The sequence below is a fragment of the Schistocerca nitens genome, chromosome 1 (genome assembly GCF_023898315.1).
Source record: "Schistocerca nitens isolate TAMUIC-IGC-003100 chromosome 1, iqSchNite1.1, whole genome shotgun sequence".
Taxonomy (NCBI): domain Eukaryota; kingdom Metazoa; phylum Arthropoda; class Insecta; order Orthoptera; family Acrididae; genus Schistocerca; species Schistocerca nitens.
Window position 1 is genome coordinate 226,147,899 of NC_064614.1, and position 72,089 is coordinate 226,219,987.

The window sequence follows — 72,089 nt, forward strand, 5'->3', positions numbered from 1 at the left end:
CGGAATCCTAGGTCGTAATTAAATAAACGACAATACAGTCAAATGGCGGTGTGCTCATAACAAAAGACGTTGTTTGTAGATGAACGGCGATGTGCGGTTTGTGTAGTAAGATGTGTGAGACAGCAGAGCTGTTTAGGTACGTATGAGCGCAAGAGCGCAATTAGCTGAGAGAAATGAGCAGTTGCAGCCGTGCAACGGAAGCTAAAGTACCGTAGTGAAACATATAACAGGCGCTTGCTACACTCAGCACAATGATTCATCAAGCAAGGTCATCTTAGACAACAAAATAAGCTGAAAGGAGGTTATGAGTGGCAAGCGCGTAGTAAATGTAAAGGCAAAGTCCAGTGCCGGTACAGTGAAGAATGTAATACTTACGCACTTGTAAAACACAGTGGTCATTAAGCGTGTAAGGCCGTCTTAGTCACACTATGTGGAACAAGCTGTTTCCACAGAGCGATGCGGACGATTGATATTAAATACACACCGTAGCAGGCATGAAAAGAAGACAAGACGAAGACCACACCGCCAACCGTTACAATACGCAAACAGTATAAACCCACACCATTGTTTCGAAACGGATTAATCTGTAAAGTCATCTGTACGAAACAAATTAAAAAAGTAATGACATTACAGATACCAGCGGGTGAAAAGTGAAATTCAGCCTCGAAAGAAGACGTGGCATGGTGTAAACAATTGTAAACCCAGGATGCAGCCAGAGTCTCACGAGAATAGGTGTAAACTGTCCGCACATACATTTGTATTAGTGGCTTTGCGCAATGCACATACTCGTATTTATTCGATTCAGTAAATTAATCACGTTTGCAAGAGTGTTTGTTCGAAACAGAGCCAAAAATTCCTGGACAAGAATGTTACAGAGGTTGAAAACTAATGGTTGAATTAACAAGATGAAATGAAAATGGGCCAAATTCGAAAAACCTTGGAGACCCACCCACGCGCACACACACACACACACACACACACACACACACACACACACACACACTGCGTAACGGAGCGCTAACGACCGAAGAAGATGGTTGTTGGCCATCAGTTGTCAGAGTCATCAAACGGAATGCAGTTTGCAGACTACGGCAGCTTGCAGATCGACAGCTTGCAGATCGACAGCTTTTTTCACTCTCCTTATTTTATTAAAATTCATTCCGAACATCGCATACTCTGCATAGTCACGGACGTGTTGTACACTTGAAAAGTGTACAATTACCGAAGTTGTGCTAAAGTGCTGAATTTTTAGCCCCAAGTTGGATATTACTTAGTTATTTTTTCTGAAATAGCAGTTTTGTAGCTACACTGTATTGTTTTTATTTCATTTATTTGTATTTCAAGGCCGGCCGCTGTGGCCGAGCGGTTCCAGGCGCTTCAGTCTGAAACCGCGCTGCTGCTACGGTCGCAGGTTCGAATCCTGCCTCGGGCATGGATGTGTGTGATGTCCTTAGGTTAGTTAGGTTTATGTAGTTCTAAGTCTAGGGGACTGATGACCTCAGATGTTAAGTCTTATAGTGCTTAGAGCTATTTCAGCCATCTGAACTACCTGTTACAGATAACTGCAACTCTAATCATTTACATACCCATCGATGGTCTGTGGACGTACGAAGTTTAATTGACGGCTGTCCATATCTTCGGGTGCTTCACTTTTTTCCTCAGGCAGTGCGTAAATAAACTGCAAAAATAAAGTGTATTAGTGGACTGTCTGTTTAGAGAGAGTTTGTCAGCTACGGACCTACAAATAAAATTCTCCTTGCAAGATGAGGGCAAAATATTATTACTCACTGAAAAAAGGTCGTTTTCATGTGTAGCTTTTTTTTCAGTAACAGTTGAATAGAATTGGAAGGAAAATCAGCATTGGCCGTATTTTGTTGTTTTATTGTCAGCAAAATCGATTTTCGGTCACTTAGTGACCATCCTCAGTGCTATAATATACAATTAAAACTGGTAGGCATTGGTATCAAGCTATAACCACAGGCTTAGAGCGATCACATCCTCAGTGCTGTAATATACAATTAAAATTGGTAGGCACTGGTATCAAGCTATAACCACAGGCTTTGAGTGATCACATTTATGTGATCGCTCTAAGCCTGTGGTTATAGCTTGATACCAGTACCTACCAATTTTAATTGTATATTACAGCACTGAGGATGGTCACTAAGTGACCTAAAATCGATTTTGCTGACAATAAAACAACAAAATACGGCCAATGCTGATTTTCCTTCCAGTTCTATCCACTATTTGGTCGTGCTGCACACAACACGCCATGGAGTCGCCAATCAACAGTTGAATAGTTATTGATGATCTAATTTCGCCCCTTCGAGCGTTATTAAGGTATCAGTTGGTAATGACAGTCACAAAAGATGTGGGCAGCTTCGAGTAAAACAAAATAATTTCTCAGTTGAAGTTGTTCCCCAAAAATTCGAGATCTGCTCCCTTTCGTTACAACCAAGAAAAGGTAAATAAATGTACTATCGGCGGTGCGTGAAGTACGAAGCGTATAATAAATATCAAGTGAAGCGTAGCCATGAGAGTATCGCGAACGAATCTTCCCGCGACACCGACTTGAGATGCAAGCAGTTTGTACCACAATGCCTTTGGCCTGGAGATATCCTTTACTCTAGACGGAGGTGGCAAAAACAGCCATTGTTGTCTTAAATGGAACAGATCCATCTCGCCGTCTGGCCTTTACAGGAGTAGCGGCTACCGTTGCACCTTCTGCAGGAGGCAACGGCACCCTTGTACTGAACGATACGCGAATTCCGCCGGGGGCGAACTGACGAGGACAGTGTCTACGGAACAGATACGTCGGAAAATCAACCGGTCACAGGTAATTGCCAAAAAAATGGCGGTTCGTCCTAGACACTGTTTCCTGCCGGCTGTCGGTGTCCCCTGAGGACGGCGCCCGGCGTCTGTCGCGGGCAAGGACGCTCCCTCCCCCCCTCTCCGCTACTTGCTACACGGCGACCACTAGCGGCTATAAAGGAAGGCCGGCGGCCGTTCGCCAGCACATTCTCAGTCCTGCCCGTTGCAGCTGATCCGACGCAGTCCTCAACATGCTCAAGCTGGTGAGTCTCCTCTCATTCTCAGTTATTTGTTTAATCGTTCAATTCAGAGGTTCGCGACATAAACAAAGCACTGAAGCACTCTGCAAACGCCTGTGTCCGAACTTCGCTAGACAGCATCAGTCATACATCTGGTTCCTCCATCAGGCTCAAGTTTAACCGCAGCACCCTCGACGACCACAGGTCATATATTTTCACTTTCAGCCATCGTTCTTGCAACATTACAAATATTTATGGTAATTTAAAAATTTTAACAAGAGCTATGGGTCAGTGGATTTTGATTAACAAGTGCCTTCTGATTCGCAAGCTAGTAGATTCCCTCTTCGTTTTATTTATTTATTTTTTGATATCTTAAAAATGCAATTAGTGAATCCTGCAGTGCCCACACACATTATCATTTTCCTTTTTTCTTTTGTCTACTTGTTGGCTACATTAGCCCATTTCAAAAAGTATTTCTTGTGCTCTGGTTGTTAAGTGACCAGTGAATAAGTGCTGAATAGTCCCATTATACTTGAGACTAAACTACGCTGTGAATGAAACAAAAAATTCGAAAGCAAATTTTCAATATTTCATTGTGCCAAACTGAAGAAAACCAGTGTAGTCTCATTATGATAATCAAAGCACAATAATTGTTTACTGCTTTTGGAGGCCACTAATGGTGGTGGTTGAGGGAGGTAGGGGGCAAGGGATTCAAGAGAGTAACAAGTAATATAAGTCGTCATAATGGTAACTGATTCGAATTTTGATGTTGTGAGCACTTTCTCATTATACCTCTGCTTTTCCATGACTTCTTAGTTTTCCCTGTCATCAAAAACAGTTTAAATCAATAGGAAATTTTAACTGGGTTAAATCAGTTTCACGGTGCAATAATCTGTAATGTATTTCATAAACTCAAGAAAATTTTTACACTACCATACGAGAATGATGGAGCAGATTCTTTATATGTTTTAATGAACAGACCATTTCATTATACGTACTTCGAATACATTTTTGATGTTACCAGTGCTCACTAAGTAGCCTTTTTTCATTTAGTAACGTTTCCTTTACCTTAGTTCTCAAACTAACTGAAGTCTACATTGAAAAATAAGATTATCCCTTGTTTAGTGAGTCAAACTAGGTATCGGTACTAGCCGAGCGGTCTAAGGCGCTGCAGTCATGGACTGTGCGGCTGGTCCCGGCGGAGGTTCGAGTCCTCCCTCGGGCATAGGTTAAGTAGTGTGTAAGCTTAGGGACTGACGACCTTAGCAGTTAAGTCCCATAAGATTTCCCACACATTTGAACATTTTTTTTGTCGTGAGCGATCGACGAAACTCATGTAGCAGAACACGTTACAAACAGAAGACTTCAGTAAGAAGACAGCAGAAAACATCTTTGCCAGAAGTCTGCTTCGAAAGTATAGGTGGTGCTGAATGACACTCGCGTATAAGCGTACAGGCAACGGCTGACGCCACTTCAGCACGTTGTCTTTCAGGCGTCCTACATCTTACAGTGAAGTTCATTATGTGCGTATAGTGGTGGTATTGACATTGGGGCAGAAGGGGAAACGTATTGCGAATAAATGAAGCTGTTTCACATTAATGAAACGCGGATAAGTTTGTTGGCTTAACGTTGTGGTAGTTAGAGTCGCAAGAAAGAAAAGTATTTTTGTTACAAGAGTTAGATGATTTCCCGATGCTGACTCTTCAGGTATAGTCTCGAATCAGGTTCAGAAAGATTTTTACGTTAATCTGGTCAAAGGTATTATCGAAGCGAGGGAACAGTCCTCGTAGGAGTTCTCACACTAGTGGCACAAATGCTGAATCATTCCTATAACACCACACCAACATGGGGTAAATTACAGTGAGCGTTAATGTCATGACAAGAATATATTTTCGGTTCATTATGGAATTTTTAGCTCTCTGCTTGCTTTGCTTGCTCAGCTTTGTGGTGCTACGCAGGAAATTCGGTCTTTACGGTTTCTTAACTCACTGTCAGCCGACTCGTTGATTTCCTTTTGCGAAGACATTCTGTGCTTGTAAACTGTGTGTAATATCGACTATAGAGCTTACCCTGAGTTGAATATTTCTGAAAAACGTCTGTACTGTTGTAGCGAGCCCATACGAATGACATTTGAGCACAATGTAAGATTTCATAGTGATGGGAAGTGTAAACTTGTTTAAAATAAAAATCGGTGTGACTACAAAGTTTCCCATTATTGTTTCATTCAGTGGTAAACCACTTCTTTTATTTGCAAAAAAAAAATGGTTCAAATGGCTCTGAGCACTATGGGACTCAACATCTTAGGTCATAAGTCCCCTAGAACTTAGAACTACTTAAACCTAACTAACCTAAGGACATCACACACACCCATGCCCGAGGCAGGATTCGAACCTGCGACCGTAGCAGTCCCGCGGTTCCGGACTGCAGCGCCAGAACCGCTAGACCACCGCGGCCGGCTTTTATTTGCAATGACAGTTTATTCCTACAGCATCAACAGAGCCGTCGGGCTGACGGATGGACTAACACAAACAGTGTCGGCTGTTCTCACATCTCGAGAAACAGCGGGAACGTTCAGCGCTGTGAGTGGAAGAAAGACGTATAGAAATGTGTTCATAAGTAATGAGTCAGGAACGGGACGCGGGCAGAAAAGGTGAAATAAGGGAGAAAGATATAACTTTGACTTTCTTATTAATAGCCGATTGCACAGTTTCTTCAATATGAGCATTAGGGACGCCCACAAAATGCTGTACAGCGCCAGATTTGCATTTGGTAGCCAAAACTGGCACCTTTTTTCAGAGTAAATCCTTTCTGCGTTAAGGTATTAGCGTATCTACCCAGTTTCGCAACCATACCTCAATTACAGACGACAGTGGACCTCCGAGAGCAGCTGGAGATTAATTGTAACCACCCGCTATATCTTCACCTTCTCGATCGAATAACAGTGAACATTTCAACCACCACCAAGATTCGACCGTCTACAGTGATGTCAAGCGTCACCACATGAGTACGCTTTGAAGACAGGAGACGCTTTTCTATATCTGTCGCTTTTGCAAAGACAGACGACAATCAACGTGCACATTCAGTGAGCAATAAACGGAATCAAAGACAAATTTATAAGGGGAGTAAAAGTTACGAGGAAGAAATAAAATCTTCGTATTTCTGACAGAGGTGGAAAGAACTTGGAAAAGACATGGAACGGAATGGATAGTGTCTCGAAAAGATATTGTGTGTTTTCAAAGTAAAAGATGGGTCATGGAATGCAGTTAAGTCAGTCGAATAGGAAAGGAGATACTAGAAGTAGTGTATGAGTTTCGCTATTTGGGCTCCAAAATAGCTGACGATGGCCGACGTAGAGAGGAAGTAAAATGTAACCTGGCAGTAGCAAGCCTAAAAAGTAGAAATTTGTTAACATCGAATAACGTATAAATTTAAATTTTAGGGAGTATTTTTCTGAGAATGTTGGTATGGATTGTAGCCTTGGTTGGATATCTAATAAAATCAGATTGGGGAAAAAGAAGTGTACAATAGGTGGTGGTAAGTTCCTATGGGACCAAACTGGTGAGGTCATCGGTCCCTAGGCTTACACACTACTTAAGCTAACTTGAACTAACTTACGCTAAGGACAACACACACACCCTGCCCGAGGGAGGACTCGAACCTCCGATGGGAGCAGCCGCGCGAACTGTGGCAAGGCGCCTGAGACCGCGCGGCTATCCCGCGAGGTGGTGTATGATACAACTTCGCTGAAAGAAGGGATCATTTGATAGAATACATCCTGGGGCATAAGGCGGCAACAAACGAGTTGAAACAGATGTAGGCTGCAGTAGAGATGAAGAGGCAGATTAGCGTGGAGAAATGCGTGAAACCACTATTCGGACTGAAGACCAGACAGGAATACCTCACTAGCGCGTAGTTTGTAACTAGACTCTTTACATTTTCTCTCTCAAAGACCAGCGGTGTGGATTTTTCGCTGGGAAAATCGTACCTCTTGTGATGATTTGAGACTGGCAGGAGAGTGGAAGATGAACAGAAGGGCAAATAATGCCATGAATAAAGAGTGCAGGGAAGGGACTAACAGATATGTGGAGAACTCAGATTAACGTCTGTGGTAATCGACAGACGGATTTATCCTAGGACACAAATGTTCCTTACGACGCTGAATGCATTTGTGACGTCGGGACCCCTAGCTGCAAGGCCGTAAGTGTGAATAATCGCGAGCTGCCGCCCAGACGGGCGTGGGAAAGTGCACGTGCAGTGACTGGGGAGACCGCCGATTCTAGCGGCGATACGGGAGGGCAAGGTCGCTCGCTGGCTAGCAGCAGCAGCAGCAGCAGCAGCAGCTGCTGCCGGCGTGTCCTTCACACCGCCGCGACCGCCCGAGACCGCGTGCGGACCGCCACGTGCCGCGCAGCCTGCGGCTAGCACTTCCTGAGAGGTCAGGGCGTCAACCCGCGGCGCGTATGTAGGGCTGGCCCAGAAATTCTGCCGGCTGTTTTTTAAAATTCTGGATTACACAAAAATAAACAAGAAATGATTTGCTTCAAATGGCTCTAAGCACTATGGGGCTTAACATCTGAAGTCATCAGTCCCCTAGACTTAGAACTACTTAAACCTAACTAACCTAAGGACATCACACACATCCATGCCCGAGGCAGGATTCGAACCTGAGATCGTAGCAGCAGCGCGGTTCCGGACTGAAGCGCCTAGAACCGCTCGGCCACAGCCAAGAAATGAACATCAAATGAATCAATAATGTGTTCTTAGTTGTTGTTTACAAATTTTTTCCAACATTCATCAAGGTGTTCAATGTCTCCACGGTAAAAGTCATCTGTATTCCACTCGAAGACACCGTTCAGTCAGACCCTCAATTCCACGCCATTATTGAGCGAAACGCCACGCATTCGAGAGGGTTCGCAACAGAGGGAAACCCGAAAGCGCCAAGTCGGGGGAATGCGGAGGACGTGGCAGCACTTCTCATACAAGCTTTCGGGTGGCTTTCTTGGCGATGTGAGGGTGTTGTCGTGTTGCAGACGAACGCCGTGTTGCTAATCACGTCTTTTTTGCTAGCTAGCACTTCCATGTTACTATAAGGAGCTGTAGAGGGCAAAAACTGTAGAGGAAGGCATATTGGAATACATCCAGCAACGAATTGAGGACGTAGGTTACAAGTGGTACTCTGAGATGAAGAGGTTGGCGCAGGAGAGAAATTCGTTGCGGGCAGTATGAAACCAATCAAAAGACTGCATTTGTTGGACGTTAAGTTCTGCATTCATTGTTTCGTTGAGATCAAGAAATTCGTGACGGATCATACAAGCGTTTCACGTCTAAATTGCTGTCTCTGAATCGCTTAAGCCAATTCTGAGTCGTGCTACGAGGCATCGTTCATTCGCCACATACTCCCCAAATCACTCGAGGAGCTTCTGCGGCTTTGGTACCTAGACTGAACACGAAATGCTCTTTTATGTCGATTTAACACACCGCTTTAATGACTCGAAAAAAAAAAACAGTAAGCACCCGTATATCCGGATCAGAAATTTAACACACTACTTTCTAGAACATGTAATTCTCTAACGAATAACATAAAACGCACCGCCAAAACGTTTTATTTTTTCCCGCAAAATGTTCACTAAGGAAAGAAGTACGCCAATACTTAACGCGCCAACCCATTATATTGTTTGTAGAAGGGGCCATTATTGTCTTCAAACAGGACAGAAAACCGACACAGGAGATTGCCATGATTTCCAACGCGAAGACAAACGGCAACGTCAACGTTGCAAATATCTTACATCTTCTCCGCCAAAGAAAGCCAAAGTTGTTCACACAAGTTCCGTTGACGTCATGATGATCTTCTTCTTCGACTGCAGGAGCCTCGCCTCTGTTAATCGAGTTGCTCGAGCGCGGAACCACAATCAGTGCTCAGCACTATGAAGACACTTAGCTGAAACTGCACCATAAAGTCGAAACCCGCCAGGAATGTTGTCCGACGGAATCATCCTGTTGCACGATAACGCCTGCCGCCATACTGCCAATCGGACGAAAGCTAAACTGCGCTTCAGCTCTTCGTTTGGGACACTGCAACATCCTGTGTACAGACAGATCTTTCACCGTGTGATTTTCACATCTTTGGCGGCCTGAAGAAAGACGCGCTTGGACGCCAGTTTCAATTGGACGAGGAAGTGCAATAGTGGGTGCGTCTGTGGATCCGTCACGGTTGAACGCGTTCTACGAAACAGCAATTTATCGTCTCGTCTCCCAGTGCGGAAATGTCTTAACGCGCTTGGCGATTACTTTTGTATGGAACCGTTCGGTGCTCCCCTTGTGGCGGATGTTCGGTTTCCAGTTAACTGCCCATTTATATGCAAGTGGACATGAAACAGTGGGTAGCTGAACTGATAAACTTCACCGTTTTGTTTAGTAACGTCAACAATAGACAATTTAGCGCTTCCTGACGTGTGACAATACGTACTGAAGCCAAGGGAGAGCATATCGTCACTGTCCGATTAGAGTCTTACATTTTTTCTTGCACTGATAGGCTTAAACTTTTTAATCGTTTTATTTCTGGTTTGCACGACTTCGACTTCGAAATGTTCTCTAAGGCACACTCAAATGAAAACGAAACGTTTGGATAATAATTAAGTAAATGGTTTATTACTTCAAAGGTAATCGCCACAACTGTTAATACATTTATGTCACTGTCAGACAGCACGGTCAAAGCCTTCACAGAAAAAATGATAATTAGTTGAAACCCTCAGCTGCCGACAGGTGTTGTTGATATACCTCGATGGGGACAGTTGAAAATGTGTGCCCCGATCGGGACTCGAACCCGGGATCTCCTGCTTACATGGCAGACGCTCTATCCCTCTTTATTTTTCAACTAATTATCATTTATTCTAGAGAAGCTGCACGATCATCAGTGGTATCTGTTCTTTCGAGAACAGTTACTCCAAAATTATAGAAATCGCGAGGAGAGGCATCGGGACTGTATGGAGGATGTGTGAGGGCTTCCCGCAGAATTTCTGCAGAGTAGTCGATAAAACCTTGGCGACATGTGGGTCTTCCATACGGTTCCGAATTCTCCCTGTGTGATTTCCATATTTTTAGAGCCCTGAAGAAAGACATTCATGACCGTCGATTTGCTTCGGATAAAGAAGTGCACACCTGCGTACGAGCCGGCCGCGGTGGTCTAGCGGTTCTAGGCGCTCTGTCCGGAACCGTGCGACTGCTACGGTCGCAGGTTAGAATCCTGCCTCGGGCATGGATGTGTGTGATGTCCTTAGGTTAGTTATGTTTAAGTAGTTCTAAGTTCTAGGGGACTGATGACCACAGATGTTAAGTCCCATAGTGCTCAGAACAATTTTTTTTGAACCTGCGTACGAAAGTCCCGTAGACAACTGCAAAAATTTTTCCATAAAATCACTGAGCTTGTCGCAGAGTAGGATAAATGTATTGACAATTATTGTGATACTTTTGAAAAAATAAACAGTTTACTTACTTATTTTCCGTCTGCTTCGTTTTCATTTGACTGGCTTTTATAATTAGTCAAAGAACGGGAAAATCTTCACCCCATATCAAATTACAGACAGTTTTTTAGGGACTACTATTCAACAAGTATTTGTTGATTCACTGAATTTGTGTTATTTGGTAACAGTGCTTAATTTCTAAAATTTTAGGTGCCAGAACTCACCTGTTCAACTATACAAACCCTCCCCACCACCACTGCTAACCCCCAAGACCAGACATAAAAATCAGAAGTTTCGATTTTTGAAATCTTGTGATTACAAACAGAAATAAAGGTTTTTAAAACTCAGTGTAGTGTAGTTAAAGAATTTATATGTTATTCTCGGGAAAATTAGCTTCCTTTTTCGATAGTATTTTAATTATTTGTTGATACATTGCATGTGGGAAACGATCATTTATTTTCAATACGAACGTGTTCTTCATACGTTTTTCGTCGCTGTATATGAATACGACCCGTTTACTTGTTTTGCACTACAGGGTCTAGAACTACAGTACTTCGGTCCTCGTGTACGTAGATACTCGTATGCGCACGATTGATCTTCTGCTCAGTGGTTACCGCGGAGATCAGTGGGTGACCCCAGGGCACGGTGTTCCGTAAGCCAACGACGCAGGGGGTGGGCGGGGGAGCTAAACACACGCGCACACACGCACGCACGCACTCGGCCGCAAGCCCCGAAACAGTGGCGCGTGCTGCGGGCGGACACGCTGCCACCGCATCCCATCGATTAGGGCTTAATTAATCGCCGGTTAACATTTAAACGGTAATGGCGCGCCGCCTCCGGGGCGTCTCACGGCCCGCTGCCATTAAGAGGCTAACGAGGAATTAATTCCGCCGCGCCGGCAGACAAGGCCCGCGGCCGGCGTGTAGCCGCCTAAGCCCCCAATCGGTTGCCCTGCGAGCGCGGGGATTCGAACCGGGGACGGCGACAGCGAGGGCCGTCGCTCGCGGCGCCGGGAGGGCCGGCGTGTTCTGCGGAAGCCCGGCCCGACCGAGACCGCCGCACGTGGCACAGCGGACGCCAGCCAGCGCTTCCAGCGGCTCCAGGGCCAAGGTCGCGCTGCCTCCTGCATTCCGCACGCGCCCCGAACATCAGTTTGTGCAGTAAAAACGTCAAGAGGAACGCGTCGTAATTTCACGTTTCAGATGAGACCAGGATTGCTTAACTACAGGGATTCTCTCCCTCGTAACGTCGAGAGGCAAACATATATTCTACACCTACATCTACATGCATACTCCACAAGCCACCTAACGGTGTGTGGCGGAGGGTACCTTGAGTATCTCTATCGGTTCTCCCTTCTATTCCAGTCTCGTACTGTTCGTGGAAAGAAGGATTGTCGGTATGCTTCTGTGTGGGCTCCAATCTCTCTGATTTTATCCTTGTGGTCTCTTCACGAGATATACGTAGGAGGGAGCAATATACTGCTTGACTCTTCGGTGAAGGTATGTTCTCGAAACTTCAACAAAAGCCCGTACCGAGCTACTGAGCGTCTCTCCTGCAGGGTCTTCCACTGGAGTTTATCTATCATCTCCGTAACGCTTTCGCGATTACTAAATGATCCTGTAACGAAGCGCGCTGCTCTCCGTTGGATCTTCTCTATCTCTTCTATCAACCCTATCTGGTACGGATCCCACACTGCTGAGCAGTATTCAAGCACTGGGTGAACAAGCGTACTGTAACCTACTTCCTTTGTTTTCGGATTGCATTTCCTTAGGATTCTTCCAATGAATCTCAGTCTGGCATCTGATTTACCAACGATCAACTTTATATGATCATTCCATTTTAAATCACTCCTTATGTGTACTCCCAGATAATTTATGGAATTAACGGCTTCCAGTTGCTGACCTGCTATATTGTAGCTAAGTGATAAAGGATCTTTCTTTCTATGTATTCGCAGCACATTACACTTGTCTACATTGAGATTCAATTGCCGTTCCCTGGACCATGCGTCAATTCGTTACAGATCCTCCTGCATTTACGTACAATTTTCCAATGTTACAACCTCTCGATATACCACAGCATCATCCGCAAAAGCCTCAGTGAACTTCCGATGTCGTCCACAAGGTCATTTATGTATATTGTGAATAGCAACGGTCCTACGACACTCCCCCGCGGCACATGTGAAATCACTCTTACTTCGGAAGACTTCTCTCCATTGAGAATGACATGCTGCGTTCTGTTATCTAGGAACTCTTCAATCCAATCACACAAATGGTCTGATAGTCCATATGCTCTTACTTTGTTCATTAAACGACTGTGGGGAACTGTATCGAACGCCTTGCGGAAGTCAAGAAACACGGCATCTACCTGTGAACCCGTGTCTATGGCCCTCTGAGTCTCGTGGACGAATAGCGCGAGCTGGGTTTCACACGACCGTCTTTTTCGAAACCCATGCTGATTACTACAGAGTAGATTTCTAGTCTCCAGAAAAGTCATTATATTCGAACATAATACGTGTTCCAAAATTCTACAACTGATCGACGTTAGAGATGTAGGTCTATAGTTCTGCACATCTGTTCGACGTCCCTTCTTGAAAACGGTGATGACCTGTGCCCTTTTCCAATCCTTTGGAACGCTACGCTCTTCTGGAGACCTACGGTACACCGCTGCAAGAAGGGGGGCAAGTTCCTTCGCGTACTCTGTGTAAAATCGAACTGGTATCCCATCAGTTCCAGCGGCCTTTCCTCTTTGAGCGATTTTAATTGTTTCTCTATACCTCTGTCGTCTATTTCGATATCTACCATTTTGTCATCTGTGCGACAATCTAGAGAAGGAACTCAAGTGCAGTCTTCTTCTGTGAAACAGCTTTGGAAAAAGACATTTAGTATTTCGGCCTTTAGTCTGATACCCTCTGTTTCAGTACCATTTTGGTTACAGAACGTCTAAAAAGTATTCGTCTGCAGTTCACAGAGCGACACGTGCCGCAGAAATGTTCTCCTCACTGACATAAGACACACATCCGAATGAGATAACACCAGAGTAAAAGTGCGAATTGTTAAGTGCTTATATCTTGGAGCTAAATGCCGAAATAGAATAGTAAGAAATGTACCTTACTGCTCTCCAGTTTCGTTGTGATGGAGAAATACTGCCCATTGGTACATTTTCTGCGTAGAAAAGCCGTCGCTGATTCTATAGCTCTTTGCCATCAACTTCTTGGATAACCGCTTCTCGGCTAAGACACACGTAGCACTTGGGATTAAGATCCAGATGTCAGTAACATATTAGAGAAGATAAATTTCTTTGCCAAAATTGCTAATAACAACCTTTATTCTCGATACCCAATTTCGGTAATGAATGTTACCATCTTCAGATGTTGACGGACGGATTACTACATATTTCTTAAAATACCAGTGAAAGTATAACGCATTTTTGTCATATGATGACATGGTTGGAAACCGTGGCTATTGTTTGAAGACAAATGTTGATGGTGATGGGAGAGCAACCAGCCACAAATTTACTTTCAGTTCCTTTATTCAAATTGTACCGTTACCGGTTTCGAATCGTTATGATTCACCTTCAGACGGTTTACATGTTTTCCTTACACCATGTGGTGCGTTTTTTACAGATTAATTGTCCTAAAATATTAATAATACATAATTATAAGCACGCCACACAGATGGTTGCGTTACAGATTTTTCATTGGATGTGACTTACGTGAAATGTCGATTTGGAGTGTTTGTTTTCATAACATTCGTCCAACAGACGTGAATACATGTCCCAACACCATCAACATTACCAGTAAAAGTGATCTTCCTCATGAACTGGTAGGTACGTAACAGACTAGAAGACTGTTGCTTTTTTTAGCAGTATACAATAACCATCCCTTGAGATCTGAAGATGGTAACATTGATTACCGAAACCGGTTATCGGGAATAAAAGTTATTATTAGCGATCTTGGCAAAGAAATTTATCTTCTCTAATGCATTATCGCAGATCGCCCTTGTGGCTTAAAATCAACAAACTAAAAGATGTTAATAACTTTCACGGTTTTGACTGAATGACTAAAAGACAGGAAGTATTTAAGTGTTGACATAAGTGTTGACAACGTCAAAGTTGCTGTAGGCAAAGTACCACGACAATGAGTGGGTACGAATTCATAGACAAACTATTTGACAAACCTTTCTCATACTCAGCTGGCTGATTATTGAGACCACAGGTAGCTTGCGGGATGATAGGAAGATTTTTGTGAGTTATTTGACTGACATAATCTGAACAAGCAATCTGGAAGCAAGGAAACATTTCCGCTCGCGAAATCGTCAACATTTAGTACGTGTCATTTATTGAAGCTAAGTAATTCAGTACTTCTATTGCCATTTCTGACAGGCGTTTTGAACTCTCGTGTAAACGGTGAAAATAATCATAGCCCCTGTAAGACTAGCATCTTGCCTTGAAATGAAATATGAATGGTTAAACTAACTACAGCTTCCTTAGCTGGTTGGGTGTCGGCCTCATTTGTTAGCAGAACTGCCTAGCTTCCTGCTGGTTACTTAAACCTCTGAGTCCAAAAAACATGAAAAATACATATAATTTAAAACTGTTTCACAAACTTAACGTTTATTGTCATCATAATCAACGAATACAACAAGAAATTGTCAAAAAGTAAACAGCCGAGTATTTTATGGAGGTGGTTTCACTTTGGATTGCCGGCAATGGAGGATGAAGCATTGACAATGCCAGCCACTCGTGCTGGCGAAACGTCAGTAAAAGCATCAAATGAACGTCAGCCGAAGAACCCGGGACAGAAGCCAATAGGCTGTTTGTCAAGCTCAAAAACACTTACAGTGCAGATTCACAACTTACATCAATATTTGGTCGGACCTTTTCAGAGAAGTCAGGCACAGTTGTTAATTTGTACGATATAATCCATCTTATTTGTGACTTTACCACGGTACGCTCATCTTCCTTGTCGTTGTCAACATCGTCATGAACTATATTTTCAATGAGTAGTTCATGACCTGGCAAAAGAATCCAATTCCCCGATGTAGTCACCTGATGGAGAACATTCACAGATTCATTCTCAGGGTCACTTTTGCTTCAGATATCCAAATCACACGGAATTCCTTCTTCTAAAAAACGGACATTTAGGTCGTGAGTGACGTCTCGAAACTTTCATGAGCACATAATGCCTAAAACAAATTGTAGTCCCAAATAAAAAACGAAAAACGGGCCTAAAATTTAATAAATTTACATACAGTTACAAAATTAATTATAAAAGTAAAAACGACCCCATTGCTTTTCTCTGGGAAACAGTCTCAAAAGCCGTAGTACAAACTGAAGTTTACGTTGGAGCAACTTTAGATAAACGTACTTTCACTGTCAATGATCTCAATATGATGACTATGGAAATTATGTAACAAAAATGAGCAGACACATATCTCATAGAACCACATAGTAAACACTTCGCAACGGTTGTTGCTTTGAACACTTAAGCACCTCTTGCGTTGTACACAACATACGTAGAAGTACCTCAGTGTACCGCTGTCTTGCAAGAGCATCGGTAGTTTCACGGGAAAAGCACCGGTACTTAAAAAAATTGTGGTTTGGGGCAGAAACCATAGGAGCTCAAAGGGAAAAGAGGTGATGTTATCTTCCGCTGACTGTCGCACACCATTTTTGCTCATGAACTTTCAAGTGCGGTAAGTGTCAGAGCAATTTGATAGCCTTATGTCACTTCTTTTATTCCGTCTCCATCAACGTGATATCTATATTACCGGTTTCGGTATAGCCATCACATATGAAAGTTCATAAACCGTTTACGTTTTATGGCATTGTCGTATGTCATTGCCATATTGATACATGAACTGGAACGTAAATAATAATATGTGAAGTTTCGTATCATGTTGACGGTCATTCAACGGTATCGGTAGTGATAATGAAAGACATGCAGCCAGGTGCGTGTCAAGCTTTACGTACTATTGTATTTAGACAAAGAGAGTATGAAAGTCAACCCAAGTGCTCTGAAGCGAGTTTTCTTGCCCTTGAGTGGAGTGATTGAGTCTGTGCGGCGTACGGGCGTGAATGTGAGTGCTCGGGTGATAAGAAATACACTACTGGCCATTAAAATTGCTACATCAAGAAGAAATGCAGATGATAAACGGGTATTCATTCAACAAGTATATTACACTAGAACTGACATGTGATTACATTTTCACGCAATTTGGGTGCATAGATCCTGAGAAATCAGTACCCATAACAACCACCTCTGGCCGTAATAACGGCCTTGATACGCCTGGGCATTGTGTCAAACAGAGCTTGGATGGCGTGTACAGGTACAGCTGCCCATGCAGCTTCAACCCGATACCACAGTTCATCAAGAGCAGTGACTGGCGTTTTGTGACGAGCCAGTTGCTCGGCCACCATTGACCACACGTTTTCAGTTGATGAGAGATCTAGAGATTGTGCTGGCCAGGGCAGCAGTCGAACATTTTCGGTATCCAGAAAGTCCCGTACAGTACCTGCAACATGCGGTCGTGCATTATCCTGCTGAAATGTAGCGTTTCGCAGGGATCGAATGAAGGCTAGAGCCACGGGTCGTAACACATCTGAAATGTAACGTCCAGTGTTCAAAGTGCCGTCAATGCGAACAAGAGGTGACTGAGGGGTGTAACCAATGGTACCCCATACCATCACGCCGGGTGATACGTCAGTATGGCGGTGACGAATACAGGCTTCCAATGTGCGTTCACCGCGATGTCGCCAAATACGGATGAGACCATCATGATGCTGTAAACAGAAAGACGTTTTGCCATTCGTGCACCCAGGTTCGTCGTTGGGTACACCATCGCAGGCGCTCCTGTCTGTGATGCAGCGTCATGGGTAACCGCAGCCATGGTCTCCGAGCTGATAGTCCATGCTGGTGCAAACGTCGTCGAACTGTTGGTGCAGATGGTTGTTGTCTTGCAAACGTCCCCATCTGTTGACTCCGGGATGGAGACGTGGCTGCACGATCCGTTACAACCACGCGGATAAGATGCGAGTCATCTCGACGAGACCGTTGGGATCCAGCACGGCGTTCCGTATTACCCTCCTGAACCCACCGATTCCATATTCTGCTAACAGTCATTGGATCTCGACCAACGCGAGCAGTAATGTCGCGATACGATAAACCGCAATCACTATAGGCTACAATCCGACCTTTATCAAAGTCGGAAACGTGATGGTACGCACTTCTCCTCCTTACACGAGGCATCACACCAACGTTTCACCAGGCAACGCCGGTCAACTGCTGTTTGTGTATGAGAAATCGGTTGGAAACTCTCCTCGTGTCAGCACGTTGTAGGTGTCTCCACCGGCGCCACCCTTGTGTGAATGCTCTGAAAATATAATCATTTGCATATCATAGCATCTTCTTCCTGTCTGTTAAATTTCGCGTCTGTAGCACGTCATCTTCGTGGTGTAGCAATTTTAATGGACAGTAGTGTATGTTCCTACCCTTGACCACCGCGTTACCTCCCTCGGTCTGGGTAAATGACTCCCCGCGTCATAAAGCAACAATTAAAAGCGAAACGTGCAGCAGCGTTTTACTGCAGTCTATTCCGGTTAGCGAACGACCTCTCAGCGGGAATACGAACAATGCGCTGCGATTCGAATGCTAAGGAACGCGTCCAAGGCTGCCGCTGCTCGCTTTTAATGCCCAAGCTGCCAGCCGCTGCTGTCCACTCGGCTTTGGCGAGCGCGACACGGGTTTCCCGGCTGCTCTGTTGTCTCTGCCTATTCCGGAACTGCTCTGAAGGTGAACCGGGGGCTCTCTCTGCCCGCTCAGATCCGCAAACCAATGACCACCGGACACACGACCCACCGCGCTTTACTTAATAGCGCACTGCTCCTGTTTTGAATAAGGCCATTATACATGTTCCTAGCAGGCGTTCAGAGTCGTGAAATGTCTATTCCAATATCAGTTAGCTACAAGCGTGACGTTTAGTACACACGGCATTGCACTTAAAACGTGCAGACTTTTTCTAACAAGGGGTTCTGCCAAGATGCAGGAACGCTTTGCTTGCTCATTTTGTTGATACTTATCTTTGCCCTTTTAATTCACGCTTTTTTTTCAGGAACTTTCTAGGATTTAGGTTTCCCAGTGTAAATGCTGCTATGGCTGAGTGTTAAGGTAATTCTTACAACATTCTTCAGTTTCTCGCAATCTTGCTCAGGCTGTTGTACAAGAGGAAAGCGGTGTGTAAGACGCCAAAATCACAAGTGTCAGTTCATGGAAATCGAAAATACATCCCACAAATAAGGCTCACCAGATTAAAATTCCGTACCGTTTACCAGAACTGGTCCTAACGGATTCCACTAACTGGCTTGTTGTTTTAGTAATAAGCACTTACAATAAAAAACCAGGCAAGTGCAGGTAAGACCCACGCTCTGAGAGTCCTCTACAAATTTAATTACAAGCTTTGATGAATGAATTTGAGAAAATCAAAATATGAGGGACTAATGGCCGTATCTTTTGAGGGCATTGACTTAGAAACTTGAATTTTTTACACTGTCAAGAGGCCATAAGCCTTACCGTTTGACATAAATTTCAACTTGATACCGCTAACTGTTTCTGAGAAAAAGGGCCGGCCGGAGTGGCCGTGCGGTTCTAGGCGCTACAGTCTGGAACCGAGCGACCGCTACGGTCGCAGGTTCGAATCCTGCCTCGGGAATGGATGTGTGTTATGTCCTTAGGTTAGTTAGGTTTAATTAGTTCTAAGTTCTAGGCGACTGATGACTTCAGAAGTTAAGTCGCATACTGCTCAGAGCCATTTCAAACATTTTTTTTTTTTTTTGAGAGAAAGGGGTCTTAACAGACGGCAAACAGACAGACTGCAAAGTGATCGTATAAGGGTTCCGGTTTCATCGACTGAGGACTTGTTAATCGATTTGACTTATTGACAAATGTATTATGTCATCTAGTTTCTTTTAGTTTCAAGTACAGTCACGTAACAGTTGTGTGCAAACAATAAATTTTAAAAGACCTTTTAGTTAAAGTTAAACTAAATTTGTGTTCTGTCATTCATGTACTGGGATCTAGTACTTCTCCTACCAGAATATCTGAGCGAGGACTCGAAGCACGCTCTGTCGGTTGTTTTTCCAGCTGCGTTGGTTCACTGCAACTTTTTCTGTGTTGCCTGATAAAGAATATTGAACGTACGATCATTCTGGTACACTACGTTTAAGAACAGATTCAGGGCGTAGTGGATAAAACAGGTTTAACAATAGTAGTAGGGACGAAGGTGAGAACATATCATTCTCTCAGTCATGTGAACAACTGAGTCGAAAACCGATTACAAAATGTTTTCTTTAATCCACAACGGTTTCAGAAACAATTGATGATCCTAATTCTTTCCGTACTTACATACACTGAGTTGTGAATTGTTACAGAAAATGGGTGGAGACTTAAGCAACAAACTATAGAAATGATGGCAACGTCAGACAGATTGGTTGGGTGGCTGGTTGATTTGGAAGAGGAGACCAAACAGCGAGGTCATCGGTCCCATTGGATTATGGAAGGACGGGGAAGGAAGTCGGCAGTGCCCTTTCCAAAGAACCATCCCGGAATTTGCCTGAAGCACTTTAGGAAAATCACGGAAAACCTAAATCGGGATGTCTGGACACAGGTTTGAAACTTTGTCCTGCCGAATGCGAGTCCAGTGTGCTAACCACTGCGCCACCACACGTGAGACAGATACACAGCACTTATTTACGGTTCAAATGGCTCTGAGCACTATGGGACTCAACTGCTGTGGTCATAAGTCCCCTAGAACTTAGAACTACTTAAACCTAACTAACCTAAGGACAGCACACAACACCCAGCCATCACGAGGCAGAGAAAATCCCTGACCCCGCCGGGAATCGAACCCGGGAACCCGGGCGTGGGAAGCGAGAACGCTACCGCACGACCACGAGATGCGGGCAGCACTTATTTAACAGAATGTTTGAAATTCATATCTTTTCCACATTTTAGTGAATCTCTATTTTCTATTACGGTACAAATTTATTGATCGTACTTTAAATAAAACCAACGTGTGTGAAGAAAGCATTGTAAAAAGTGTATTTATGAACGGACGCTACTAAAGTGCTATAAATAGTCAGTATACTGAGTACTAGAAAATTATTTTTTCTTTGAAATGTAAGTCCCCCCTCTTGTAGTCGCAGTCGCAGATATTCGTTTCCAAAATGCTCTTTTTTCCAAAGGATTAATCATTTCATTCATTAACAGAATTCTTAAATTTCCTGAATCTGGAGCATCATATCTAACAAAATGTGAAAGGTGGGTATTGCCCAAGTTCACACACGTGGAGGATGAGAAAAGTAGCGATATCTTTTGCATTAGTCACAGAAAAAATAGCTGTGCTGTAAGAGAAAGGCCTATAACTGATTAAATGACTGTCTTTGGTGCAAAATTAGCCTAACTAAAAGAAACTGCATCGACAGTGGGAGACGGATTGTTTGTACCTGTTATATGTGGCAGCCTTCTTTGGCCATAGCGTTGGTGGAATGACCGGCGTTTTTTGTGTAATCTGTATGCAGTATGTGAGACGGCTGTGCTGACGGGTTGCCTCTGTTTGTTGTGTGCAGGTTGCCGTGCTCCTCCTGGTGCTGGTGGCGGTGGTGTCGGCGCAGCAAGGTGCGTACGACCAATTCTTCAACCTGAACACGGCGCGCGACCCTCGTACCAACACCGGTGAGTGCGAACCCGCGGCGGCGGCAGTGCTGCACGATCGGCCTTCCTCAGCGGCTGTGGTGGCACCCCTGGCATGCTGCACGTTGCATCTCTTCCCTCGCACCAGTGACCTTCGTGCACTCTACACTGTCACTGCAACGGATGCACGTCCCAGACGCGAGTGCTAGCAGCACTTACGACATTCCTGCCACATTCACACGCGACACTGCTTCCGGAAGCCAAAAATCGAAATTAGCAAACCGTTATCCATTATCGCGTTTACATGATAAGGCCTGAATCGATTTTTCTACTCAGGTCGAACATTGTTTTCCCGATCGTCAGTTGTTTTATATGAATCAGTTCTCCGGATTCTCATCTAGTTGGCTAGTCACAAGGGCTGTTTTTCTTCCGTTCGCTGTAGGAGATGGATAACATCTTTCTTAGTATAATATTTCTTCCAATCGAATGAATACCCTTAGCTGATACAGGCGTTGATGTAAGTCAACGGGGACAGTTGAAAATGTGTGCCCCAACTGGGACTCAAACCCGGGATCTCCTGCTTACAGGGCAGACGCTCTATCGATCTGAGCCACCGACGACACACAGGATAGTACGACTGCAGGGACTTATCTCTGGCACGGCTCCAGTGAGACCCACATTCGCAACTTATTGTCCCGCACGATATTCATACTGTCCCTGCCCATCATACTCATTACTCGCGGCTTCCTTGCCGATTCCCATGAGTTCTGGCTCTGTTTGTGCATCCGCAAAAAAGAAGATGGTTATATATATATATATATAAGGCTCACCGGCCATTTGACCATATATATATATATATTAGCCTAACTAATGGTATGAAGATGGTATCAGTTCTTTCGGACATGTCCGAAAGAACAGATTCCATCTTCATATATATAATATTTCTTCGCTGTACGAAATGTCACTCAGTACACAGCAGCCGATCTTTCTAAAAACTGGACGGATCATGATAACCAATGTACATTTCAACAATGGGGGGAGCGTTCGCATGGGAAAGGTAATCGATTATAGAAGAGAAAATCCGATATCTAGAACCGCATTTCCAAATGGTTTTTGGGAGGTCCGTGTAAACATGGTAACTGAGAAGCACATACTGTCTCATACACGAAGCTATAGCTAACAACTAGCCTCCTTGGCTAACACAATAACTGTTTCCTAGATGAAAGGCTAAGCCAGACACGGATAGAAATAGCTTGGTAGAATGTGCTTCCTCTCGAATTTCCCCAAGTTGTGGAGTGATATCCAGTTTTTCTGCCAACTATGCTACTAGAAAAAGCAGGCTGAGATTCACTGAAAATATTCCGAAGTGAAAGTCATAAATGAAGAAGTTCATTTTCGAAACACTGATCCTATTCTTTGACATTGCATCGTGGGACAGTTTGTTTCGTCAACAAATTTGCGAAGTCAAAGCTGGAGTGTCTCTACACTCAATCTACTAAAAAATTTATCACTAAGGTGGTAATTCTTTAGATTCCGTCTGGGGTTACATTACGCTCTCCCGTATAATCAGTGCGTAATAACTATTGCAGTAAGTTATTCCGCAATTCGAGCACATTTAGACGCGCCTCAGCGGTCACGTGCGCCTGTCCATCTTCAGGACTCAAACAGGACGTTTAGATATTTGTGAATTACCTACTCTCCACCTTGCGTTCCTAGGTGATTTGCAGAACGCAAATCTAGTTATGTACCTACACGTGAAACTTATTTATTGCCAGACGGTAGGAAGTGGAGGACACGAATTGATTGGCTCAGATGCTGCTACACATGTAGTACGATATTGCAATGCATATGTTGTTCAGAATTACATACATGATTGACGACATAAGGAATCTGGGTCTGGCTCTGAGTCGTGCGCCGATAGCCTATTAGTAGGCGACCACTCGCGGTAAGCGGGAAATCCGGGTTCGACTCCCAGTCAGGCACACATTTTCAATGTCGTCATTCCGTTATACAGCTGATGATTCTCCATATTCGCGAGTACATATCAAGCACACTTGCCACATGTGCCCGTTTAGTTAAGATATGGAAAACAAGGCTCGCAGTACCAGCAAGTAAATTCTGTACCAGTATTTGCACTCAGTGGTGTTTCACATTACGTCTTCACACAATAAATAACATTCAGTATTTGCATGGTGTTAAATCTTAATCTTACTAATTACTCGATGCTGCACTGTTAAATAATTTCCATACATTTATGGAGCACCACTGGATGTACATGTACAACTCTACTACGCACTGCACAGCACAATTGGGAAATGGACTTGATGTCAGTCACTGGTGAGTTTGAACAGATCCAATAAACCGTAACAGGAAGCTCGGAAAAATACACTCCTGGAAATTGAAATAAGAACACCGTGAATTCATTGTCCCAGGAAGGGGAAACTTTATTGACACATTCCTGGGGTCAGATACATCACATGATCACACTGACAGAACCACAGGCACATAGACACAGGCAACAGAGCATGCACAATGTCGGCACTAGTACAGTGTATATCCACCTTTCGCAGCAATGCAGGCTGCTATTCTTCCATGGAGACGATCGTAGAGATGCTGGATGTAGTCCTGTGGAACGGCTTGCCATGCCATTTCCACCTGGCGCCTCAGTTGGACCAGCGTTCGTGCTGGACGTGCAGACCGCGTGAGACGACGCTTCATCCAGTCCCAAGTCCCAAACATGCTCAATGGGGGACAGATCCGGAGATCTTGCTGGCCAGAGTACTTGACTTACACCTTCTAGAGCACGTTGGGTGGCACGGGATACATGCGGACGTGCATTGTCCTGTTGGAACAGCAAGTTCCCTTGCCGGTCTAGGAATGGTAGAACGATGGGTTCGATGACGGTTTGGATGTACCGTGCACTATTCAGTGTCCCCTCGACCATCACCAGTGGTGTACGGCCAGTGTAGGAGATCGCTCCCCACACCATGATGCCGGGTGTTGGCCCTGTGTGCCTCGGTCGTATGCAGTCCTGATTGTGGCGCTCACCTGCACGGCGCCAAACACGCATACGACCATCATTGGCACCAAGGCAGAAGCGACTCTCATCGCTGAAGACGACACGTCTCCATTCGTCCCTCCATTCACGCCTGTCGCGACACCACTGGAGGCGGGCTGCACGATGTTGGGGCGTGAGCGGAAGACGGCCTAACGGTGTGCGGGACCGTAGCCCAGCTTCATGGAGACGGTTGCGAATGGTCCTCGCCGATACCCCAGGAGCAACAGTGTCCCTAATTTGCTGGGAAGTGGCGGTGCGGTCCCCTACGGCACTGCGTAGGATCCTACGGTCTTGGCGTGCATCCGTGCGTCGCTGCGGTCCGGTCCCAGGTCGACGGGCACGTGCACCTTCCGCCGACCACTGGCGACAACATCGATGTACTGTGGAGACCTCACGCCCCACGTGTTGAGCAATTCGGCGGTACGTCCACCCGGCCTCCCGCATGCCCACTATACGCCCTCGCTCAAAGTCCGTCAGCTCACATACGGTTCACGTCCACGCTGTCGCGGCATGCTACCAGTGTTAAAGACTGCGATGGAGCTCCGTATGCCACGGCAAACTGGCTGACACTGACGGCGGCGGTGCACAAATGCTGCGCAGCTAGCGCCATTCGACGGCCAACACCGCGGTTCCTGGGGTGTCCGCTGTGCCGTGCGTGTGATCATTGCTTGTACAGCCCTCTCGCAGTGTCCGGAGCAAGTATGGTGGGTCTGACACACCGGTGTCAATGTGTTCTTTTTTCCATTTCCAGGAGTGTATGTAACGGAGCATAAGACTCTTCGTCCCCGAATACAGGGGCAGTAGAGAGGCGAAATTTTCTTTAGTGTTTTAGTGTTCTACAATCCAGTGTCCGCCCCCGGTAGCTGAGTGGTCAGCGCGAAAGAACGTCAATCCTAAGGGCTCGGGTTCGATTCTCTCTGCTCAGGGACTGGGTGTTGCGTTGTCCTAATCATCATCATTTCATCCCCATCGACGCGCAAGTCGCCGAAGTGGCGTCAAATCGAAAGACTTGCACCCGGCGAACGGTCTGCCCGACGGGAGACCCTAGTCACACGACATTATAATACAAGCCAGTATGTTTTCTGTAAAATACGGTGGTGAAAGAAACTTCCGCGGAGAATTTGGGTAGCATCAGCCGCCATAAAACTGCTGATGTCACTGTACGCCAATTTCTGAATTGTTTTTCATCAGGGTTCCTACATGAGCTGGGTGACCTCCTTGGTTTTCACGATTCATCTAAGCCTTCACTCAACTTCTGTGGAAATAAGGAGGAGCTTGCGGAATGGTGTAAATTTGGTATGTTTGCCAAGAAAATATGCAGAATATATGTGCAAGTAGAGAAGGTGGCCTCGTTCTACGTTTACTAACCGTTATTCAAACGTTACGCAAAAGCCATTCGAGTACTGCAAGCTAACACTGCACTTAGGGTTGGCAAGCGTCTTCCGTCACGTAACAGGCGAGAGCTACGGGGAATGCTTGAGACCGTTGGCCAGTTGGTGCTTCTGCCAGCGAAAGCGAGTACGACCAGCGTGTGGGTGCGGCTGACGATTCTCCTCAGCTGGAACTGCGAAGTACCGAACACTTGGAAGCAATGCCAGGAAGTTGCTGCATCACTAACAGGTCTCTCAAATATCTAAACGCGCTAAGAACGAGATTCAAGCTACCGCCTCCTGACAAGAAGGGGCGAAAGATATACAGTTTCAATTAAATACGATCTGATGTGTGTCGTAATTTCTAAAGTCTGGGATGCACAAGTATGCTGCTGCTTGATCATGTAAATGATTCGTCAAGTAGGAGAGCATGAAACCGAGTGACAAGTATTTCCTCAACGCGCAATGGAATTTTTAGAATAGGTAAATGATTCTTCCATTGGTGTTTGCAGACGAAATGATTGAAAATCGGCTTTGCAAAACGAGGCAGAGTTCACATCGTAAGAGAGGTTTTTGTACTTTATTATTCTTGATGATATAAATCCACAAATATATTATTTTTGTGATATTTCCCCTTTTTTACTGATTCACTGCTAGGGGTGGGAAGACAGGGGAAGGGGAACGAGTTTCTGATTAGTAGCCCATTACTCGCTCATTGTCTACTTTGACCGCCTCTATTTGTAGGGTAAATACAAATTAATTAAAGAGAGACAGTCTCCAGATTGTTAATTGACGATTCCTCTTCGAAATAGTATCCACAGAAATTTTGTGCATCAGAGGGTACCGGTTAGATCTTGACCAGCATTGTTGCGACTGGGGATCGATTCCCATCGCTGCAAGATGGGCGGGGGCAGTAACAAAAATTATTATTTGGTATGGTCGTGCAAAGAAAATTGTGAACATAAGAAGCTTTGCAAAAACTGCAATTATTCTTGATGAATATCAGTCCACAATCTGTATTAAAAATGTGCAGAATTCCCTTGAGCCTGAGAAAAATCAGAGAAGTATGTGTTTCAGGATTTTACTACGCACGGTGAATGTATTACAGCACAGAAAGTGACCCAAAGGCTCGTGAAATCCAGCAACAGAAGCAGATTACCGTATTTTTCGATGACAGTAGTACGTAATGTCCGCTCTCTAACACTGAAGATTTAGTATAATTTGCTTACGAAAGCCGTTGGCGTTTCTTGGACGTTAGGCTTCAGAGAATCATCTGCATCTCAACTCACGTTTCGATCCTAGTTGGTGTTGTAGACTCGCGCTGTTCACTCAGGAACGACAGAAAATATTTTCTCCGTTCAGGTTCCTCGTAAGATCAATTTCTGCATGACGCTTGTCTCCATCCCTGAGTTTCAAATTTATTTTCGAATTAGTCTTGTGGCTCTTCTAGTCAAAGTAACACTTACACGCAACGTCTATAAATATTTGTTGGATATTTTCCAATCTCTGTCTTCCTACCCCTATGCAGCTCCCTGTAGTACGTTCCATAATCTTGTCCGTATTGTTATTGCTTTCCACATATTTCTTTCCTCACCGATTCCACAAAGAACCTTCGGATTTGTCATGAGTTCGCCATTTTTACTACATCCTTATACAACATCACATTTCAAAGGCTTCGATATTCGCAATGTCAGTGATTCACTCTTATACAATGATTTGCTCCAAGCCTACATTCTCAGAAATTTATTCCTGAGATTAAGGACTATATTGTATGGTAGTAGATTTGTTTTATCGTGGAACGCCCTGTTAGCGTGTACTAGTCTGCTTCTTACATCCTCATCTTCGTCCACAAATTTTGATGTTAAGTTCATCGCTAATCCCTTTTCTGCTACTCGTCATTACTTTCGTCTTTCTTTCGTCTACTGTCAATCAGTATTCTGTTCAAAATGGTTCAAATGGCTCTGAGCACTATGGGATTTAACTTCTAAGGTCATCAGTCCTCTAGAACTTAGAGCTACTTAAATCTAACTAATCTAAGGACATCACAGACAGCCATGCCCGAGGCAGGATTCGAACCTGCGACCGTAGCGGTCTCGCGGTTCCAGACTGTAGCACCTAGACCCGCTCGGCCACCCCGGCCGGCCAGTATTCTGTGTCCAATATGCAAATCAACAGCTGCTTTAATTCTTTCTGTCACTAAGAATAACGGTGTCGTCACTGAATTCTATGACTGACGTCTTTTCATCTTGAATTTTAGATCCACTCTTGGACTTTTATTTCCACCATTGCTTCTTCCATGTACGGGTTGCATAGCAGGGGACAAAACTGCATTTACATCTTACAATCTTTTTAATTCGAGCATTCTTTACTTGGACTTCTATTATTATTATTCCCTCTTGGCTCATGTACATATTATATATATTATACGTGACTCGTGTTCCACTAAATATTACGGCTGTTTTTCTGAGAATTTCGATCCTCTTGCAGCATTCAACTATGTAGAACGATTTTGCTAGGCCGAAAAAGTGCCTTGGTTTTTCTTGACTCTTGCCTCTGTTGTCAATATATTGAGCATTATTTCGGTTTATTTGCAGTGTAAATATGGTAAAAATTGAGAATAAGAAACAAAAGTTTTGACGCAGGCAGTCGATCCTACGACCCTCGGATTTCGCGCTGCGCCAACTGCTGCCTGGAAGCTACGCTAACATAAATGATTCTGTTGTGTTGGCAGAAGAGCCAACACCGTGTTACTAGTGGACGCCGAAATGCACGCGTTTTAGCTCACTCAGGCTGGCGTGAGGAGGGAAGAACTATACTGACGTGAGGTCTGGAACATGACAAGGAATTAGAATTCAGAAAGCGGACGTAATTAGTTTGATACTTACCTTGAATCCATTAATGATGAACGTCGCTCTTGACGGTACATGATTCACAATATTATCTGTTAGTAACTGAATATGGCGCCTTGCTAGGTCGTAGCAAATGACGTAGCTGAAGGCTATGCTAAACTGTCGTCTCTGCAAATGAGAGCGTATGTAGTCAGTGAACCATCGATAGCAAAGTCGGCTGTACAACTGGGACGAGTGCTAGGGAGACTCTCTAGACTAGACCTGCCGTGTGGCGGCGCTCGGTCTGCAATCACTGATAGTGGCGACACGCGGGTCCGACGTATACTAACGGACCGCGGTCGATTTAAAGGCCACCACCTAGCAAGTGTGGTGTCTGGCGGTGACACCACAGGTTCACACCTTGCTCCCACTTCTGTGACTTTCCTCACTGACCAACCCAACATTTACCACAAATTTGGACACAATCGGTGACGCCGACTAGGCGCGGTCGCCTTGTGAGCCAGATTCGGCCACTTCCTGCAACGTCAGCAGACAGCGCCGACTGAGCACTCGAGCAGCTGCGGGCATCCTTGACGTAACAGCGGCCGCCAGGAACCGGACTTGGTCCGCAAGCCGGCCTCTGCGACTGCGCGGCCCTGAAAGCGCCGGTAAGGCTCAGATTCCTGCGCGCCGAGGCAGGTGAATGTCGGCCGTGCCCCTGCGGCCGGCGCCGCTGCCCGCCCTCAAGGGCGCCGCGCCGGGCCCTGCGGCCACGCCCACCGACGGCCACCAGCTCCTCCCCTGGGAAGCTGTTCAACTCGACCCATCCAAAAACACATAATACCGCCTACCGTGTACACAGGCCAATCTGCAGCATATCTGTGCATGTGCAAGTGGAATGATCATATAAAATTAATTGTTGGTAAGGCGGGTGCCAGGTTGAGATTCATCGGGAGAGTCCTTAGGAAATGTAGTCCATCAACAAAGGAGGTGGCTTACAAAACACTCGTTCGACCTATACTTGAGTATTGCTCATCAGTGTGGGATCCGTACCAGGTCGGGTTGACAGAGGAGATAGAGAAGATCCAAAGAAGAGCGGCGTGTTTCGTCACAGGGTTACTTGGTAAGCGTGATAGCCTAACGGAGATGTTTAGCAAACTCAAGTGGCAGACTCTGCAAGAGAGGCGCTCTGCATCATGGTGTAGCTTGCTGTCCAGGTTTCGAGAGGGTGCGTTTCTGGATGAGATATCGAATATATTGCTTCCCCCTACTTATACCTCCCGAGGAGATCGCAAATGTAAAATTAGAGAGATTCGAGTGCGCACAGAGGCTTTTCGGCAGTCGGTCTTCCCGCGAACCATAAACGACTGGAGCAGGAAATGGAGTTAATGACAGTGGCACGTAAAGTGCCCTCCGCCTCACACCGTTGGGTGGCTTGCGGAGTATAAATGTAGATGTAGATGAAGATGTCATACGGCTACGTGTGTTTGTTGACGGCTTACATGCCAGATTCTGTCTGATGGACTATTCACTTGTTCGTTTGCTCGTTTTGGGCGGAAGGTATTATTTTCGACAGAAACTTGGCACAAATTCGTTTCTATACGTCCTGGAAGGTTCCTCGTAATGCGTATAAATCACTTTCTGCGAATGCCCAGATTTATCCTTCATCAATCATATCAGTTGTGCGAGTGGATTAGGGATTTTCTGTCTGAAAGGTGACAGTTCGTGGCCACTGACGGGAAGACATCGAGTGAAACAAATGATATCTGGCGTCCCATGGGCCCTCTGCTGCTCCACATCTATACAGGGTGTTAGCAAATTCCCTCTACAAACTTCTAGGAGTTGTAGAGGGGATTGAGTACATAATATTTTGAATAGGAAGCCATATTCGGAAACGTACCGTTTCCGTTCTACGATGGTTTCACTTCAGATCTTTAACTCATCCACTACCGCTTCAAGAACTGAATTAGGCTTAACGCAGTACAGTTACTAGGTAGCAGGTCGAAAGGAAACATAACGAAACATTTGTCACTTAAGCACATTTGTTCGTGTTAACATTTAAACATTACGTGTTTACATTATCCCAAAACGAAAAAGAACCCAATATACTGTACGCACATAGCAGTACTGAAGCATTACAACAGCCGCTCGATGTGGCAACCGCCAACGTTGTTACAGACAGTGTACTTATGAAGTTTTTTCTGGTACAAGCTCTCCATCCACCTGGTGTATCTTCAATTTCTAGTGCAGCGGTCAGATCTCGTTCCAGCAGATCTTCCTCTGTCAACTGGAGCAGACGTTAAGCTACATCAGGTAACCGTCTGACGTGGTACACGTCTGCACTATCTACACTGTTGCATCTCAGGACAAGTAACTTTTCTCTTTCCCTTAGCAGACGTGGACGCATTAAACATTTGAACTAAAACAGTCGTAGAAAAGGAACGGCACGTTTCCGGACATAGGTTTCTATTCAAAATATTATGTACTCTTTCTCCTCTACAAGTTGTAACACTCCCTTATTTATTCTATTATTATAGCCCGTTCGTTCGGGATCTGATAGCAGCCCATGTAAGTATCAGTTAATGTGACCGTGTACCTAATGGGGCTGGCAATCGGATTGGACTGCTACGGAGTTGTTACATTCCATTCTGTCTTTCTCAAATGCTGTAATAATGTACTGTCTGGTAAGAAAGAGAACAACAACACAGCTTCACTTATCAAGACCTATATTCGTATCAAAAAACACCAAAAGAAGGAGACAGCCACTGCCTTCGTCATACACTGTTAATAACGGCTAATCTCAGCACAGGTTTCTTCGTTATTCATAATCGTCACACGCAAAATCCAACCACTGTAATCCAACACTGTAATCCAAATAATGCCGGCGCGGTAGACGCGGAATCTCAATAACGGCACACAAATATCACTGAATCACTCTAATAATTATACTGTTTCACTTTTCCGTATTATACTAACACAAAGGGGTTAAACCGCGGCGATGGCCACTCCCTTTGTCGGTAATTTGTATCAACAACTGCTGGCTTCTGCACAGCTCTCTGCCCGCCTCGCGGGAACCTACAACACACACACTGACTGAACTGACTCTCGCTCTCGCGACCCAACACACTATCGATAGTTGCCCTGTCGACCTGTGCTGATGCAAACTTAGTAGTAAGGGCCTGCGGACCCCTTACAAAGTGCTAGAAGTTGATCGGGGGAATTTCCGAACACCCTGATTTAGAAGACAATCGGAGCAGGGCTCTTGCATTTTTTACAGATGATCCTCTCATTTACCGTCTATTAAACTCACCAGAAGATCAAAACCAACTGCTAAACGATTTAGACGAGATGTCTGTATGGTGGGAAAACTGCCAGTTGACTCTGAATAATGAAAACTGTGACGTCATCCACATGAGTATGAAAAGAAATCTGCTAAGTATCGGTTACAAGCTAAATCACACAAATCTGATGGCTGTGAGTTCAACTAAATACATAGAGGTAACAATTACGCACGGTTAAATTGGAATGTTTACATAGTAATGTTGCGGGGAAGCGCCCCAAAAACTGCGTTCTATTGGCAGAACACTTAAAAGAACCCAAAGATCTGTTAAAGAGACTGCCTACAGTACACTTGTACTTCCTCTGCTGGAATAGTGGTGCACGCTATGGGCTTCTTACCAGACAGGATTAACGAAAGACATCTACAAAGTTCAAATAAGGATAGCTTGGTTTGTATGTCGTGAAATATGGGAGAGAATATCACGGATATGACATACAAATTAGGGTGATAATCATTAAAATTTAGGCGCTTTTCGTTGCAGTTCGATGAACCCTCTGCCCGACACATAAGCATGAATTGCAGAGTAGTCAAATAGATGTCGATGTGGAATGTAAACACTTTCTCAATGGTAGAGCAACAGACCTGGTGGTCCGCTTATGAGTATATTAAACATCTACAGTCAAGGCCTTAAAAAAGGACGCTGGTCGCTTTGGAGCGCCGAGGACAGCGTATAATTGCCACCTGGCAGTCATTACGTCCTCCGCCCCTGACGTCAGCCATCTCAGTGATGTGGTGCCTATGTACCAGTCGCTTGTACGAGTCAGCACAGTGAGATAAATCGACGCGAGACATGACAGGATGACAGAAAGAGCGTATGACCAGATCGTGAATGAAGTTGCCCAAATTGTTGATATATCAACAATGTGTCTACAAGGAATAGTGTACCAGCTCTGTACCACGCACTAGGAACAGTGATTTTAAAAGGATCCTAATCAACGGGGATCGCAGACGAATTTCATGCCTTATTAGTAATGATCGCTCGTAAACGCCGTAGAAATTACTGTTATCAGTGAATGCAAGCCCATCTCAACCAGTTTCCGAGCGAGTTTATGTTGGGAATTGCTTGAAATGGACATTTGGAGGCGGATATGTCGCATAATGCTATTTACCATAGAGGCACATAATGCTGCGCACCTTCAGCGAACCAGACAACACAGAAACGGGACAGCAGCTACCCGTAGTAGCGTGGTGTAGGCGGACGAGTCGCGATTTTGCTCCATTTTTTTTTCTCTCAAATGATGCTTGGTGTCCACTGTTCGTACGGGCCAATGAGGTGTTTAAACCGCAGAACCTGTACAGTGAAGTTCAGGCCAGAGCTGGTTCTCTGGTGATTTGGTGGTGTTTTTCATACCACTAACTTGGCCTATTTACTCAGATTACTATCAACATGAAGCAAGATATTTCAACACTGTCGGTGACCAAGTGTTGGCCTTTATTATACATTTCCATTATGAGTACGCTGACGACACTCTTATCTCCCAGGCTGACAAATGCCCTATTTACAGTGCTCATGCATAAGTTCCTGATGCGACGAAGACTTAAACACCCTATCGTATCTCGATTGACCTGCTAATTCACCCGATCTTAATCCCTCGGGTGGGACTATTTGGAGCAAGTGTTGAAACGAAGCAATCAACACCACCATTTTGGTAACTCTACAGGATTTAATTCACAACGAGTGGCTTCAGATGGAAGCTGCAGATTCTTTTCCTCTGCGAATTGAGGCCATTATCATGCCTTGAGGCTGTGTTACATGGTATTAGCTTGGTTTCTGTCGGTGTAACTTTTTTTTCATTACACTAATCTCTCATAAAAAGACCTGAAAATAATAGTGATGACTTATACCTAGTCAACCTAGGAGGATATTCCTTGGCAGAGCTCACAAGCAATATAGCTAGTCTTTGGTTGCCAGATGAACTATTCGCTCCAGCATCTGCAAGTGACTCCTTACATAACGAGGAAAAGAAACGGAAGAAACAAGTTTTCACGGTCATCCTTGGTACTACCAGCAATCTTCCTGATGCAGTTGCCGCAACAATTTCTCCCGTTATCCTTGCCCAGAACTGGTTCTTCATCTCTAATAAAGCCGGCAACGATGGTTAAGAGCTGACCTTAATATTTATTTACCACGACGAAGTTTTCTCGAACCAGAATTTGCTTTTCTGAATGGTATGCCCGAGATAAATTTAGCTATTTGCTTTGGGATTATGTTTCTTTCCACACATAAAACGATATTCAGCGTTACTGCATTTACATTTAAAAATGCAGTTCGAAACGTAAAACACGATGTAATCCACTCGAACGTGATAGCATGAACATACAAAGGATTAGATGGCAGAACACAAGGTTGTTTGGTGCAGAACAGTATTTTACTGGTGCCTTATTAAAGAGGCAATGGTCTCACATAGTGGGCGATTAAGAACGAAGTAATATTTACTTTTATTGCTGAGAATCAATGTTTTACGTCATATATGACGACTATTAAATAATTCCGGTTTCGCAGTTATTTCAGCGAATCATACTGTCATTGAAACAAACGGAAACAAGTTTGATTTTATCCATAACATAAACGAAAACAATATTGTATCATGATACGATAGAAATTTGCGAAAGTCGTAGCTGAGCCTTATCTATTTCATACATAGTAGGGCCAAGGCGAAATATGTTTTATCTTAGCAAACTAGTCCTATCGTACTGCCGTATATAACGAAAGGGCCTGGCATGGGGGCAACGCGTAGCGGTGTTTATACTGCAATAGCCGATCCCGGCCATCTTACCTTTCAGATTGAGCAGATTTCTCACATACTTTTGAGAAAAGTTTCATCATTAAGCGTTAAGTCGTTGTATCCGTATAATTTTTCCTTTCGAACTCCGCTGGAAAGTATACCGTTCCAATTTACGTACTTCAGTATTTCGATTGACAAGAGTTAAGAGGATGAAACAGGCAACAAAATTAGGTGCTCCCTCTCCTCCTATCATTCACTGAGAACCTCGTTTGAATATATTTAACTATTCACGTAAGGAAACGATATTACTCCTCACGTGACTCACGCTGCATAAAGCACAGAAGCAACGACTCTGTTACACTGTCGAGAAAGAATGCAATGGTAATGCTTCTGCTGTAGCATGCGACTGCAACTTGAATGACATCAATTCAGATCCTCTGAGTGACGCCCAGTAGACAGGTGCTATGAAACAGTTTTATCTGAATGTTACACAGTGGTATCTCATGAGGTTTTCTTATACAAGAAGCGGTATTGTCTACGTTATTACTCAAATGAAGACGAGGGCTATGCGAGGGCTGTACGAGGGCTATTGGTTTTTCAAGGTCCGATCTGTTGCAAAATTAAAACAACAGTGAAAACTCCAATGAAGCTTTGAGTAGACGAGTCGTACAGTGCCTTTAGTATGCCCATCGATGGCGTCACGTCGAACGTTTAATTTCTGAGCGCACAGTGAGCGCGTAAAAGTCTCCCGCCAAGTGTGAAGTGCGAGCTTCATTCGATTTTTCATGCTAAAGGGTTCCGCCTGATTTCATGCAACCCGCATAACGTAACTGTCACGCATGACTGAAAAGTCCGTCGCTACAATACTCGGTCGCACGAACCAGCTGCAACGAAGACGCTCTTGCAGCTTTATCGCTAGGAAGAAAGCCATACAGCCCAGACTTGGCTCTCCCTGATTTTCATCTCTATGCTCACATGAACCGCTAGCTATGACGACAGAATTTTTGCACAGACAACAAGCTACAGACCAGCTGCAAGGCATAGCTAAATGCTGCAAATAAACATCTTTGATTTTCACTGTAGTTTTTATTTCGCGACAGAACGGACCTTCAAAAAATAGCATTCGTAATAAAAAACAAAATGTACCTGAGCAATACTGGCAGGTCGCCGGTCGCCCGCAGTCTTCAGTGTGAATGGTTTGTTTACTGACGTGCCTCTGTTTTTCAGGACCCATCCAGTTTCCGCCAGCGCCTCCCAGCCTGGACAGCAGCGGGGTCGTCGTGGGCGCCTCGGGGTACGGTTTTGTACCACCCGGCACGCAAAACCGTAAGTTGTCAAAGTCCTCACGTGTTTCAGCGATAACACCTGTTCCCACGTTTACATCGTCTCTGGACAGTAAATCTGTTACCTAACGCGTGTCTCCTCGATCGTCGTTTCAGCAACCACTATCCCGACCAACAGTTCTTTCCAAATTACACCTTCTGTCATGCCTCCGCCAATTCAATGCATCTTTAACTGAACTACTTATTTTTGGGATTTCTCTCAGAGTTACTTTTGCAAACCTGACGCCTTGTGACGGAGTATGTGGTGCCTGGCCACTTACCTTGAATGGATTTGCCTTTAAGGCCCAGTTTTTGTCCCTGCGTTTTCTGATTCTATTAGGAGGGATTCATTGAACTTGGTCTACAGTATTGTGTCAACTACACTTGAATAAAACGCGTCAGCACTTTGACTATAATTTTTAACTATTCATTTTTCTCAACTGAGACACTAGTTTCGTGTCGATGCAACTATCTTCACGGTTTTCGATCCCCTCCTAGCTTATGTTAATTCCTTCATCTTAGGTTTCTTACTATAACTACGTTGTCTGTAATCTGTTACACACGATGATTCAGCTTCCTATGGATTTTATGAAACCTGCGACGCCTTAAAATACCAAGCACACGATTTTCACATTCTCTCGCTTGCTACACGCAAACTGTTAGTCCTACAGAAAAAATGAACACGATATTTTTCTAGGAAATTTAATGTTCCCGGGTTCGATTCCCGGCGGGGTCAGGGATTTTCTCCGCCTCGTGATGACTGGGTGTTGTGTGCTGTCCTTAGGTTAGTTACGTTTAAGTAGTTCTAAGTTCTAGGGGACTGATGACCATAGATGTTAAGTCCCATAGTGTTCAGAGCCATTTGAACCATTTTTTTAGGAAATTTAATGTAGTTAAATTTTACACTTGGATACGTTTTCGCTAGAGGCCGCATTTTTCGAATTAATCATGAAAAGCATACAAGAGTGACCTTCAGAAACGTTTATCTTGAATCACTCGGAAACCGTGGCCTCCAGCGGAAACGTATTCCAGTACAAAATTTAACTACGTTAAATTTCCTACAAAAAGGTCCTGTTCATTTTTTTTTCTGTAGTGAGTGAGAGATTGTGAAAATCTTGCCTGTGGCGTTTGAACGTGTTGCAAATTGCGCAACCCATAGATAGGGGCAATGTACGTTCTAATGTTCGCTTATCCCTGTAATTTTCTCTTCTACTATGCTTTTTAACGTCAGGTTCACAAATATTTTATACTGTAGCTCATGTAAGAATAGCCTGCCTCTTCTCCTGGTAACTGTATTTCTGTGCTTACGTTTACATTGTCCCAAGGAGGCGCCGTGGCGACGTGTTTGCCTACCATTACTTCACAACCTAGGATTACAATGACTGATCTTAGCATCCTTATTAGCTTGTATGTCTACTTTACTTACGTAATACGTACTGCCTGTGATTGGCGAGATGACAAAATAATCTGTCTTTACGGACGAGCAGACTACAAACCAATGTATGGCTGTTTGGAAGACGACGGGCCGAATCTCCACCCGGCCATCCAGATTTAGATTTTCCTTGATTTCCCTTAATCGCTCCAGACAAATGCCGCGTAGTTTCTTTTAAATGGCCCATCCTTCACAAATCCGAGCTTGTGCTCCGTCTCTAATGATCTAGTGGTAGATGGGGCGTTAAACCTTACATTTTCTTCCTCACATAGACTTCTTTCCTCACCTACTCTTTCTAATCTTTCCTTACTTTCTTAGGCTACTGCCAGTACCACCTCTGTTGTGCACATTTCATTCCCACATAGTGGTGTTTTGCATACCTACAATTTCACGAAATTCTTCCTCAGGTCAAAGTCAGATTCTATTCTAGCAGAGATCATTTCTTTAAATACTTATTGGTCTTCCCTTTTGCTGCAGTTTCCTCATTTATTCGGAGTACCGGTGTTCTTATCTGGCGATAGAAGGGTTCAAAATGATGAATACTGACACGATTCAGAAAACACCCTTAACTGTTGATCGTCTCAGTCGTGGGTTAGAATAGTCGCAGGTCAGTGAAACATTATATCGTGTTACTTTCAATAGAATCACGCCTGGTAATGCTACGTAATCTTGTATACAACTTCCGTCGTTTTGTCAGCTTTACTTTTTAAAAGGCGCTAGTTCATATACGGCATCAGACTTTCTATTCGTTGAGACTTTTTACCAACTTCAGACAACCATTTTTCTTATGAATTTCAAAGTAGATGTTGCGGCTGGCTTTCTTAAATATATGGTGTATTGTTGTCGCCTAGTGGTAAATATTGTCATAACTGAAATTAAAATAAATGAAACTACGGAATTAAAATTGGTTCATGTCGATGATAATTTATTCGAATTGTAATCTGCAGCGTGAACAAAAAAAATTTTTTTTATGGTGTCACATTTCCTAATTTGGCTGTAATAATTAGACGAAGATCTACTCGTCACACACAGTCAGCAGATTTAGGCTCTGTGCCCATTATCAGTGATCCTACAACTGGAAAAAGGTGCGAGATTGAGACCGAAATCGACTTAATGTTTGAGTGCTATAAAGATTTAACAGTGGACCCTTGCGAAACTTTCTCACTTTTATAGTATTCAGTAATGACAGTTTCTGGAATGAGTGTAGTCGTTGTGATAAGGGTAGTTTGGGAACGAAGATAAAATATCTTTAAAAATGAGTCGAACGACTTGAAATAATAGTCATGAATTTAAGATACATCCTTGTACATACGTTTCCTTGCACATAATGCTGAACAAAATTTTTTACACAGCCTTACAATACATCGGCGTGAACGATATTTGACGTATGAAGGTAATCTTCGTGTAGTTTTCGTTGTACGTTTTACTTAAGGGATACAGATATGTTAGTTGATTTAGTTACCTTTGAAAAAGCTCCATAGAGCTGTTCTTGAGTGAAGACTGACTTTGGTAAATAGAATCCTGACCTTTGAAGCGTTTGTCCGTGCGACTTGTTTATTGTGACCGCAAATGCAATTTTCGTAAGCAACAGTGTTCCTGTGAATTGAAAAGGCATGCTTGGATCAGGTGGTGATAAATTTATCCGTGTTGTTACAACAGCTTTCCCTATGCAGCCAGCTGAGCATTGATTGTAAGGAGGAGACACGTGCGAAACTAATCGCACTTTTATAATTGTAAACAATGACGACATTTGGAATAAGTATCCTTGGGATATGGGTAGCTGGCGACAATACGAAAACGTCTGTCATTTCGGAAAGAATATTCATTTAGAAACGTGAACTTGTACGACGGGCAGAGATAGTGGATAATGGGCTACCGCGGTCGTCACGTTTATTATCTATGACAATGCTGTAGCCGTATACAAATCATCCATTTAATAAATACCTTAAAACAAATAAAATGGTATTGTACGCAGCCAAATACAAATAGACACACACATCTGTCATCAGTGGATGTGTTGCATCTGATGTATTTGACATCTCTGTGCCTAGCTGATACAGTTTTGGTTTTTATTTTAACCTCTTAGTATTGCATGTGAGGGTCTTTTTTTATGAGCTCATCCTCCTGTTTTGAATTGCCAGATGGCAATGTGACACACGTAGGGGCTTTGTAATTCACGTATCAGGCTATCTGAAGATGGCACTATAATTTTGCTGAAACTAGTTAATCAGTATCAGGACATCTGCGAGCTGGCCAATAAAATCTCTATTTTGGAAGTTTTTTAAATTTTTAATACGGTATTTGTCATAAGATAATATGGAAAGGGTCTTTTATTCGTAATTAATAAGTTAAATTCGTAAGATATGGGTTTGAGGCTGGGCATCAATGATGTCCGTGATAGTTATAAGCGTCTTATCTTAACATTTTCCACAAATAGTAAGTTTTAGCACAAAGCCGGTAAGCAACGTCAGAAGCCTGTTCCATGTACGATTAGTATGTTTTGAGAAAAAGAAATGTTGATTTGAGAAATAATAGATATGATATAACAATTACAGCGAATTAAAGAAAATATGACGTCAGTTAGGGGTCATGTTCGCTTTAGAGGGGATTTTAGACGGTCAGGATACACGGACTCAAATACGACAGCTATGCTCGCTGCGGTAATGAATCGCCGCTTACTTAACAAGTGAGCGGCTAAGCTGCCAGATAAGCACGTTATTGGGGACTCCCAGTCTGGAGCCACACGAGAGCGTGCTTGGCCGCAGCGTAACGTAATTACCGGAACTCACAACAAAACCCGCTGCCAACCTGACGGACGTGAGTAACTTTATCTGATACAGCTTGTGATTTGGGATCGAGTAATTTCATAGCGGCCCGCGGGCAAGTTGTGAGCGGTGCGGCGGTCAGTGGGGGACCGGCCACAATATAAATGGAAATGTGGCCCGCGACGCATCGATGACTGCCAATTAGCGCCACGGCACAGTGGCGCAGAACCTCGCCTGCTGCCAGCCGCTCACCTGTGCGCACTCTCGCTGCTCGCTTTTAGCGAATTACTAAAGTTAGATTGAATGCCGAGCAAGTATCGCGCCCAGCCCACGAGCGGGTGTGTGTGTCTCACTCTGTCGCGAAAGTGATAGCGCCCGGAGTGCGCATGACGTCAGCACAAAGGACACCTGCTTCGCTCCTCCATATATTCGTGTCTCCTTCTTATAATCCTCCATTTTCCAGTTCTATTCTTATATGACCTTGTCTTTTATAACTGCTCTTCTCAACCTCTGTCTCTCGTCCTGGTTACCCTTTGAGTCAATGATTTCTTTATGACTAAAGATTTCTACGTGGTATTTCGTCCGACCTTACCTGTTCAGTTTTGTGTCTAGATTACTTCATGTTTGTAGTATTTGCTAAATTACCTGCTCTGATGTTCAAACCATTTGAGCTTCTCTTAAAAATGACTTTGGACATGGTGTTATTTCATGACGAGAAACATGTAGAAAATTATATGAAGTCAGTTTTCCCTGCATCAGGCCGTTTTTATTCAATTAAATACTGTTGTTACGTGAGAGTACAGCCTTACAGAACATTAGACATTTCTCCTGCATTAGGCTGTTTCTATTCGAAACAAACAATTTCATTAATAAAGCAACGAAATTAAGTACTGGTTTGAGACTGATATTTGGCCAGTTCGACAACGGTGCTGTTTCGTAGCAGCATAGATAAAATTTTACCATGTCCTTCGTCTTTCCAATACCATTAACGCAATTTGCCCACCAATTTTTGCTGAAATTTCACAACCAAATGGTAAGAAGTGTTGTATTTATGTGCTCATATTTTCTGGAGCACTCAGATCTCATTAAAAACTTAGTATCGTACCATTAAACAAAGGCCATCAGTATTTCACTAGATTACGTTGCCATGACGAATCGTACAGGAAAAGCTGTGCAATTTACATTAATACGTTAATATACTGGATGTACCACACCCAAAGTGGTACATATTTAACAATGTTGGTAAAACATATTTTTTTAATCATCTGAGATGCTAAAGCAACTATTTGATTGAACGATTTGTTTTTCTTAACGGAATATCTTAGCTCATAAAGCTAAGAGCATGGTTGTGCAACATAGATGGAAGTGCTAGGTACAACAGAGAAACTACATAATTCGTCAACGGCTTCGTTAAGCAAATCCTAAAGCGTCAATGAGACGTCACAGGTGTTCCAGACTCGTACGCTATAAGAAAGGCTTTAGGCATCACTGAGACATTCACTGTCAAAACTCAGAGAGCATACATTTGAAAGGCGCGCGAAGTAACATTACTTCCTTCTACATACTTGTAGAAGGCGATGGCTGTAGAAAGAGATAAATTAGAGCTCTTACGAAGACTTTTCGACAGCCGTTCTTCTCTTCCATCATTCGTGACTGGGACAGGAAAAACATAATTGTGCGCGAAGTGCTCTCCGCCACACATTATAATGTAGCTTGGGGCGTGTAGAAATGTTCTCATGGAAACGTTTTGTACAGTTAACTTGGAAATGAGTTAAGTTTGGAACAGACGTTTTCCTCTTGAATATAGCGTGGCAGGACCGAAAGGACGTTACTTCGCACTTGGCTCTAGTTACACCTACAAGCAAAAGTTGTAAAAATTTTCAACATAATTTTCGTGCTCAGTGGTTCAAATCATTTCAACTTAGGCGGTCAGTCTCCCAGAACCTTCAGGCTCAGACATTTCAAGGAACAGTCGTTTCTCCTTAGTGGAGAGGAACCACGCCAACTCCGAAACGTGTGAAGTTGCATCCCGTCATAGCGTAAGCGATAACAGGGACAGAGCTGCGTTATGAAACAATGGGAATTAAGTGTGTTTGGCATCAGGTTTCTGTGCATCTTTGTTCCCGTCAATTACCCTGCCCGTATGTTCCTATCGGAGACCAGCTGTTCTATAGATGTTCACCTACTTCTGACTTACTAATTCTGTAATGCTCTCATTTCACAGTGCTCCCTCGTTTCTTTTCCGTCTCTGGACGTATCATCAGTTCTGTATGAGAAATAGCTAATGCTCAACGATGGGTGGTGATCATTTCTCAACAAAAAGTAATATTACTCAGCTTTCATAAAGCAAGGGAAGTTACTTGCACCGACTATCTACGAACCTTACGCAATGCTGTAGCCATTCTCCCACCTGACGCTTACACCCATACTAGAACCTAATGTACGTCTTTTGAAATATTCGTTTTTCTCCTTCAAGAGCGTGGAAACTGGAGTCTTCATTGGGCAAACTGCAACTGTTGTACTGAGTAGCTGCATTGTTTCTATTTTTTAGCATCTTCCTTTGATAAGCAAAACACTTCAATTACAAGTCTTAAGCTTTGATCGGGTTGCTCCCTTTCACATCATTTCTTCCGCAGCAACAACTCCTGCGTAGATTTCTGTGTGCCAGCTATGGATTTCGAAGAAAAAGGAAGAACAAGTGAAGGAGTGTAGCTCCAGATCAAAAAAACAAATTGAGCCATTTAACGTCACCAGAAAATGGCCTGAGGACACCTCAGACAACAATCAAGAACTCAAGTTCCATAATATTCTAATTTTCTATGAAAGGATTACCACAACTGTTGACATCGCTTTACTCTTAGTCTTGTTCTCCTAAAGAATTAGTTATATTTGTCAAACTAACGGTACAGTGTAACGCATAAGTACCTCCGAGGTTTCAGAAGACTGCTGCATGAAAACTGCAAGATATACAGAAACAGACACACATCAGTGGACAGACCATCTTTCCAAGTTTCTAACGCTCTTTATAGCTACTCAATGTGAGCGTCGTATATGACAAAGTAAATTTTAATAGGTGCATGGAATTATTGAAGTTGCTGTTGTGGGAAGGGGCAACACAGCCAGCTTTCTAAATCTTTTCACTGGGTTGCCTTTCTTCAGGCATCAGACTAATTTGATGCTACAATACGGAGCGTATGATTTCAGTAAATGTTCAGACACACTACCCTCTAGTGGAGGGCTCTGTAACTAGGACAAGATACTTATTACGAATCACGGCTTGGAGAGTTGCTCTATCCACTGACATGCGTAATATTCCTGGGCAAACTGCAAAGGTACTTATGAATAGCCCTTTGTTTTGACCGTAATTATTTTTGTTGTCTCTGAAGTTAGTACAATCAATGCTAATAATTCTATGCAGAGGAAAAAGGCATAAAATAAAGTTCTGTGCCATTACTTGCTGCCACACGGCTATCGTTTAAGCAATCCTATTATGTAGTGAAAAAATGTTCAGAAGTTAACAGATTATATCAAGTCTGAATGACCGTTACTTTGCTAGCTGTACGTTCGTGTTACACAGTTTGGTGAAGTCGTGTTACGCACGTGATGAATTATCTGTAGACTGCTTTCCCGGTGTTGCAGGTCGCCCTCTGTCCGTCGGCCGCCACTTCTTCTGAACCCTCCACCACCGCCACGCACGGTCACGAGCAGCAATGCGATGTGACGCGAGCGAGTCTCAGCCATCCAGCACCACACCAGCTCCCAGCACCTCACCCCACCCGCCATCACACTTCCGCCGCAGAGCAGAATCTGCCAACAAAGCTGTACTTCACACACTTGGCCACAACCACCGGTCCATCGACTGTCGCGAGGCAGAGAGCATCAGTGGGCGAGCGAGCAATGCGCTCTCGTCTGTCTGTCTCTCGCACCTCGACTCCGTCCACTTCTGCACTGTCGAATCACTACACGAGCAGGCGGGCGTCTGACCACGCTGCCGATCTGGTGACGCAGCCGGCTCTGACGTAGATGCCATCGTCACGAACTGCTGTTACCAACGACATCCATGTATTTATTGTCACTATTGTCATTTCATTGTAACTGTTAATGCGTGTGATTCTCTGTGATTGCTGGTTTTATCATGTTGATAATAAATGCAGTTGCGGAGCTATTAAAACACTTTGTGCTTATTTACCATACCTTTCTTCTGCCAAATATACCCTCTATTTATTGAACTATTTGTTGTGCGTGTGTGTGTGTGTGTGTGTGTGACAGAGAGAGAGAGAGAGAGAGAGAGAGAGAGAGAGAATACGCCGGAAGACAATCATCAGTTTCGCGTTCTTTCCGTGAACGGGAATAATGCAGAGCCTCCGGAATAATAAGACTGTGAAAAGGTTTATACATTTGAGAAACTGACTCACAAGGGGAGGTCCCCGGGAGTGGGACTCACTTCTTGAAACAATCTATACGGTGATGTAGATTATCGTCTCAGGTATCACACCGTGCAGCCATTCACCCTGATCGGCTCTAGTTTGCGAATAATCAAAAAAAAGAAAAAAAAAGAAATGTCATAATATCAGTTGATACTTTAGAGCTTTAAAAATAGCACCGGTAAGCAGATTTGCGGCGTAGTGCAATGGTTAAGGTGGATACCCCACACGAGGAAGGTTGTGGGTGAGGACCTCATCACTCACGATTTTTGAAATTTGATTGTTATTTTTATTCAGTTAATAGGATCAAATGTAACCTTTTTTTATCTCTAATCTTTGTCACGACATTTTAATCATAATTTTACTTTACGATCTACTTTTTTAAATTTTACTTTCATTCTTTTTCCTTTTAGAACTGTATGCAAATGAATTTAATTTTTTTTTTATCCATCATAATATTAGAACGTCTGAAAATGTCAGTCTGTCGGTTAAAAAAAGACAAAATAATCTGTTTATCTTGACTATATAGTGGTGTCAAAACCGAGTTTTTCGTTATAAGATGCACATTTTTTTCGATGGTGATCGTCATAAAAATATTTCAAACAAAAATTCTTGTTGCATTATGGGCAAAATAAGGCAGATGAAGATTTATTGTAAGTAAAGAGAAATCCAAGCAAAGTGGGGAAAAGAAATAATGAATGCAATAACATGGACAAAAATGTGAGATGGTAAAACGAAAGAAATTAAATTGAAGAAAATATACAATAATAATTATAATCACATGAAGAAAATTCCAAATGCAACAAGATTCAAAGGAAGAAAACCTCACAGCAAATCAAACAGTCAATACGCTTCTTAAAGTGATGTGAATAAGGAATACAAATAAAAGGTTACATTAAAGCAATTAACTGAATGAAAATGACAATCAAAATAATTTCAAAGCACGTCAGGAGATTCAAACCCACGACCTTCTGCCTGCAGGGAATGAACCTTAACCATTCTGTTACACCGCCACTCTGCTTGCTAGTACTATTTACAAGGCTCTAGTGCAGCCCGCAGAACTACTTAGTTAGTTTTTCTTTTCGTCGATTACTCAAAAAGGAGGGCCAGCCAGGGTAAATGGTTGCAGGGTGGGATACTTGGGACCCTGACCTACGCAACGGTACAGATGGTTTCAAAAGTCAATCCCACCCCTGGGGACCTCCCCTTGTCAGCAACAGCATATAACCAGAGAATATCATAATGGGTATTAATATTCGCGTGTGTTTCTATTGCAATAAAATAACAATAAAATTTACGACAATAAAACACAACAACAAACAACTCCCATGGTATGGAAATACGAAAAGGAAAGTTGACAGTTGATGGTTAAAGAGATGACAGCCCGCATCTCGTGGTCGTGCGGTAGCGTTCTCGCTTCCCACGCCCGGGTTCCCGGGTTCGATTCCCGGCGGGGTCAGAGATTTTCTCTGCCTCGTGATGGCTGGGTGTTGTGTGCTGTCCTTAGGTTAGTTAGGTTTAAGTAGTTCTAAGTTCTAGGGGACTGATGACCATAGATGTTAAGTCCCATAGTGCTCAGAGCCATTTTTTGAAAGAGATGACATCACAGTTACAGTTATTCTGCGCAAACCAGTTATGTTGGCCACTGATGTGTCGTGTATATGGATGGTATTAACCCATTCAGCATCAACCAAGGCCTGAAGATGGTGCATGGAACCGCCGAAACTGGTAGCCACGCAATAAATAATCATATCATAAGAACGGCTGTAGGTGTTGCATTTTCTTACAGTACGAAAAGGATGTCAGCAGAAAAATTACCACAATGGATCTTGGAATGAGAACCTCCAGGAAGGAAGAAAGGGGGGAGACCACCGCCACATGGATACAAGTCGCCTTGCGTGTGGGTCTGAGGGAACCAATAGCGAGGCCGTGCATTGAGAAAGTCAGGGCAGATAAACGTCCCGCCAATCAGCTGCCAAAGTTGGCTTCGAAAAACTAAACTCAATGGCAGTTCCCAGGCCCCGCTACGAATGTGAGCGAATAAATGTCCACTTCAACGTACGAACATGCTTGCATTTGCAGTTACTCCAAGAATGACACAAACTGGCAGTAATCCATGATTAGGAAAGGTAAGGAAAACATAATAATAATGAACAGCGTGATTTTCTCTAGTGGCATGATAACAATATGAGAAAACACAGAGAAAATACAATCAGTAGAACTTGTTGAAGCAACAAAAACACATAAAAAACGGATTGATTGCCGAATGTCAGCATTATGCGCAAAAAGGGGAACATTTGAAGAGAGCCTAGAGACTTGGAATTTGAGAACCTGTTTAATCCTCACGATCCATAGCCGCCAACACCCCCAGCATAACACAGAATACTGACTGGAAATAAATCACCTACGTATCGAAGACCGTATAGAGCCCCCAGTCCCTTACAGTCGATTACGGAAGAATTCGTCAACCAGCAGTTGAACGTTGGCTTCTAGAGGAATGCGTAAATATAGAGCTTGTTGCGATTATTGCTTATTAAATACTAAAAAAGTGATAGACGTACGCTGATAAACCGACCTACTATCGATACGAAACTATCCAGGAGATAGCAGCATCACCTGGCGAGGAATGACTGCTAGTCACACTCACGTACGGTGCATGGAGTATCAATGAGCGTGCTGGCCGTGTGCAGAATGGGATAGATGCGCGGCCTATCAGGTTGATCGAGTGCAGATTGTGATGGCCTGGAGACTTGGCACGAGCATTTCGAAACGTCTTTGTCGAGTGTTCGGTGAATGCTGTGGTGAGTGTCTTCAACAAGTGGCGAAACCAAAGTGAAACCACGTCCAGACGTCGTGGGGTTGGGCGGCCACCCCTTATTACATATTACCAGATGCTGTAGGCTAGGCAGATTGGTAAAACATCACAGGCGGCGAACTGTAGTGGAACTAACAGCAGACTTTATTGCTGGGCACAGTACAAGTGTGTCTGAACACATAGTGCGTCAAACACTCTAAATGACGGGCCCCTGCAGCCGACGACACAAGCATGTGCCAATGTTAACACCACGACACCGACAACTACGACTGAAATGGGCACTGGACGTTGGCGCAGTGGCAGACCGTTGCATGGTCTGATGAATCCCGACACCTTCTTCATCATGCCGATGGGAGGGCGCGAATCTGTCTTCTTCCTGGGGCGCAGCTCCTTGACGCCCGTACTGCGGGGCGGAGACAAACTGGGGGCGGCTTTATTATGCTCTGGGAAACATTCACGTAGGTATCCATGGGTCCAGTGCAGATCGTGCAAGGCACTATGAGGGCTGCAGATTACGTATAGCCCTTCATGACGATCGTGTTTCCCTACGGCAGTGGCATTTTTCAGCAAGATAACGCACCATGTCACAAGGCCAGGAGTATGACGCAGTGGTTCGAGGAACAGAGTGGTGAATTCCAATTGATGTGATGGCCCCCCAACGAGACAGATCTAAACCCGAACTAACACACCTGGGATGTGAATGAACTTGGCGTCAGAGTTCACCGCACCTTCCTCGGAATTTACGGGATTAGGCGACTCGTACGGTGAGGAAACGTATCGTGAGGTAAAAGAAATTATTTAGATAGTTAATGGAGCTCAAAATTTGATAGTCATGGGGGACTGGAATTCGATAGTAGGAAAAGGAACAGAAGAAAAAGTAGCTGTCTGCTATAGACTGGGGATAAGGAATGAAAGAGGAAGCCACCTGGTAGAATATTGCACAGAGCATAATTTAATCATAGCTAATACTTGGTTTAAGAATCATGAGAGGAGGTCCTGTACTTGGAAGAGACCTGGACACAATCGAAGGTTTAAGACTGATTATACAATGGTTAGATAGAGATTTAGGATCCAGATTTTAATTTGTAAGGAGCAGATGTGGACTCTGACCACAATTTATTGGTTATGAACTGCAGATTAAATCTGAAGAAACTGCATAAAAGGTAAGAATTTAAGGAGGTTCCCACTGAAAGAACCATAGGCTGTAGAGGGTTTCAGAGGAGCATTAGGGAACGACTGACAAGTACATGGGAAAGGAATACAGAAGCAGAAGAGTGGGTAGCTTCGAGAGATGATATAGTGAAGGCAACAGAGGATCAAATAGTTAAAAAGATGAACGCTAGTAGAAATCCTTGTGTAACACAAGAAATACTGAATGTAATTGATGAAAGGAAAAAAAAATGTAAAAATGCAATAAATGAAGCAGGTGAAACTGAACACAAACGTCTAAAAACGAGATCGACAGGAAGTGTAAAATGGCTAAGCACGAATGGCTAGAGGACAAATGTAAGGATGTAGAAGCATATACCACTAGGGGTAAGATAGATACTGCGTACGAGAAAATTAAAGAGATCTTTAGAGGAGATAACCACTTGTATATCAAGAGCTCAGATGGAAAACCAGTCCCAAACAAAGAAGGGTAAGCAGAAAGATGGAAGGTGTATATAAAGGGTCTCTACAAGGGAGATGTCTTGAGGGCAATATCATGGAAATGGAAGAGCTCGTAGAGGAAGATGAGAAGGAAGATATGATACTACATGCAGAATTTGACAAAGCACTGAAAGACTTAGTTCGAAACAAGGCCCTGGAAGTAGACAACATTCCGTTAGAACTGCTGATAGTCTTGGGAGAGACAGCCATTACAAAACTCTTCCATTTGGTGAGCAACATGTATGAGACACGTGAAGTACCCTCAGATTTCTAGAAGAATATACTAATTCGAATTCGAAAGAAAGCCGGTGTTGATAAGTGCGAAAATTACCGAACTATCAGTTTAATAAGTCACGACTGCAAGATATTAACACGAATCCTTTACAGAAGAATGGAAAAACTGGTGGAATCCGACCTCGGGGAAGATCAGATTGAGTTCCCGAGAAATGTAGGAATACGCGAGGCAATACTGATCCTACGACCTCTCACAGAAGATAGGCTAAGGAAGGGGAGACCTACATTTCCAGCATTTGTAGGCTTAGAGAAAGTTTTTGACAATGTTGACTACAATACTCTCTTTCAAATTCTAAAGATGGCAAGGGTACAGAGAGCGAAAGGCTATTTACAATTTGTACTGAAACAAAATGGCAGTTATTAGTGTCTAGGGGCACGAAACGGGTGCAGTGGTTCAGAAGGGAGTGAGGCAGGGTTGTAGTCTATCCACGCTGTTATTCAATCTGTATATTGTTAAAGCAGTAAAGGAAACAAAAGAAAAATTTTGAGTAGGAATTAAAGTCTAAGAAATAAAAATAGGAATTAAAGTCCATAAAGAAGAAATAAAAACTTTGAGATTAGCCGATGACACTGTAATTCTGTCAGTTGAAAGAAATGGACAGTATCTTGAAAGGAGGGTATAAGATGAACATCAACAAAAGCAAAACGAGGAAAATGGAATGCAGTCGAGTTAAATCCGGTGATTCTGAGGGAATTAGATTAGGAAATGAGGCACTTAAGGTAGTAAATGAGTTTTGCTATTTGGGAAGCAAAATAAATGATGATGGTTGAAATATGGAGGATATAAAATGTAGGCTTGGCAATAGCAAGAATTGTGTTTGTGAAGAAGAGAAATTTGTTAACATCGAGTATAGATTTAAGTGTCAGGAAGTCCTTTCTGAAAGTATTTGTATGGAGCGCAGCCTTGTATGAAAGTGAAACATGAGCGATACACAGTTTAGACAAGAAGAGAATAGACACTTTTGAAATGTAGTGCTACAGAAGAATGCTGAAGATTAGACAGGTAGATCACGTAACTAATGATGAGGTACCGAAGAGAATTTGGGGAGAAGAGAAATTTGTGGTACAACCTGACTAAGAGAAGGGATCGTTTGGTAGGCAATATTCTGTGGCATCAAGGGATCACCGATTTAGTACTGGAGGGAAGCGTGGGGGGGGGGGGGGTGTATGGGGGGCAAAAGTCGAGGGAGACTAAGGGATGAATACAGTAGGCAGATTAATGGGGACATAAATTGCAGCAGTTACTCGGAGATGGAAGAGGTTCGCACAGGATAGAGTTGCGTGGAGAGCTGCATCAAACCAGTCTTTGCACTGAAGACCATAGCAACAGCAGCAACAACAACACAGGTGGCGTGAGTGTGCAGTTGTGATGACAGCTCCCTCCAGCGACCTACCAAGGCCTCATCCAAGTATTAACTGTACCAAAGATGATATACCGGCTGTTAGGTAAGTGGTCATAATGTGCTGGCTGATCAGTGCATATCGCATACCTAACATTACAGAAACTCTAGCTAATTTAGGGCAGTGTTATCTCTTTCCCACAATAGGCATAAACATTAGTTACAATCAACAAGAAGTAGTGCCAGAGGATTTAATTACAGTATCCATTTTGTGCCATACAAAATCCAACCTGATACTTTTCATCAGAAAGTGTAAGCACAATGTGGAGCAACTAATAGGGCTGCAAGTTACTGCATGTGCAATGCTCATGTGGCAGGATGTGTGTGGTAACCTTAACCAAAAACCTATGTAATTGTCATCAATGTGCTGAAGTGAAGTGTTGGAATTGCTCTGCAGCTCATGATTGATTGCTGGTTTGGTGCTCAGTAATATCTAATATGGTTTGGTGAGAACTACGCTGCCTTTCTTCCATGGAATGCCATTAAGAAACCCATTAAATTCTTGCAAAATACGTGCAGTTTGCTTGTTGTAATATTGTACTGTGATTATAAATCTCTAAATCTCTGCTATGAAAGTATTAGCATTTCTGAACTTAAATGAGGAAAAGCCTAGCACCAAATCAGAGTCTCCTGGCCTTGCAGGTAGTCTGGGAGTCACTACTGAGCATGAATGAACTTTTATAATATATAACGGTTCTCTGCCGTCGTTATCCTGCGGAAGCCATAAGAACCTAGCAATTTCGTATTTGTGGAAGGAATTTACCACAACAGAAATGACAATGGATGAGTGCACTTTTGGACGGTTGCCAAACTGAGATGTAACAATTACAGGAACAGAAGTTAAAAAAGTACTGACAACAGTAAGCAAATTGTATTTCAAAATCAGGAAGATGACAGTTGGGGACGCACAAGCTGCATATCTCAGAGACTATAGTTTAAATGGAACATTTGTTAATGATTAGAAATTTTAACGAAGCAACCCACTATCGTCCATAAATTAAAAGGTAGAATTCCTAAGAAAGTATTTGAGGGCACTTTCCATGCAACAAGACCTCTAGGCCGACCTAGCACACAGTGGGAAGGTGACACAGAGAAGGACATCGTAGCAAGAGGAAACCCTGCAGGTTGGAGAAAGAATTCGAGAATTAGAACAAGATGGAAACAGATCATTGTATTGTTTGTTCATAGCAAGGATGTAATTGTTCTATTCCCTATCCCAGTGGTCTATAGGGCCTGTGATCGCTGAAAAGAAGAAGAATATGGGGAAAGCCAGCAACATACAGAAATACCATAAAAGTAGACTAACATGTGTAGTGTAGGTAATCTCTTTTAGTATAGATTTTCTGCATCTTATAAATGCATTGTTGTACAGGTTAGTCATGCTGTATAGAAATTCATTAGTATTACTAACCTAAGATGAGGGATACTGCACCTTAGTATCGTGAGAAAAGATGTATTATAAGAGCATTGAACACGACAGTGATCGAAACCAGAACATCTCTGACTGCATGCGGTACGTTATCGCAATGCCATCAGCAGAGCAATTTTTACTCATTTAATCATGATAATATGCACAGATGTATTTCAGAAGGCTTGGCTGCAGGACAGCTGCGTTAGGGGTAAGATTAATTGTTTTCTCAGGTGCTGGCACCCAACTGCTGTTGACCATCCAAATGGTGACACTACCAAGAGGCGTCATTTGACCACAGTCGCTCTCTCCAGCATGACGACGATGAAGTGAGATGCAGGTCGGTCAATGGAATGGTGGGGACCTCGATCAAGCAGTGGATGTTTAGCATAGCGCTTATGAACTTTCTGATGTATGGAAGAGACCTCCTGCACTTCGTTTGTTTATAATAAAGATGTAATTGTTCTATTCCCTATCCCAGTGCTGGACGTAATAGCACAAATGGGTTGGTCATTGGGCGCATGAAATCCCTTTAAACATGGAAGCAGGGGATGTTAGTGTAATTTGTTTATGCAGCTTCACTGCATAATTCAACGATGACTTGTCTCGCCTGCAGAGTGTTTTTAAGGTAGATACGTACAGGGTGTTTCAAAAATGACCGGTATATTTGAAACGGCAATAAAAACTAAACGAGCAGCGATAGAAATACACCGTTTGTTGCAATATGCTTGGGACAACAGTACATTTTCAGGCAGACAAACTTTCGAAATTACAGTAGTTACAATTTTCAACAACAGATGGCGCTGCGGTCTGGGAAACTCTATAGTACGATATTTTCCACACATCCACCATGCGTAGCAATAATATGGCGTAGTCTCTGAATGAAATTACCCGAAACCTTTGACAACGTGTCTGGCGGAATGGCTTCACATGCAGATGAGATGTACTGCTTCAGCTGTTCAATTGTTTCTGGATTCTGGCGGTACACCTGGTCTTTCAAGTGTCCCCACAGAAAGAAGTCACAGGGGTTCATGTCTGGCGAATAGGGAGGCCAATCCACGCCGCCTCCTGTATGTTTCGGATGGCCCAAAGCAATCACACGATCATCGAAATAGTCATTCAGGAAATTAAAGACGTCGGCCGTGCGATGTGGCCGGGCACCATCTTTCATAAACCACGAGGTGTTCGCAGTGTCGTCTAAGGCAGTTTGTACCGCCACAAATTCACGAAGAATGTCCAGATAGCGTGATGCAGTAATCGTTTAGGATCTGAAAAATGGGCCAATGATTCCTTTGGAAGAAATGGCGGCCCAGACCAGTACTTTTTGAGGATGCAGGGACGATGGGACTGCAACATGGGGCTTTTCGGTTCCCCATATGCGCCAGTTCTGTTTATTGACGAAGCCGTCCAGGTAAAAATAAGCTTCGTCAGTAAACCAAATGCTGCCCACATGCATATCACCGTCATCAATCCTGTGCACTATATCGTTAGCGAATGTCTCTCGTGCAGCAATGGTAGCGGCCTGAGGGGTTGCCGCGTTTGAATTTTGTATGGATAGAGGTGTAAACTCTGGCGCATGAGACGATACGTGGACGTTGGCGTCATTTGGACCGCAGCTGCAACACGGCGAACGGAAACCCGAGGCCGCTGTTGGATCACCTGCTGCACTAGCTGCGCGTTGCCCTCTGTGGTTGCCGTACGCGGTCGCCCTACCTTTCCAGCACGTTCATCCGTCGCGTTCCCAGTCCGTTGAAATTTGTCAAACAGATCCTTTATTGTATCGCTTTTCGGTCCTTTGGTTACATTAAACCTCAGTTGAAAACTTCGTCTTGTTGCAACAACACTGTGTTCTAGGCGGTGGAATTCCAACACCAGAAAAATCCTCTGTTCTAAGGAATAAACCATGTTGTCTACAGCACACTTGCACGTTGTGAACAGCACACGCTTACAGCAGAAAGACGACGTACAGAATGGCGCACCCACAGACTGCGTTGTCCTCTATATCTTTCACATCACTTGCAGCGCCATCTGTTGTTGAAAATTGTAACTACTGTAATTTCGAAAGTTTGTCCGCCTGAAAATGTACTGTTGTCCCAAGCATATTGCAACAAACGGTGTATTTCTATCGCTGCTCGTTTAGTTTTTATTGCCGTTTCAAATATACCGGTCATTTTTGAAACACCCTGTATCTGTAATAAAGTTCCTAAATACGAGGCCTGTCCAGAAAGTAAGTTCCGATCGGTCGCGAAATGGAAACCATAGTGAAAACCAGAAACGTTTTATTTGCAACAGTTAATTACACCTTCCACCTACTTCTCTAAATAGTCGCCGCTCCAACTTCCAGTTTTGTCGTAGTGTTGTATTAACTTTCCAATATCCTCGTCATAGAAAGCAGCCACCTGTGCTTTCGGCCGGTTTTCTGCACTGGTCTGCAGCTCATTGTGTATGGAAAAATTATATCTTCATAGCCAGCGGTTCTTGTGAGCAAAGATGATACTCAGGGGGAGCCAATTACGGACTGTATTGTGGATGATCAAACACTTCTCATCGGAAACGCTGCAGGAACGTCTTCATTGCCCCTGCTGTGTACGGCCGAGAGCTGTCATGAAGAAGGAACTGCTCGACAGTTGTGTTATGTGGGCTGCATGACACAGGCGAAATCTCTAACCACGCCCTCGTACTTGGCGGGAGACGCTATTCCCTACGCATCTTCACGTACTCACTGTTCACTCAAAACAGAAAAGAGCGAATAGACACGATCGATGGGGATAATAGAGACACTGTTCAACACATCTGTGCAAAGCTTTACCGGATTTTCCCAGTGGTTTCCATTTCGCGACCGATTAGAGCTTACTTTCTGGACAACCCTCGTAAATAAACCTTTCATTTCTCAATTTCTGGCGTTTTTACAAGTATGTCATATTGTCACATTCATATTTTAGGCTACCTGGTAGTGATATCATAGTGTGTTGGTCATTTTTGGGTTATATATTATAGCGGTGACGATAAGGTAACATAAATATAGTGGCAGCTATGTTTTGATTGTGGATGATAAGTTTTAGTGGGTGGGTTATAAATTACTCCTGTAAGCGTCAGCCAATGAAGTAATCTTCCCATTTAATTTCCCTGAAATTTATACCTCAGCCAATTGGCCGAGAAGGGAGGGGGAAGGGAAGGATATAAGGCATAATACTGGTAGCACAATACGCTTCAGGTAATAGGATAATACCCACCTCTTATTTTTGAAATTCGCATCATTTACACCTCACCCAATTGGTCTAATACATGCAGTGTACTTCGCCTATTATTCTTCCTCCGGCAGTGAATTATGCTTTGAGCCACTACTCATGACTTATTTCCCCGCAGTTCAGCACGTTACGTTAATATGAGGATTCTATACCAAAATTAAGCCACTGTTTCTGCAGAAAAATCAGAAATTCTGTTATTATTCTCATGTAAAACGTTCACATAGAGAATCTTCAGACTGAAAGATACAGAATCTTAGATTCGATGTGTTCAGTCAATTACACGATTGCTTATTATAGAAAATAGCATAGCATTTTCTTTCTTTCAGCTTTCCTGTAGTGAGTTAAAGCAGACGGCGGGCAAGATTACAGACTGGTGGCAAACTGTCCTCTAATCTCCCACACTGCTGTTAGGATGTTTCAAATGCGGTTGTCTACGAGTATATGCAGCCAGAATTGTTATCCAGTGTGCGCTTTGTTTAGACAAAAATAATGGGTATTTTTTGTGCGTCTTTAATGGCCTTTATCGATGAAACTTTTGGTGGATGAAATTGTTTTCCGTTGCACTTAAACATTTTAATCGTAGACGGAGGCAAATATTCAGTCTTAGTCTGATGAACATGAGATATTAGATTTGTCTGAATATTCGAGGTCAGTAGAATATAGTTTTGTAACAATTCCGAAAACAAAAGAGATCACTTTCAATTGATGGTGTGTTCATTAGAGTCGTAACTACCTGAAGCGGTTCCTAAAAACACATTACACAATTGTCGGGGTATTCTCAAGTTATTTGGACAAACATATGAAAAGCAGAATAATGATAATCGCTTACCCAAATTGAATAGTGAAATTTCAGAGGCTAAAAAAAGTAGGGACGATGAACAAGCAATTATTAGTCTAAATTAGTTTTGGCGAATACACCTATTATCAAATACTCAGTCAAAATCTGTTTATTTCGTTTCACTCTCGAGTTTATGCAACGCCCCAGTTCATTACACTCATGACAACATCAGACTAAGGGGAACATAAATGAAAAGTAGGATGCAAAATTATTTTACGTTCATTTCTACTAAATGTGTTAAGAACTAGCTTAAAAGAATACTTATGAAGCGTGTACGGGATTAGCCGAGTGGTCTAAGGCGCTGCAGTCATGGGCTGTGCGGCTGGTCCTGGCGGAGGTTCAAGTCCTCTCTCGGGCATGGGTGTGTGTGTTTGGCCTTAGGATAATTTAGGTTAACTAGTGTGTAAGCTTAGCGACTGATGACCTTAGCAGTTAAGTCCCATAAGATTTCACACACATTTGAACAATTTTGAAGCCTGTAAAAATCGAGATTATAATGATCGCACGTGCAACTCATAGTAATAAGTGATAGGCTGGGCCTACAGACATTCAAGACAGGAGCAGCAATATGTTACATAGGTACACTGCGTTTGGAGGAATACATACGTGAAAATGCTTGCACGCGGATACCATTTCGGAATGTTTAGGGAAATCGGAAGATTATCATTTTAGTAAAGCAAGGGAAAACTACTACAAACAAAAGAAAAATTCGGAGTAGGTATTAAAATTCATGGAGAAGAAGTAAAAACTTTGAGGTTCGCCGATGACATTGTAATTCTGTCAGAGACAGCAAAGGACTTGGAAGAGCAGTTGAACGGAATGGACAGTGTCTTGAAAGGAGGATATAAGATGAACATCAACAAAAGCAAAACGAGGATAATGGAATGTAGTCAAATTAAATCTGGTGATGCTGAGGGAATTAGATTAGGAAATGAGACACTTAAAGTAGTAAAGGAGTTTTGCTATTTAGGGAGTAAAAAAACTGATGATGGTCGAAGTAGAGAGGATATAAAATGTAGACTGGCAATGCCAAGGAAATCGTTTCTGAAGAACAGAAATTTGTTAACATCGAGTATAGATTTAAGTGTCAGGAAGTCGTTTTTGAAAGTATTTGTATGGAGTGTAGCCATGTATGGAAGTGAAACATGGACGATGACTAGTTTGGACAAGAAGAGAATAGAAGCTTTCGAAATGTGGTGCTACAGAAGAATGCTGAAGATAAGGTGGGTAGATCACGTAACTAATGAGGAGGTATTGAGTAGGATTGAGGAGAAGAGAAGTTTGTGGCACAACTTGACTAGAAGGAGGGATCGGTTGGTAGGACATGTTTTGAGGCATCAAGGGATCACAAATTTAGCATTGGAGGGCAGCGTGGAGGGTAAAAATCGTTGAGGGAGACCAAGAGATGAATACACTAAGCAGATTCAGAAGGATGTAGGTTGCAGTAGGTACGGGGAGATGAAGAAGCTTGCACAGGATAGAGTAGCATGGAGAGCTGCATCAAACCAGTCTCAGGACTGAAGACCACAACAACAACAACAACAACATCATTTTAGTGTTGAAAAGGAGTATGTTACAGAATATACGGCTTCATTGTTTACGTGCACTTATCTGACTCCACTTTGCCAGAGAAACTTGACTGTAGCTGAAGTACCTACGAAGACCTGACAGGGTTAACTTTGAATACAGTGGTTGCACCATCCCACCATGAGTAACGGTTATTATCTCACTGTGCAAAATGTCGTTTTCGTACAGCAAGGAATGAAGAGATGTGAACAAAGCTCCCTGGACCGAAAATCCCACTACATTTTAAGGTACTTAACTTTGAAGGGGAAGTCGGAACGACTCTAACAACATTATAGTTTGAACACATTTCCCTTTGAGTACAGCGGTTTTTTACCGAAACCGGTAACCTCACAAAAAAAGAAGTTTCCTGCGGTTGTGACAGTTCATATTCATTTTATGTAGCAACATTGTTCTGTTCACTTGCTATGGACCAGACAGGTCAGCTTGTGTCACTGGTGACAACTAAGCGCACAAAACAGAAGCTAGTTGCTACCTATTAACCCTAAACTTCCTTCCCATCTTAAGTTGGAAAGTGGAAGTGAAGGTATACCCTCCTAGGTTGTCAGGCTGCGTAATGTGTGTCTTTAAATTTCTTCTTCACAGCAAACGATTGGGTGCATGCGCTGAGATATTCAGGATCTTCCGCCTTTCTCGGTTAGATGGACACTGTGTTAAACATCGATTGTGATGAGTTAATTTGCAGACGAGTGGGACGCGACCTGACAGTGACTACGGTCACGAAAGTCACAAACTGTGGAACGTTGGTGATTTAAAAAAAAAACATAATCTGCATGTTTCAATGCCCAAAAGAAAAATAGAATGGTTTCAGTGTGTCGAATGAAGCATTCGAGTCCATCGTACAGTAAATTGTTGGCAATAACGTATAATTGTCGCTTAAACATCTTTGTATAGCTTAACTATCGGAAATGTACTAGAACTGAATTTTAAGTAATAACACTGGCGTTGAAGGGATTTAGTATTATTTGTTAAAACCAACTTCTTGTAATGACACGTTTTCTGTTTCGGTATGTGCTGTTGTCAGTGCAGTATTTCGGTATTTATTTTCCCAACTTCTTCCAGTGCTTACGGCCATCATAGTCCAATTTATTTTTATTACACTGAAAATGAAAACATCGTGCTGCGAAGATTGTTTCCTCACGACTGTAAAATGTTATCATGGTTGGTTGATCGCTGGTGAGTGATTTATATTTGTCCTGTGGCTGGGCTCAAATAATTTCGCCCCTAGCGAGACTTTACTAAGTGACGAGTTCAGTACCACTGCAAGGGCGATAAAACTGACTAACTGGACGGGAATAGAACATCATTAACTATATCAATTTTACATGTATTTGTTTCCTGATCCATGAGAATCGCTCTGTGGATTTATTGAAATTTTAGAGCATCTCCTAGTATTCGTTGTGATTCCAGCGAGAGACACGGCGATCCTTTTGGAACCGTATTCGGAAGATCCCCCCCTCCCCAATCCCCACCCGGCCATTCAGATCAAAATCTTCCGTGAGTTCTTCATTTACTCCAGGTAAACATCCAGAGCGTTACTTTGAAATTGATGTGACTGGCTTGCTTTCCCAGCCTCGACAACCCTAACGTGAACTCTGGCTCTAGTGAACTCACTGTCAGCAAGGGGTTAAACCCTACTCTTCCTTTTCTTCTTTCGGTAATGCTGTACGGGTGTGTGAATTACATTGTAACATGCATGCTGTTTACATCACTCTGACCCATATAATTCCCACAAGTCAGTGGATTCCTCCATTCACAGCCACATTCAGAAATAGAAATATCTTATTAATATGTTGCCCGTTTGGCGCTATTGCTCCCATATATCATGCAAAATTCTACCGGAAGTAATTTTTCAGAAATTCGATGATTTAGGACTGAGTAGTTGTGAATTGTTTGTGCTCCTGTAGAATACTGCCAAATACTTAACAATATCGTTTATTTATTTAAACTAGAAAGATTAGGGCATTCAAATCTCACTTACACCCAAATAGGCGTTTTACATACTGTACGATACATTCAATATAATATATACGTTATAAGTTATTTCTGACCCTTTCAGTCCCAAAAATATGAAATCAAATATAATTTTAAAATTTTTCCTAAAAGTAACCTTCATTATCACAACAAGCATGGAATAAAGAAAAAATTGGCAAAAAGTAAACCCTCAGTTGTTCTAAGGACTATAATTGTTTAAATAAATCACAAAATTAACCTTTACGAAGCAATGAACACATGAAAAAATTGGAAAAAAGTAAACAATCCATTGTTTCCAGCAAGTGGTTTCACTTTGGAACCACTCGGGCACACAGTTTTCAACCACCCATCATTTCATGTCACGTATATGAAAGCAAATTCGCATGTTTCATAGACAAAATACCATATCCAAAATCGTCCATAAACCCATAACGCCTGGAACAAGTTATATTCCTAAACAAGAAGGAAAAATCGGTCTAAAATTTTATAAATTTTGTATCAAAACTACACGCTGCCGCATTGGTTTCGTTTCGAAACCACTCGTAAAATAAGTAGTACAGACTCAAATTCACGCTACAGTAGCTTTATGTTATGTTCACGTACACTGTCAATGATTTTCTCAAGACGACCAATATGAAAAAACCGCATGTCAGAATATACTACAATCACGTAGCGCACTCTCTGCGTCGACTGTTGCTTTGAACTCTATTAAATGAATGCTACAATGCACTATATTCGTAGAAGTACCTCGGCGTACCTCTCTGTCTTACAACAGCATCTCTGGTTTCATACTATAGGCACTGGTACCAGAAAATAATGATAAAATGGCGGTTTCAGTCAGAAGCCACTGCTACTCAAAGGGTTAATATACAGCATTACAAAACTTTAAGGAATTACTACAGTATGAAAAGAGAAAAACAAACAGTTCATGAGTACAACAATAAATTTACAGGTAATTAGATTTAAACAATGAGGGCTAGCGGCAATGATCACGAGGGAACGGGTGGAAGAGAGGAAGAGCTTTGTGATGAAACGTAGTTAATGAAGATAGGGGAAAAGAATCTGACGTGGCTGATGCAGAAACGAAGAGAATGGAAGAACAGGGGCGCATACGCTTTACTCTCTCATGCACGGAAAAATTTACATAAGTTTTTAGGGAATCGTTATGAGAGGAACGAAGAAGCTTTTCAGTCTCTTAAAAGCAACGGAGTGCAGGATAGTAAGATCCAGAGGGGGACAGATGCAACAGAGCAGGAGTTTGCGAACGTTTTTGTTTTATGGATGAGCATAGCTAGGGTACTATGCAAGTGAGACATTGTGTTTCGATTATGCTGATATGACAGGTGCTTAGTCTCCAATGCAAGGTAATGCAGTGTATGTGGTAGTCACGTAACTTTGGCCACAAGCAGCATAACTGGGCCTTTGAAGCGGTGACATAGTCAAACAGACGGATGTTGCTTATATAACACACACATGCATACATGGTTGGCTCTAACAATCATGTGTTCTCGCTGCTCTGCCGCCTTGGATTACATCGTAATAGTGGATGTTGGGTAAAACGAGTGAATGCACAAGTTTATTTTCCATGTCCTGCGGAAATAAGTTCCTAAACTTTCTGAGAGCATATATTCCTTTCCACGTGCTGCGACCCGTATTTTCTGCCAAGATGAGATGATCCCACAGTGTTACGCCCATGTTCTCCACTCTCCTCCGATATGTTATTGGAAAACAGAATAGGAGACAGTTATTCGCGGGATTCTGAACTTATTAATTTCTGAGGTGGTATTAAAATTACTTAGCACTCTTTCGCATTGTGTTTAACTCTCAGTTTTGTGTTAATCTTTCCAATGAAGAGAGATGTGGATGATCGCAATATTGTAAAGCTGCAGATTGTCGGCTTGGTGACTGCAGGGGGTCAGACCGACGAAACATCATTGACAAACAAGAAAAACGTTAGTGGGTCCAGGGCTCACCCTTGTAGCAAATCTGGGAGAACATGCTCCCACTGGATAGGGGAGGGGAGTGTATTTCTGACCATAGAAGTCCTGACTAGGGTCGTCATGTTAAAGGTACGGCCTGTATTCTGATAGTCTGGTTATTAATAATAAACTCATTGGAATGCGGGTATTAAGCAAAGGAACTTTTTCCCATGAAAATCCAGATAAGTGCATATGTCTCCAGTTACGTCACGTTGGCTACATAGCATGCTTATGTCACTGACTGGTTGACTGATTTTTTTCTTAAAGAAATTTCCGCCATTTGACTCTTAATTGTTCATTTATTTTACGCAGTCATGATTTCGGCTCTGTAGCCCTTCTCATGTGCATGTTGAAATGTTAAAATATGTCTGACCTGTCTGTGGCATGTCACCGTCGAAAATACATAAGACCAGAAATATATATTTTCGACGATGACATGACACAGACAGGTCAGACATATTTTAACATTTCAACATGCACTTGAGAATGGCTACAGAGCCGAAATCGTGACTGTGTATAATAAATGAACAATTAACAGCAAATGGCGGACATTTCTTTCAAAAAATTATATATCACTGTGGTCCCTCAAGAAGGAAAATTCATTGACTGATTGATTAATGGAACGACCATGGGCAAACACAAAAGATAACTTACTATTTAGCACAACGAATAACGCAAAACTAAGCAAGCATGCCAGGGAATACAACGGAAATTATAGTGAGCTATGTTACGTTTCTCATTTTTCACTCTGGTCATTTCTTTCCTTAGATCAATTCTTATATTGTTTGGATATATATTATTCGAAAGTAAAAGCATTTAAGGATGTAAAGTGGTATGGGGGGTCGCAAATTATTTACGGAATCATTGATATTCTTTCATCACGACCAACGACGGTTTATTTAGGTAAACAAATGTGATCGTAACCAACGACGACCTGAAGTACATTTTTCAGACAAAATTCAAAGTGGAGGTAAAAGCATATGATCATCAATGATTATTATGTAAGAGTTCCTTAATGTAATATCACAATGGGGCTGTAAGGAAGCAACGATCATTAAGGTTTGATTCAGACTCGCGTCAGATAAGGTTCCAAAGTGGGCGTGCAAAAGGATCGCTTAATTCATGTGCATTCGTACAATGGAAGAAAGTGAGCAATAATTTATTCCACCCCCTTTGTACTAGTAAAGCAAGAAGAGAGCGAATGGAGAGATCAGTACCCGGCGTTGTAGGAAGTACACGAAGCGTTTTGTTAAGTCGAAAAAACGGTTAACGGTCAATAACTTCTCTGTAGCGACAGTAGTACATTCGGGACAGAATCTAACTACAAAATGCGTTGCAGAGGTATACAGAGCCTGCGATATTACAGACACATGGAGTTGTGCTGAACAAAGATCGCGATGTTTAACAAAAACAAAGCTATATTGAAATGGGTTTACCTCCACACAAAATTCTATATACGATACATGGATTACTGGGCAAAAAGATTTAATAAAAAATTGAGCTCACAGTGATAAAGGCACCGGACTCTGAGCCACTACGATGATCGTTCAACCAGAAAGAAAGAGGGACTATCTACTCAATAAAATAAAGTGAAAGGTTCACAATAAGAGATATCGAAATGTTTCCCTAAAATAACTAACTCTGACACATAACAGGTTCAACAACTCTGCAAGTCAAATTAGTACATTCTAATAGCTGTATCTACACCTGAACGAACCAGCTCAGAAGAGCGCGACCTTTCACTTACCCGGGCGCCGTCAGAGTGACGAGAAAAACGGGACTGCTCAGGAACCTGGGTCCGCAGCTCGTGGTCGTGCGGTAGCGTTCTCGCTTCCCACGCCCGGGTTCCCGGGTTCGATTCCCGGCGGGGTCAGGGATTTTCTCTGCCTCGTGATGACTGGGTGTTGTGTGATGTCCTTAGGTTAGTTAGGTTTAAGTAGTTCTAAGTCCTAGGGGACTGATGACCATAGATGTTAAGTCCCATAGTGCTCAGAGCCATTAGAACCATTTTTAACCTGGTGGAGGGAAGAGTTGTGTCTAACAACCACGCGACAAATTTTGAACCTAACGATTATCTTTAGCTCTGCTCTCAACTTTCGTTCTGTGCTTAACTCCTCCAACAGGTTAGTTTGGCAATGACTCCACGTCATGCATCTTAACTGTTGGTGCCCATGCAAACATCTGAATTCCAGACACACACCATTCATTCACGAACCACATACAGGGTGATTCACGAAGATATGCAAATATTTTAATATCTTATTCTACAAGTAAAACTAAATAAAAAAGTTCATATAAACATAGGTCCGTAAATGTTTAGTTACGGGGTTACGGCTAATAAAAGATTTTGCCTGAAATTTAGCAAAAAATGGTTCAAATGGCTCTGAGCCACTATGGGACTTAACTGCTGAAGTCATCAGTCCCCTAGAACGTAGAACTACTTAAACCTAACTAACCTAAGGACATCACACACATCCTTGCCCGAGGCAGGATTCGAACCCGCGAAACGGTGACTGGTAACAGTGAACTTATTGTTTCATTTAATGTCAGTAACAGTCACGGTAAAGCCTAACCTAAAAATGTTCGCATTTAAAGTCCATTTACTTTGTTGTCATTGATCTGGTGAATCTAATAAAACATGTCCCAGACGTGTATCTGCAGTAATTTTCCAGAACATCTAGAGAAGCACAGAAGTAATTTCGTAAAATTTTTAATTTATCAACTACTTGGCCCAATTAGTTTTTTAAATTCCAGACAATTGCACAAAGTTTTCAACAGAAGTTGTAGAGAATTTGATTTTGGAAAATTGATGGTAATAAAGATAACTGAAACTGTATGAATGTGTCCGATAATCTGCTTTTATTAATACCATAGCGCACGTGAATTCATGTTAAACCGTGAAAAACAAAGTCCACTGCCAAGGAAATTTTAAAGTGTTCATACACATACATTCCCAACCAATGTTCAAAAATGTCTCCATCGAGTTCAATGCATTTAGCTGCACGTGTATGAGCAGATTTTGTTGCTCGTTTCAGTTTCACACTGTTGTTCTTAATTTCGTCTTTTGCATTCATAATGCGAGCAAGTAATGCCTCACGTGTACTAACTTTGTCAAAAAATGGTTCAAATGGCTCTGAGCACTATGGGACTTAACGTCTGAGGTCATCAGTCCCCTAGAACGTAGAACTACTTAAACCTAACTAACCTAAGGACCTCACGCACATCCAAGCCCGAGGGAGGATTCGAAGCTGCGACCGTAGCAGTAGCGCGGTTCCAGACTGAAGCGCCTAGAACCGCTCGGCCACTCCGGCCAGCTACTGACTTTGTCCTCATAAACTATGTCTTTCATCCAGCACCATACACAAAAATCCATTGGTGTTAAATCGTGCAATCTGGGTGGCCACAGACGTGTAGAACCACGACCAATCCATCTCTGGGAAAAATGTTCGTTTAAATGTGTAGTAACGGCGGTGGTGTTGAAAATGCATTTGCAATCGCGTAGCAAGTGAAACATCTTAGAGCAAGCGGAGCATTTCTTCTTGAAGGAATTGTAAGTGCGTCTCGTCAGTTAGACGTCCAGGGAAAATGAATCGTTCAATAAAGTGTGTGTTGATTATACCACACCACACATTTTAGCTAAATCTCTGCTGGAAACTGCGTTGCACTGTTGCATGTGAGTTTGCTTCTGACAGTACGTACTCGTTATGTAAATTGTTTATACTATCTCGAGTAAACTGTGCTTCATCAGTAAATAAAATGTATTTGCGGAGCTGCCGATTAGTATGTAACCAGTTGCACAACTCCAAGCAAAGGGCAGGATCTCTATGATGTAAATGATGCACTTTTTGTTTAAGGTAAGGATACAGATTATCGTACTTCAGTGTACTCAATACCTTAGATTGAGAAACGCCTAATCTTTGAGAGATACGTCGTGTACTGGTACCCGGGCTACGTTGAACAGCGTCCATAATATCCTCATCATCGTCTTCACATATCGAGCGCTCGTACTGATTATGAACGCTAGGTAGAAAGCCTGTCTCCCGTAACATTCCAAATACTCCACTAATGGTTCGTACATTCGGAATCCTCCGAGTTGTATAACGTTCGCGATATTCGTTAACTGCAACCGTAACATTACCATCTCATTTGCCATAAAAAACACTATATCTGCGTATTCCTCTGTCGTAAATTTGAAAGGCATCCCTGTTTCATAAATAATCTATAAACTACAACAGTTACTATGTGGTATCACTTAAATCATTGTTGTTATTAGGTTGTTTCACTGAACAATACAGAAAACTAATTCGTTTCAAGGTTAGGAAACGATTGAAACAACTCACTAACGGTTGCCGACAACGTCATAAACGTTTCTAAGTTCTTAATCGAAAGTAAACAAATTTACTTGTATAATAATCTTTGCATCTCTGGATGTCCTGGAAAACTACTGAAGATACACGTGTGGAACATATTTTATTAGATTCACCAGAAAAATAACAACAAAATAAATGGAAATCGTGCTTTACTTTAACCTCGTACAGTTTTGCGATGGCTTCATGTTGGCGAAGTTGCTAAATTTCAGGCAAAATCTTTTATTAGCCCTAACTAAATATTTTAGGGCCTATGTTTAAATATTATTTACTGTACAGAAGTGGTACAAAGCTGAATCACTTTTCAACATAATCTCCCCCACGCTCAATGCAAGTCCTCCAGCGCTTACAAAGTGCATAAATTCCTTTAGAAAAAATTTCTTTTGGTAGTCCGCGCAACCACTCATGCACTGCGTGGCGTACCTCTTCATCAGAACGGAACTTCTTTCCTCCCATTGCGTCTTTGAGTGATCCAAACATGTGGAAATCACTTGGGGTAAGGTCTGGTGAGTATGGTGGATGAGAAAGACACTCAAAATGCAGGTCTGTGACTGTTGCAACTGTTGTACGGGCAGTGTGGGGCCTTGCATTGTCATGTTGCAAAAGGACACCTGCTGACAGCAATCCACGTCACTTTGATTTGATTGCAGGCCGCAGATGATTTTTTAGGAGATGTGTATGATTCACTGGTGACAGTGGTCCCTCTAGGCATGTAATGCTCCAAAATGACGCCTTTTTCGTCCCAAAAGAGAGTCAGCATAACTTTCCCTGCTGATGGTTCTGTTCGAAACTTCTTTGCTTTTGGTGATAAAGAATGGCGCCATTCCTTGCTCGCTCTCTTCGTTTCCGGTTGGTGGAAGTGAACCCAGGTTTCGTACCCAGTAACGATTCTTGCAAGGAAGCCATCACTTTCTCGTTCAAAGAGCCGAAGAAGTTCTTCACAAGCATCATTTCAGGAGTCAACTGCCGTGGCACCCATCTTGCAGACACTTTTTGAAACTGGAGCACATCATGTACAATGTGGTGTGCTGACCCATGACTAATCTGTAAACTTGCTGCAGTGTCATTCAGTGTCACTCGGCGGCTTTCCTCCACTATGTCTTCAAATGCTGCAATGTTCTGTGGAGTCACAACTCGTTGGGCCTGACCTGGACGAGGAGCATCTTCCACTGAAGTCGCACCATTTGCGAACTTCCTACTCCATTCGTACACTTGCTGCTGTTACAAACATGCATCACCGTACTGAACCTTCATTCATCGACGAATTTCAATAGGTTTCACCCGCCTTCACTACGCAAAAACCGAATAACAGAACGCTGTTATTCCCTGGTGCAAGTCGCAAGTGTGGCGGACATCTTTATACTGATACTGCGACGGTATGTGTGCATCTGCACTATGCTGCCACCTACAGGCCATTCTGCACGCTGTTTGTAGCTCGCTTACCAACTTACAGGGTAACGGCGCAAAATTTCGATTTGTTATTGCAAATTTAAGGTTTTCATTTGACTCACCCTCGTATGAACTTTTTTATTTAGTTTTACTTGTAGAATAACATATTAAAATATTTGTATATCTTCGTGAATTACCCTATATTTTAGGATTCGTATGGACAGGGAAGGATTATTACAAGTAAAATAAAAGAATATTTTGGTCCGTCCCTTCTCCAGAGGCTGCCGGTAAACAGAATAAAGTAAATCGAATAGTGAAAACCGACACAGAAAGTGCGCGAGATGCGTCACAAATGCGAGGTTTATGAAACGATTCTCACTGAAAAGTCTCACCACGACGATCCCAGAGACAACATGTTGCTTTCTGCTTTTCAAGTAGTGTGCTATCCGAAAATTTTAGATTCGTATTTCTCGAAGCTGTAAGTCTAGTAAACATTGGCTCCCAATGAATACCTTAAGAGCTATGAGAACTTCTTCGTTGTCGATACTGTAAGACAAAATCCTTTCCTGCTAGCTTTTTACTTTACGGTAAAGGCTTGGCCGAAACTGATAGAGAAGCACAACTTTCATTGCACTGCAAGCTGAATACGTCGGCAGCCGTTGCGGATCTAACAACCACCTGAGTTAGAATAGTAGTGCACGGAGTAATCTTAAGACTGTGCCTTATAACAGTGAGAAAATGACACTTGGTCGGATGCATCGTGTTTCCCATCCATCAGGATATACCGTACTCCAGAAAAGTTACCAGTAGCCCGATACACGCAGTCGGCGATATTACGTTACAGGAGGCAACCACCTGGATCTGCATGAACTTTGTAGATTTTCTACGTATGCATTTCCATATATACTACGCAAATAAGTTCTATCTGTACCAGCATTAGCCACTCCCTGATTTATTGTGTATGAAAAGTGAGGGAGGGAAAAGTCTTTATGCCTCCAAAATCTCCTTATTGTATTCCCATGTTACCTATCCAAGGTGTACGACGGAGACAAACAGAATGTCGCACCGTTCATCTTGAATACATGTTCTCTAAATCTATGCGACGCGTTTTCTCGAGAACAAACTCGCCCTTCTTTCAGAGACGGCCGTTTATGTTTCCCGAGAATCTGTCACATTTTAGTATGCACACAGCTACCTGATGCAGTTCTAGCAGTGCATCGTAATGCAAGTCAGTAAGTCATTATAGAGGTCGGGGACAATAATAAAGCACTTACGCTAAAGTTACTGCCTGGATCGCACTTTCTTTATCCATAAAAGTTACGGTTTTCGGCAGACTGCCGTCATGGTTTCAAAACACAAAGGAAAAAGAAATACGTAAAAAATAGTAAGACGTACCATGTGTAAATGTATACTATGCACTTCTCACGATAAGTTTAAATACTATTTTTGATGTGATACATTGCATTGATTTTTTCCTAGTGTTTTGGTCGGATGACGGCAGTCTACGACTAAGCATAATTTTGCAAATAAATGAAGTGCGGTCCAGGCACAGTTAATTTTAAATAACTGAATTTCTTGGACGTTTGCAATCAAGGCTACTTGATAAGAACACCAAATCAAGAATTGGTAACACTGGCTACAGTATGCAGTTGCTTTAACATATACATTGAATTTTCTCTGAATCCTCTCAACAAATCCTTGTATTCACCTTCAGTGCAAGCGATTACGCAGAAACGTACTGGAATTACTTCTACGAAGAGTGGAGTTCGAACGCCTTTCTGCCTGTTCACAGTTTGGTTTCTCGTGATTTCACTGCCTCCACTGAGGCGAATGCTGGGATAGTTCCGTTCAGAAAGACCATGTTTAACTTACTAGATCATCCGACCATGCTTTCCCTCTGAAGTTGCCTCTTCGCCGACCGGACGTGAAGCAGTTATCTCCCTTGTGTTCGACTGTCGTCATTTCTGGAGATTCTTACGTCCACTATCGCCCTTCGTTGGAAATCGACACGAAATTCGTGTGACTGCTACAATACTATTTATTGGGAGTGTCTGACAACTTATATCAGACTGATCTTACCTCATCAATGTGCCCTGGAAGAATATCAGAGACCTCTGTTAGGCTCTCTCTTATGAGAGATGAACTCACGGAAACATCCAGCGATATGGTAATCATCGAACAAAGACCGAAAATTCTGTAATCACAGCATAGTCTAACGCAGGTATTCATATACGGATTATTTGCTACGACACCAGAAACATCTTCAAAATCAGAAAAATAACTGTTCATTACGATTAATTTTATGACAATACTGATAGTTACGGTAGGGTAGCTAATCCCGAACAAAAATATCTTGCCTGTAGTATATCTACAAGCTTATCCCAAATCTACTAACATATTGAAATTGTAAACAATACATTTGCGAGGCATTGCAACATAAAAAAATGGTCATAACATACATATGCGGGCTCAGTAAGATTATTTTGACATAGGTTGGTTTGTGGGGGTTAAAGGGACCAGACTACAAAGGCCATCGGTCCCACTTTGGCATAAAAACTCGTTAGGCATAAATAATCCATACAAGTAAAATTAGCTATTAATTCAGAGAAGGCTGATATACGTCACGGTGAAAGTGCGACAGAAAACCTTATTGCACAAACAACACTGAACGAGATACAGCTGCAAGTAACGCATTTAGTGGTATCAAAAAAATAAAGGTAAAACAAGCTACGTAGAAAGGCAATAAATGGATTTTTATGACTAACTAGAAATTTTCAGCAGTGACAAAGAACATAGTTTGCGAAATAAAATGCGAAGACACGAAATTTAAAAAGTCTCAGCTCGGAATTTACGAAGTTCAGTAGTGTAGGATTTATTTCAACTGTGACAATATGAATGTACTGTTGTGACCGGCGCTTGTTGTTTCCGAACGATTCTCAGATATGCTTCAGAATGAGTCGTATAAATTTTTTCTTTATTTTTACCTGCCTTCGTAGATCAGTAGTCAGCGTGTCTGGCTGCTATACGCAGGATGCTGGTTCAATTTCGGTTCTGCCATAGTCTTTTCCTTGGTGAGAGGGTTGGAACAGGGTATACCCCGCCTCGTGATGCCAGTGGTGGACGCCATAATCGGCCGGGAGAGCTGTCTGCTGATTCAGGCCCGTACACGTCCCATCCGAATGACTCCATTGTTCGAGGATGACATGGCGGTCGGTTAGTATCGATTGAGCCGTCTCGAGCAGAACGCGGAGCTATTGACTTATTGACTTTTCATGATCACTGCGCAGGTCAATATTGCTTTGCAGAGAATATATATCAGATTCTTTTGTCCTCGCAGCAGAAACTACAAAAAAACAGATCTTTAATTTAATCACTGGCTAGCCTTTTGCAACGTACAAGCGCTGCTGGTCACATAAAAGTGTCAAGGCCAAATACCACTGCTATATCCTTCAGAAGGTTCGGCGTACAGTCTTACGTAAAAGAGCGAAGGGAAGTCTAGTACTCAGGCGCAACTGTGCTAGGGCCAGCCTTCAGAGAGGGCCTATTTTATGCTTCTGTCTTACATCATACAAATTGTCATGCCAAATGAGGATATAAGCAGTCACGTACCTCCACTCAATATGAAATCAGTCCATCCCAATCGTAGATATCTTATTCCAAGAATCCAAAGAATGGAAAATAAACACGAGGGCTATTCGGAAAATAAGTCCCGTTCAGTTGCGAAAAGGAGACCACTCTGAAAATCAAAAATGTTCTGCAAAAACAGACATAATCTCTTATGGGACAACAGCAATCAGTGATTTTATAATGTTACTTAAAATCCCTCTCGATTGCAAATTTTTTTATTATTCATATTACCGGTTTCGCTTCATTCAGAATCATCTTCAGATCTGATATTTCAGTTACAGGAGTAACCCGTCCAAATCCAGCAACTTTGACATGCTACGTCACATGTACGTAGCATGTGGAAGTTACTGGATTTGGACGGGTTACTCCTGTAACTGAAATATCAGATCTGAAGATGGTTCTGAATGAACCGAAACCGGTCATATGAATAATAAAAAAAATTTGCAATCAAGACGGATTTTAAGTAACATTACAAAAATGTTCTGTTTGCAATAGTTAGCTACACCTTACATCTTCTTCTCTACATGTTCGCAGCTCCGACTTAGTCATTTGTCGTAGCGTTGTACCAATTTTCCAGTATCCTCGTCATATAAGGCAGACACCTGTGCTTTCCGCCAATTCTCTACGCTCATCTACAGCTCACTGTCTGTGTCAAAATATCTTCCAATTACGGGCTGTGTTGTGGGTGATCAAACACCCCATCGAAAACCATGCAGGAGCGTCTTCATTGCCCCTGAAAAATGTGGTCAGAATTATCATAAAGAACGAAACGCATGACTTATGTTATGTAAGCTTCATGGAATCAGGCGAAAATCTCTCACCTGGCTGTCACAGTTGACGAGAAACACTATTTTCTAGGCATCTGTACGTGCTCACTCAGAACTGAAAACAGCGACGTGTCGCTCGTCGGTCATACTAGAGACATTACTCAACAAATCTGTGCAAAACTTCATCGAATTTTCACAGTGATTTCTATTTGGCGACCGATCGGCACTTCATTTCTGAATAGCCCCTTCGCTGATACGCCAAATATGAATAAATATCAATAAATATAAATTAC

At 42.9% G+C, this 72,089-nt stretch overlaps 1 protein-coding gene across 1 annotated transcript; it reads left to right on the forward strand.

Annotated features, from left to right (window-relative positions):
- The first annotated feature begins 2,986 nt into the window (after nucleotides 1-2,986).
- On the forward strand, nucleotides 2,987-44,203 carry LOC126235163 (uncharacterized). The gene is made up of 4 exons (XM_049943899.1): nucleotides 2,987-3,071; nucleotides 21,128-21,233; nucleotides 35,741-35,839; nucleotides 43,672-44,203. Exons 1-4 carry the CDS (start codon nucleotides 3,060-3,062, stop codon nucleotides 43,704-43,706), a joined length of 252 nt encoding a protein of 83 aa, XP_049799856.1. The 5' UTR covers nucleotides 2,987-3,059; the 3' UTR covers nucleotides 43,707-44,203.
- Nucleotides 44,204-72,089: the final 27,886 nt, after the last annotated feature.

What these genes read in the sequence shown, in the direction of transcription:
- LOC126235163 (XM_049943899.1), top strand. An exon ending in CGACCCTCGTACCAACACCG is followed by an intron (nt 21,234 to 35,740) that starts GTGAGTGCGAAC and finishes TCTGTTTTTCAG; the next exon opens with GACCCATCCAGTTTCCGCCA. An exon ending in ACCACCCGGCACGCAAAACC is followed by an intron (nt 35,840 to 43,671) that starts GTAAGTTGTCAA and finishes CCGGTGTTGCAG; the next exon opens with GTCGCCCTCTGTCCGTCGGC.